The 61898-nt window shown below is 40.3% G+C and overlaps 1 protein-coding gene across 1 annotated transcript; it reads right to left on the bottom strand.

The window, feature by feature from the left end:
- Window positions 1-15676: 15676 nt before the first annotated feature.
- On the bottom strand, window positions 15677-55504 carry SUPV3L1 (suppressor of var1, 3-like 1 (S. cerevisiae)). The gene is made up of 15 exons (XM_006835842.1): window positions 55179-55504; window positions 44221-44298; window positions 43207-43314; window positions 41918-42032; window positions 40363-40531; window positions 39346-39457; window positions 34428-34505; window positions 33220-33311; window positions 26374-26554; window positions 25756-25849; window positions 23509-23728; window positions 21836-21916; window positions 20596-20772; window positions 16945-17093; window positions 15677-16128 (listed from the first exon to the last, which is right to left on the bottom strand). The coding sequence occupies exons 1-15, from the start codon at window positions 55450-55452 to the stop codon at window positions 15714-15716; spliced, it is 2343 nt and encodes a 780-aa protein (XP_006835905.1). The 5' UTR covers window positions 55453-55504; the 3' UTR covers window positions 15677-15713.
- Window positions 55505-61898: the final 6394 nt, after the last annotated feature.

Here is a 61898-nt window from a genome sequence, read left to right as displayed (position 1 = left end):
AAAAAAAAAAAAAGTGAAGTTAACCCCACCCGTACTCCTGATCCCCTTTGCCTAATTCTACTGGTTCTTTTTCCATAGCACTGCTAAACTATATCATTAAATACTTTGTCATGTCAAAAAAATAAAAAAAAAGATGTTCTTTGCAGCAGATCTGCCTACTGCAATAAATTGTTTGATTTCTTGAATGCTACTTTCATGTGTTGATTGTAGATGCAAGCAAACCTAAATCTTTGACAATCTGAATCTTTTCTCAATAAATTGTGATGTTATTTATTGGTCAAAAAAAAGGAAAAAAAATTACTTACCTAGCATTTTTACAAAGTGTTTACTAGGTGTCTTACAATATTAGCTACCATTCCTCATCTGATTATTCCAGTGTAATCCTTGGAATCTCTTGCCCCTCTTAATTTTCACCAACTTTCATTCTCCCCATTTTACAGATTAAGAAACTGAGACATCGAGCCTAGCTGTTACATGGAAGAATGGTTGTTGTTGTTGTTGAGTGCCATTGAATTGGTTCCAACTCATAGCAACCTTGTACAGGGTTTCCAATGAGTGCTGGTGAATTTGCACCATCGGCTGTGTGGTTCAAACAGACCTTGTGGTTTAGTGCTTATCCTAAAGCGCCACAGGTTTAAGAAGCCCAGCCAATATTGCTCCCAAATCCACGATTACAGCTATCTTATGCTGGTTTTCTCACTAATCTGGAAGCAAAGCACAGAGAAAATATAGGACCTACCTGAGCTGCTAAAGATGGACCTGCGCCCTTAGGTAGCGCACAGGACCTGGTCTCCCAGTTTGGCCTCCCCTGTCCTCCCTACAGGTCCAGTCCTTCTTTGTGAAGACTCCATAGCTTCCAGAGTGACCAATGAGAATGAAAGTAAATGAGATCATGTTTGGGAAAGCACATGGTCCACAGTGAGCACTCTAGAAGTATCTCCTGAATCTATAGCTGCACTTGACAAGGAGCTTTTAAAAGTTTTCAATTTCATCTGCTGAAGAGAATTCAATAACAATGGCAGCATACATCAACAGGGAGCTCCCAGATATTCAAATCAAATTCAGAAGAGGCCGTGGAGCTAGGGATAGCATTCCTGAGGTATGATGGATCTATACTGAAAGCAGAGAGTACCAGAAAGATGAAGATGGCTGAATAGGCAGGCATAGTACATGGACCCTCTACAAAGGTACGAGAGACAAAATGAAACAGAAACAGAAGAAAATCCTGGAACCCTGAATTTCGGAACAAAGGTTCAAGAAGTGGACTAAGTGCCTGCTGAGAGAAGCTGAACAGGGACTGCGAGAGAGGGAGGGAGACTTGCTGGTGAATGGATGGCCAGATGTCTCATGACAATCTTGTGAACAGCTGTGGAAACAGAAGGTGGCCTGGTAGAGCAGATTCACACAGGCAACAGGAAAGGTAAGATTCCTTCTTTTCCCCCATACTCACCTGGTGGACAGAGGTGTGGCCAACTCCCATCCTCATCCCTTCCCCAACCCAGACACTGCTCTCACCCACAGGGTTGGAGACCACATGGTTGTGTCTACATTCAGGCCGGCTCAGCTCCAGACTTACAGAATCCCCAGAGCCACCAGACCAGCATTTAACCAGTCACCCTGCCCCCACATGCCCTGTGGTCCTAACAGACAATGAAACCAGCTCCATCAAGGGCTTCAATGAACTACTTCCAGATTGAGTGCCCTGAACATAGATAACAATAAGGCTGATAGGAACTTCATTTAGGGCCAGGAATTGTGGTCACATCCCTCCCACACCCATCTCCTGAGCAATGTGGCCTGCAGAAATCTCCCAAAGTTCGCTCCAGGTCCAACAGCTGCACTGTTTTGTTGTTGTTGTTGTTTTGGGGTTTGGTTTTTCCTTTTTGTTGTTTCATTGTTTTTGTTTATTCTTTCTCTTCCTCCTTCTTCTCTTTCCATTCCCTTGAGTTTTATCCTTTCTATCTCTGCTTTTGTTTTCTTTCTTTTCTCCTGTTTTCCTTTTTCCCCTCTCCTTTTTTCCACCCCTTTCGATTTTTCTTAACTGCTCTCTAATCTCTCTTTTCGTCTTCCCTCTCCCTGGTTTTTCGAGGTGGTCCCCCTCCTTTTTTAAAAAAATTTTATTCTCTATTGAGTGATAGCTTACATTGGAGAATACCAGTTTTACACTCATCGTTTCATGGCAATGATTACAATCTCCTCTGTGAATCATCATTCAACAGTATTTGCTTCCATTCCCTCTGTTTTTTGTTTGTTTTCGGGGGGAGGAGTGTACACAAAAACACCCAGGCATATATAATAATTTAAACTACTAAAAGGCACATTCTGTAAGTTTGCCCAGTCCCTCTCTTTCCATGAGTCTAGAGTCCTCGCTGCTCCCTCTCTCTGTGTCCTCATCTCTGCCTCCATCTCTGGTGTCACTACTTCTCTGGATAGGGTCCCACATTCCGCTTGTGCTCTTCTCCCTTGAAGTTCCTAGGGTCCTTTGTTTCTGGACTGTAAGATTAACTACTCCCCCGTTTTGTTACAAAACTTCTACCTTTACAATTGTGACAGTTGCAATTAGTCTTGATAATAACAATTACTCACTACTGAATCATAAGAATCTTATCCCCATCTCCTTTCACCAGACCTGTCTAGACAAGATGAAAACTATTCAGTGGGGGCACTGTCTTCCCCCACACACTCTGAAACTAAACTCCCTCTTGAAACCTTGTAAGCCAATCACTTCGTGCCTTTATCGTTCCGTCATTTCAGGTAGCCAATGTCTAAGTTTCAACCCTGTATACAGAAGGGATAGGATTGATACTTGATGTGAAGACTCCTTCCCTCTCAGTTGGTATTTTGAGCTACTACGTCCATAACTATAGGTCAAGTTAATCAAATTGTAGCAATTTAAACTTGTTTCCTTTATCAAAAAATTTTTTTTTATCTTGTCAAGTAATGATCATCAAGCCAATGAGACTAGGTCAAGTGAATATTTCTTTTTTTCTCTCTCTTAGTTTTCTCTTCTATAGCTCCATTTCCCTGTCCCTCTTTTGTCTTTATAGATATTATATAATTCTTTTTCTGATTCCTGCCTGTTTTTATTTCTTTTTACTCTTTATGTTATCTTTTCATTGTTGGTCCTTTGTTTGTTTATTCTGTTTTCTTGTGCCTTTTTCCAATCCAACAGGAGGCAGAAACGGTGCCCATACAGCCCAGCCACAACCGTACCCTCTGCAGTTTCACCTACTGAGCAAGAACCAATACCAGTTCCTATACCACCTGGTCAGCAATAAACAGTCGCCAATACCAGCCAAATCCATACTAAACTGAGGTGCACAAATGGCAAACAAAATTATATACATACTTCCATTCCCTAACTATACCCACAGAAGAAAGATGGTGAGACTCTAAGAACACACCAACATACAATCATCAATTAAATTCAAATATGACAACACCACAGTGCCCTGGAGACAACTGACCATTTTAACTCACACAAACAAAGCAAGAGAGAACGGCTCAAACAAACGACCAAGATGCAGAGACATTAAATGTTTCTGAGGAATAAAAGGTAATGGAACTAACTGAAAAATAATTCAAAAGAATGATATTTCAGTACTTTCAAAGAACTGACAGAAAAATAGAGGAAAGCAAGAATAACACAGAAAAAAACTTCCGAAGAATTCAGGAAAGCACTACAAGGATAGACAAAATATGATTTCTGAAACACTGTAAAACCTGCTATTAGAAACTCTGTAAAGGGTTGAAGATGCAGTCTTAGATTTCAGAAATGGACAATACATTAAAAGGGTAAAGCAATAGGTGCAAAGCAATGGAAACTCAAATTGTGAGGTTGAAGAAATCAAACTTCATCGAGGGCCTTCATGAACTACTTCCAGACAGAGTGTCCTGAACCCAGATAACACCAAGGCTGATAGGAACTCCAGTTAGGGCCTCAATATTAGTATGCTAGAACAATCAGAAAAAGAATGAAAAAATCAAAAAAAAAAAAAAAGCCTAAGAGTTATGTGGAACACCATGAAGAGGAACAACTTACAGGTGGTGACCAGAATTCCAGAACAGGAAGAGATAATAAATAGTACAGAAAAAACGGTCAAAGGGTTGTGGAAGAAAACTTCCCTAACATCATGAAAATGAGAGGATAAGCATACAAGAAGTAGAAAGAACCCCAAACAAGATAGATCCCCAAAGAAAATCATCAAGACATAACATAATTAAACTTTCAAAAACCAAAGACAAGGAAAGAATCCTATGAACAGCTTAGAAGAAACAAAAAGTTACCAACAAAGGAGAACCAGTAAGACTAAACTCTGATTTCTCAGCTGAAACCACGCAGGCAAGAAGGCAATGGGATGACATATACAAAACTCTGTAAGAAAAAAACTGTCAACTAAGAATCACATACCCAGCAAAACTGACCAGACCAACTTTACAAAAAAAATTTAGTGTTCTTTGTTTTTGTTTTTTTTTAACCTTTTCTTTTGAATTGAGTATAAGTTAACATACAAGCTCATCAGCTTTATATTCAACAAATTATCTGTTTTGTTTCATCTCAATGATTACAATCCTCTCCCTGCAACAACAGTTATCCTACTTCCTCCCTGTACTTCTCCATTTACATCTTATATTTGACAAATGAACAAAGCAAAAATATTTGCTGTACACATACAAATCAAAAAATATATATTCATTTAAATGTCCTAAGGGTATATACTGTAAGCCAGCCTCTTGCCCGCAGGCACATGGCCTTACCCCATGGGCCTAGGATCTACAGCTGCTCTATCTCTCCATGCCATCACCTAAAGAGTGTTCTTTGGATAGAAAACCAACAACAGCAGGTAACAACCTGAGATTACCTACATGACATCACCCAAAACTCAATCCAGATATAGAAGTATTTAAAGAAAAGCAATCCTACAAAATTACATAGGGAACCATAGTTAACAATTTATAAAGAAATTAACTACAAAGCAAAAAGAGGGAACAATGAAGATACAGAACTACCAAATGGGAAGGAAGTCAAGTAGATTTCAAGATGAAAGACAACTTTAAATGGGTGGGAGGACAGGGATTAATAAACTACAGGGTAATGTTATGTGCCTTTGAGTCAGTTCCGACTCATAGCGACCCTGTATAGGGTTTCCAAAGAGTAGCTGGTGTGGTTCACAGTCCAGTGCTGGTCCTAGATTCCCACACTAGGAGTCCAATGATAGGGAAACCTCAAGGAAAATTAATATACCTGCACATCAAAAATAAGAGAGGAAAACTGAGATTTCATAAATATCAACAAAACAGAAATGAAAAGAAAACCCACAAACAAAAGTAAACTAAAAGCAGAAAATTATGTGGAACAAGAAAACCAGCAGCAACATACATACAAGAAACACACACAACAAAATGACAGCAGTCAACTGGTACATGTCAGTAGTTATGATGGATATCAGTGTATTAAATACACCCATTAAGAGGCAGAGAACAGCAGGATGGAAGAGAAAACAGGACTCTTAGATATGCTGTCTATAAGGAGCACATGAAAAAGATGGAGACACATTAAATGTTCAACAGGAGAATGATTAAACAAACTTTGGTACGTACACACAATAAAATATATAGTATTACAATAGCATTGTATATAGAAATACAATTCTGAAGAATAATGATGTATCTATCTATGAAACACCTCACAACATGGTTGAACCTGGAGGACTTTATGCTGAGGAAAATTAGTCAATTACAAAAGGACAAAAATTGTATGAGAACCCCCTTCCAAGACTATGACTCAATGGGAATACACGCTATGATTGGTGACCACGCTCGACACTGATAAGGGGATATGAGGGAAAAACAGCAATGAAGTGGTGAGCTAAGCCCTACAATGTTCAATAGACTTCTGTGAATCCGGGTGAAGACCTGGTTAGCCAGCACTGTGGCAAGACCTGTAAACTCTTGGGCCCAAAGTCAGTGACATAGCCACAGAGGACTAGAGTGGAGAGTGAAGCGTCCAGCTGATAAGAAGAGAGGGCATAAGCATAAGAACACCCACACTTGCAGATAATACCCACTTATCCTGGCTTCAATGGATGATCAGAGCTCAACCAAAAATAAAAAGGAGAGGGAAAAAAAAAAGTATTCTCATACAATTTGATGAACTTGACCTACATCTATGGAAGCAGTAGCTCAAACGAGGGAACAAGTCCTTACAGCAAGAATCATTCCCACCCCCTCCACACACAGAGTAGACAGGTATGGGCAACTTGGACATTGGCTACCCAAAATGGGGGGTGGGAGGCTACAAAGGCAAGAAGTAACTGGCTTACAAGCTTTCAAGAGGGAACCTAGATCCAGAGGTTCTAAGTAGTATTCAATCTGACTAGGCGGGGCTGATGCAATGAAATGCAGACGAGTCTCTTGTGATACAATAGTGAATAATTGTTATCAGGACTGATTGTGAGGGTTGGAAATGCAAAGGTAGATAGACGTTTTATAGCAAGGAGGGGAGTGATTAACTTTTCAGTCTAGGAGCAGAGGTGACCCTACCCAGAGAAGCAGTGATGCCTGAAATGGAGCCAGAGATGATGACGTGGAGCGATGGAGCAGCTGGAGACTTTAGATCCAGAGAGGGAGAGAGACTGTGTGCTGAAGACCTGGGGGGCACGGGGGCAGGATTGCATGGAGGGGATTGTAACCATGGCAATGAGATGATATACGATATAATGAATGTAAAACTAATGTTCTCCCATGTAAACTATCACATAATTCACAATAAAACATTTAAGAAAAAAAAATGTATGAGACCAATGTTGTAAAAAATTAAGAAACATTTTCTTAATAAAAGAAACAATCTATGATGATTACAGGGGGAAAGAAAATTATTCACAGATTAGAGGATAGACACGTGTTAACATGAGTGACTGGGAAGGCAATATATAAGAGGAAGGTTAGCAGAGGTAAGATGAAGGTAGTAGGAGACACGGGGAGGAATTCAACAGTTAAAAGTGAGTAGAAGTAAGTACTGCTAACTGTTTGTATATGGAAGGGATTGCAATCATTGTAGTGGAGCAAAGTACATGATCTGATGAATGTAAAACTGATGATCGCTATAAACTTTCACTCAATTCACTATAAAAAGTTAAAAAACAAACAAACAAACCCTATAAGGCAGTTCTTTCTTATAGTCTCTAGGTAGTCAGCATGGACTCCACAGCACACAACTAAAGAGGTAGATAGGGGCTAGATGGAGGACTTGTGGTCCTTGCAAAGGAGTTAAGTAACATGAGCAGATTTATATTGTAAACAACAACAAAACCCTCAAAACTATATATATAAATATAAAACAGGGCTTACTGGTCAGAAACAGACTGGAGGAACCTGAGACTATGGCCCTTAACCACCTTTTGGTCTGGAACAGAACTCACCCTTGTGGACCAATTTTCAGTCAAGCAGTTGATAGGTATACAGGAGGGACAACAGAACTAGTAAAGTAGGCTCACTATGGAATGGTCAGCCACTCAAGATCAAAAGGATAACATTTACCTAAGGACAAAGTTGAAAAGGAATGGGAAAGAGGCTAGAATGCAAATAGGAATCATAGGGAGGACAAGGGATAGCCATTGTTGCATGTAGAAGACTGCAACCATTGAGATGAAACCAAGTGTATGACTTGTTGAATGTAAAACTGATGATCTGCTCTACAAACCTTCACTCAATCCATAGTAAAAAGCTTCAAAAACTGTCACACACACAAAAAATGAATACCAGAAAGATGTTTTACCTATGCTTTATTTACTATGCAAAGGGCATTCAACTGAATGGATCGTAACAAACTATGGATAACGCTTCATTGGCTACCCAAAGAATGCATTGTCCAGAACACTTAATTATGCTCATAAGGAACCTGTACATAGATCAAGAGACAGAGTTATTAGAGCTTAACAAGGGGATACTTAATGGTTTAAAACCAGGAAAAGTGTGCATTTTAAAGGAAAAAGAAGAAGAAAAATGCTGCAGAAAGCATTAAAAGAAGATGGAGGAATACACAGAGTCACTGTACCAAAAAGAAATGGTTGAGCCTAGAGTGGCTAGAAGAACAGAAGACACTTCTTGAAAGAAAGACCGACAGAAAACATAGGCAGACCGACTGTAACTACAAGAACAAGCAAGTTGCTCGCCCAGGAGACATCAAGGCAAGTGGTTGGGTCCCCTCAGAGCAAACCCCCTTCCAAGACTAAGACTCAATGGGAATACACGCTTTGATTGGTGACCACGCTCCTCACCGATAAGGGGAAGTGAGGGAAAAACTGAAATGAAGCTGCGAGCTAAGCCCTACAATGTTCAATAGACTCCTGTTATCTGGGTGGAGACCTGGTTGGCCAGCAGTATAGCAAGACTTGGGGACTCTTCGGCCCAGAGTCAGTGACATAGCCACAGAGAACTAGAGTGGTGAGTGAAGCATCCAGCTGATAAGAAGAGAGGGCATAGGCACAAGAACACCCACACTTGCAGATAATACCCACTTGACCTGGCTTCAAGGACTGGATGATCAGAGCTCAACTAGAAGAAGAAAGAAGAGGAAAAAGAGAGTAATCTGATACAATTTGATGAACTTGACCTACACCTGTGGACGCAGTGGCTCAAAAAAGGGAACAAATCTTTACAGCAAGGACCATTCCCACCCCCTCCATACACAGAGTAGACAGGGATGGGCAACTTGGGCACTGGCTACCCAAAATGGGGGGCGGGGGTGGGCTACAAAGGCAAGAAGTGACTGGCTTATAAGCTTTCAAGAGGGAACTTAGATCCAGAGGGCATGGAGGAAGGTAGAATCTCCACTGAGTAGTATCCAAACTGTCTAGGTGGAGCTGATGAAAGGAAATGCAGATAGGTCTCTTGTGATACAATAGTGAATAATCGTTATCAGGACTGATTGTGAGGATTGGAAATGCAAAGGTAGATGTTTAGTAGCAAGAAGGGGCGTGATTAACTTTCCAGTCTAGGAGCGGAGGTCCCTGGGACCATGAAGGGAGAAGAGAGGAGAGCGGTACCCTACCCAGAGAAGCAGTGATGCCTGAGATGGAGGCAGAGACGATGACATGGAGAGATGGAGCAGCTGGAGACTTTAGACCCAGAGAGGGAGAGGGGCTGTGTGCTGATGACAGGGGGGTGGGGGGAGGGCGGCAGGCTGATAGGATATACCCTTTGGTTGGCTGATGATGCATGGAGGGGATTGTAACCAAGGCAATGAAATGATATACAATAGGATGAATGTAAAACTAATGTTCTCCCATGTAAACTATCACATAATTCACAATAAAACATAAAAAAACACATAGGAAAGTATGTGAAGTGAGCAAGCAAAAAAGGAAAGAAATGGTTGATATTCATCCATCTCAAGAGGTATCATGTGATCAAGAGCTAATGATACTGAAGGAAGAAGTCCAAGGTGCACTGAAGGTACTGACAAAGAACAAGGCACCTGGCACTGATGAAATACAAATTGAAATTTTTCAATAAAATTAGGTGGCACTAGAGGCACTCACTCATCTATGCCAAGAAATTTGGAAGACCTGGCCAACTGACTGGAAGAAATCCATATTTTTGCCCATTCCAAAGAGAGGTGACCCAAAGGAATGTGGAAATCATCAGACAATATCATTAATATCACATGCAAGTAAAATGTTGCTACAGATCATTTAAAAACAGCTGCAGCAATACATTGATAAGAGAACTGCCAGAGGTTCTAATCAGATTCAGATGAGGACGGGGAACAAGGAATGTCAATAGAGGGCAAAATTAATTATTTAGCTGGAAATCAGGTATATGAACCTCTATGTATAACGAAGTAAGAAGTCATTATATACGGACCAGGTGATGAAACTAGATTACTGAACAGCATTTAGGAGACTAAATCATGGGAATTTTTATTTCCATCAACTCAAAATAGAGACTCCCCAGTTTCTATGAACTCCAGAAGGCCAGCCATTAAAATGCAGATACTCCAACAAAAACAACAAAGTTCTTACCTTTTCTCTCTTAAATGTCATGCTCCCTTCGGTCCTGAACTCCGTGATGCCTTTTTGCAAATATATATCTGAATCTCTTCTCAGATGTAGATATTACATTGCTTTCAAAATGTGAAATAAAATAAAATGGTGACATGTGAAAAAAAGAATCATCACATAATAGAAATCTAAGAAGCTAAACTATGATAAACTAAGATTTTGAATTAGATATAGTTGAAGACTTTCTTGCCTAGAAAGTCTTAAGAGTATAATTTCTGAACATTGATTTAACAACAAAAAAGATTAATATCTATATTGCAAGGGAAATAGGAAAAAAGTGGTTTATGAAAGCTAAATTCTTACCTGATTTAATATGAAATCAGTTCAGTAGATCCTATTATGTAGACTCTTTGAGGTAAATACTAGAAGAAATAGATAATAGAATTGAAAATGCTTGTCTCTGGTTTGGTTTTGGTATTATCATTTAGCAGCAAGCATACCAATTCAATTGTTGTTGTTGTTGTTATGTGCCGTGGAGTCGGTTCCGACTCATAGCGACCCCGTACAGGGTTTCCGAGGCTGTAAATCTTTACGGGAGCAGAAAGCCTCATCTTTCTTCCGCAGAACAGCTGGTCGTTTCATACTGCTGACCCTGAGGTTCACAGCCCGATTCATAACCACTACGCTACATGTATAATTCAGTGACACTGATGACCTGCTTGGAGTTGTCCAACCATTCCCACCTTCTTTTCTGAGTTGTTCCTTCTCCATGAACATAAACTCACTATTGACCTCCTCAGCCCCCACCAATGTTCTTATAGAATCTTTTGAGATGTTGTTGTCCATTTGATCCCTTGCAGATCACCCACCCACACACCAGATCATTCTAAAAATAGCAAAATGCTCAAGGCAGATTTTTTTCTTAACTAGTTATTTGGTTTTAAGATGATTTCAAGGCATATTTTGGTTTAAGGGTTAAAGATTATCTTAGGGCAATAGTTTGAGGGATTCACCAGTGCCCCTGGGTTCAGAAAGTCTGGAGTCTATGACATTTTGAAATTCTGTTCTGCATTTTCCTTTTTAATCAAGATTCTTGTATAGAATCTTGGATTAAAATGTTCAGCAATGGTAGTCAGTTCTGGTCTCAAGGAAAATGAGGCAGTTGTTTATGGAGATAACTAGCTACACATTCTACTATCCTCCTCCTATTCCTGACTCTCATGTTGTTCCAGGCAAACAGAAATCACTTGTGCCTTGGATGTCTCCTTGCAAACCTTTCAGACCACAGACACTATGCAATGCACTAGGAGGCAGAATAGAAGTCCTCAACACATGAAGACAATTCATTGGAATGTCCCATGAAACCATGACCCTAAACTTCCAAACCAAGAAACCAGATCCCATGAGGTATTTGATTGTACACAAGCAGCCTCAGCAGCTACTATCCCAACTGTTTGTTCTTGTTGTTGAAATTCATTACACAACTTTTGTCAGCTAAACTTTTTATAAGTGTACAACTTACTGATCACAACTACAATTAGTTGTGCAACCCTATCCTTAATCAATGTGATTTTCCCCACATTGTTAGCCCCTTTTTTTCTTCCCTCCTTCCCTCCCTCAAACTGCCAATCTTCTGGTTAGCAGCCCAATGCTTAACCCACTGTATCATCAGGGATCCTTACTATATTCCAGGCACTGTGGATGTAACAGTGATCAACTTCATTTAATTCATGTGTCAAATGGTGTTTCAAAGTCATGGCAGTCAAAACTGCCCAAGTCTATAGGTGCCAGATGTTTTTGCAATCACATGTGTACAGGGAATATAGGATATGGACTCATTGGATCAATTCTAAGAGTATAGCTTTTAAGTACCAGCTTTAAAATTACCTCCTCTACCAAAATTTGCCAAAAGTAGCTTTCTAAATTCAGTCTTTTGACCTAATCCCTGTTTCAAAAGCTGCTTTTCTTCTCCAGTAATTTTTGCCCCAAAAGACAACTACTGTTTTTTGTTTCTGCCCCACGATCATAAATGGCAAGACTTTAATAATACAGGTTTATGTATTTTAAATTTTTGAGACAGAGGGGGGCTATATTCGCCTGATTCACTGTCTTTGTCTGTGGGTCAGATTCAGGCCAGAGGCTTCTATCAGGGTGGATTTGGCAGGTAAAATGGCAAGGTGCTGAGGACTCCTAGGATCAGGAGGCATTACAGCAGGCCAGTGGCTCAAGTCCAAAGAACCAGAGGTCAGATGATGAGTCAATCACAGGATTCGGATCCAGCTGAAAGCAACAGGCCCTGCCCAAGCGTCCAATATATTGGAAGTAAGCAGCCCCAAAGAAAACCTCCTTTCAGTTGACTGGTTGTTCACAGCAGCTCTCATCATAGGGGTGATCCCATTCTATTAATTTCATCATGAAGGATGACTATATCTTAATAGCTAAACCGCTGAGAAGTCTGACCCAGCCAAGATGACACAAAACCTTAACTATCATACTCACTTATACACACTATTGATTTCTTAGCAGACCACAATGCTTCATTATATCCTATTAAGTTTAGAGCTGCACACACACAGAATGACTGTATCAGACAGGATTATACACTCCCACTTCTGAGCTGTAAGAGATTATGGTTATGTGCAATGATAGTTTTATATATTTGTGATTCACGGAAAGTCCTATTTCAAAAGACCCAGTTTCATTTTTTAAAATTTACATTCTTCCATAAATACAACGTACAAAGAATTACAAGTTATTGGTGATTATTCCTAACAACCAGCCATGGACTTACGACATTTTATTAAATCACCCAGATCTATAGTGAGAGAACTGAGATCAACATCTAAGCCTCAATTCCTCCCCCACAGTAATCCAAGGAGGACTCTGGGGGACACTACTTTAAAAACTGTTTTGTTTTTAAAATAAAACAGCAAGAAAAAGAAAATATCTGAGTTTTTTAAAGGGTGATACCATCACCTTAGTAAAATGTGTACCTAAAATGCAGCTGGCTCAGAGCTTGCAAAGACAGAGTAGTGACTAGGGGCTTGTTCACTGTGTAGAAGGAAGCCTAGGCTGTGTTCATCCTTTTTTAAGTACAACGCAGAAAATTACTCAGACTGCCCCAGTGACATTTTTCCTGTTGTGTTTTACCTGATGTGAACATTCTTTTGTCTCTTCTGCTTAACAATGTCTCCCTCTACCCCAAGAGGGAACAATGAAAGGGTAAACTATTTATAATCACTCTAGCTAAGATCTTACAGCATCTTCAACACCCCACCCCCTTATCTGAGGCTTCACTTATAACTTGCCTATTTGCTAGTAACTCACCTAAGTTTCTCTTTTGGTCCTCAAACAGGAGAAAGCAGGAAGAATATAACCTCATCTCTTAAATACAATGTGACCAATGCCATTGTCCATTTTGGTTCAGTTATTTCTTGAGACATCTGTGTGGGCAAGAAAGATTGTGTCTGCTATGGCAGAAGTCAGAGGAAAGATGATTATAGAAGCTGAAGTATTTGTTCAACGGTTAAATGGCAAAAGAACTACATTCTCCCAGACATTTCACTGTTGTTTACCCACAAGCAAGATGGAAATAGTTAGCACCACCTGTGTTGCCCTTATTTCCATGAAAGCAAAGGTTAGAGGAATGAAGATTGTCATCTCAGTTAAATATCATCTGAACTCCCGAAGTACTAAGGCAGCCAAAAAGGGATGACTAGTTGGGAAACCTGGCTTTGTTCCCTGACCCAATTTGAATCAAATCAGACTTAATTTCTAGTCTGAAGTCAGCTTCAATTCAACAGCTCAAATTAGTTGTTTTCCAAATGATGCAGGAGTTGTAGGGTAAAATGTGCACTTGTGTGCAACACTTTATTCTAGCTATCACATCATCACATTTTATCTACACAGAAGGTATTAGTGCACCTTATTCAAAGAGGGCAAGGTGACAAAACTCAGGAGCGACGAGTATCTGAACCCAGGTCTGTACAACTCCCAACTGATACTCTTAACTTCGTTTAGCTGTTGCTAACCAAGAACTGGATTTCTGGTGTGACGTTGTAGTATAAGCACTGGACTGTGAACCACAAGGTCAGCAGTTCAAATCCACAGGCTGCTCCTCAGAAACACTACACAGGGTCATTATGAATTGACACTGACTCGAAGGCACTTAACAAAAGAATCAAACATTAGGTTGGACAAGTAGAGGTCACCACACGTAAGGCTGGCCTTTGGACAAGGGGAGACCACCCTCTCTCTGATACCCAATCATCATGCTCTTAGCTTACTCTACGGATTTCTAGCATTTATCTCTACCTGAACTTGTATCTATTCACGTCACAAGTACTAGCTGTGCTTCTCCATATCCCACCCACAACCCACTGCTGCTGAATCGATAAAAGGGTAGAAAAGCTTCATAGGGTTTTCAAGGCCGTAAATCTTTATAGAAAATAGACTGCCTGCTCTTTTTCCAGTGGTGTTGTTGGTGAGCTCAAATCACCAATCTTTTGGTTAGTAGTCCAGTGCTTAACCTACTGTGTCACCAAAGATTTTTACTATAGTCCAGGAACTGGAATGGTGATTTAGACAGACTGGTAGCATAGTGGTTACAAATCAGGCTGCTATTCTTAAGGTCAGGAGTTCGAAACAACCAGCAGTCCCATGGGAGAAAGATGAGAGGCTTTCTGCTTCCATGGAAACTCACAGGCTCAGAAACGCCTCAGACACCCTATACAGAGTCGATATGCGTCAGAACTGACTCCTCGGCACACAACTGCCAGACAGATAACAATCTCTGCCCTCACAAAGCTGACATTCTTTATTGTTAACTTCTTCCCATCATCCTAACCAAAACACAAGCTCCATGAGGGCAGAAACACCTGCTTTGCTTATTGCATTAACTGTAGCACCAAGAATAGCCTTTGGCATGTGGCAGATGTTTAATAAATATTTGCTGAATAAATGAGCGAAAAGGTGCCAAGACACAAATGTTTGCCACAGATTTTCATCTATTTCTACTGTGTACAACATTGTTCCAACAAGTCACCAAACGGATTTTATTCCCATGCAAAGTTCCTTACAGTGCACTGTCTTCATGCTATACAAAAAAGTAAAATCATGACTAAAACATCCCAGTATATTTTAAATGTTGAAACAAGCAGCAACTTGGTCATTTTTAGTATTTAGTTTTTTCAGTGCAAAGTAAAAGAGCCATAATATTATAACGAGTCTTGATGTGGTGCTATAAGAGAAGCACTAGACTGCTAACCACAAGGTTGGTGGTTCAAACTTACCAGCTGCTCTTCAGAAACTCTATACAAGTTGGAATCAACTTGAGGGCACTTAACAACAATGTTGCTGCTAAGTGCCATCAAGTTGGTTCCAACTCAGTGATCCTATATAGGGTTTCCAAAGAGCAGCTGCTTTGCAGTCTAGTGCTTTACCCCACAGTGCCACACCAGAAAAGTGTTGTGCTGTTATTGTTCAGTGCCACCAAGTCGGTTCCAACACAAAGTGACCCTGCCTAGAGTTTCCTAAGAGCAGCTGGTGAGCTTGAACTGCTGACCTTGTGGTTCAAAGTAACCTTTCAGTACAGTGCATTAACCCAGAGCACCACACCAGGACTTCACAACCACGAGAGCAGACAGTAAATGCATATGAGGAAAAGGATTTTTAAATAGATTTTTATTTGTAAAGTTAAAAAACAAAAAACTAATCCGTGTCAGGCTCCTTCTTCTTTCTCCTTGTTCCTTTTGAGTAACTGCCAGGTTCAGTTTGTTGTGTCAGCCACTCTTTCTCCAGCTGCTTCAGCATGTCTGGCGTGAGGAGTCCTTGCTGCACCAATCTGGAAGCAAGGGATTTGTCTCCTGCCTCGGGGCTGTGGGGCTCAGCAGCTTTCAGCCCTGGAGTTTTGGTGGCACGCTTCCTTCTAGCTTGGTTCTTTAAAGTGCTTGACAAATGAGACTGGCTCCCTGCTGGCAAGTTCTCCAAATGCAACAGCTTATGTGATTCAGAAATTTTAATCAATTTAGTGATGTTGTGTACACCTTCTTGGATAATGCCATCTAGTTCTTTCTGGAGATCTCGAATAAGGCTGGCATCTGGAAACATGTCCAAAAATCGGTAGCTGGAACAAGACACATGATATTACAGGCAGAGTTTTTATCACAGTTGCTGGACCCACCTCGAGGACCTATTTCCATCCTGACAGTGATTAACTCCAAATGCTCTCTCCCTGCACTCTGTCCAGGGCTTCTGCTCAGCCGTCACTCCTCCCTAGCTCACCTGAGGAACTTGTGGCCTCGTGACTGCCTGTGAGCTGCTCCCCTCGGGGAACATGTCCTGCCCTTAAGAATCACCATCTAGAGCAGTGCTTCTCAAATGTCAACATACAAATGAATCAATCACCGGGGAATCTGCTAAGAGCAGAACTCTGGGGAGACCTGATAAGCTGTGTACTTGTAAGGGACTGCCAAGTGCCTTTAGTCCATAGGTCACCCTCTGAGGAGCCAGGGTGGAGAGGACCTCTCCCCTAACTATCTTAATTAAGATCACAATAACTCATGTAACTTTTGGAATGAGTATTACAAACCAAGTTCAACGGCCTTTATGGACAATAATCATCATACAGAGCAGCATGCAAATGTGCGCCTAACTTCACAGAACAAAAGGCCACTCATAAAACCTTTAGTCTGGTGCTGGTGGCAGTAGTGGTGTGCCGTGGAGTCAGTTCCAAGTCAAACCAACCCTATGTAGGGTTTCTGAGGCTGTTAATCTTTATGAAGCAGAAAGCCTCATCTTTCTTCTGAAAAGCAGCAGGTAGACTCAAACTGGTGACCTTACTATTAACAACCCAACACATAACCCACTACACTGCCAGGGCTTCTTAAAATCTTTTACCCTATGAGAAAATTGAGAGCACATAAAGGAAAACATTTAGTACCTTAGCCACAGGTAGAGATCCAAGACATCGTGAACAGCTTCAAGATCCATGAGGTCTTTAATATTTTTAGGTGAAAGTAATGGCCATTTAATATATCGGCGTAGCCATGCAAAAGTCAGGGGCTCATTCCTGCTAAACTGCCTGGCAAACTGAGAAAAAAAGAAGGTAAGAGTTTGGTAAAGGAATTAGAATTCACTTAAGTCTGTGATGGCAAAGAGAAAGGAAGAAAGCACAGTGAAATGCTAACTCCGGATGTGTTTCAACTGGCTGGCTGACTTTCTTCTTTGCAGTTTTCCATATTTTTATGAAGGAGCCCTGAAGGAGCACGGTTAAGCATCTGACTTCTAATAGAAGAGTCAGTAGTTTGAAGCCAGCAGCTGTTCTCTGCTTCTATAAAGACTGTTGTTGTCGGCGGCAGAATCACAGCCTTGGAAACCCTGGCGGGCACTTCTGTCTGCCCTACAGGGTTGCTATGAATTGGAATCAACTTTATAAAAGCACTTAGCAAGAAAGGGAGGATGATTTTCTTCATTTCCCAAAATCAGGACAATAGTATGTGGCATTAGAAGTTTTATAAGGGCTAACTTTTCAGGTCCTAAATTTACTCTCCTTTATAACATTTGATGTTCTACGTGCTTGGCAATCTGGAAATCTTCATTTCTACCCTTCATGTAGGCTCACAACCTCAAACAGCTTAATTTTCTGTCTCTCACTATGTCCCCTCTTCTCATAAAGTCTTGGTGTGGTCTGGTGAAAGGCTGGCCACAAGGCAATCTTGACTCTGCCTCTAACTCACTGTACGGCTCTGGCCAAGTCACCACTCTGCCTCAGCCCCGTGTCTGGATGGGAACCGTGTATGTTGTGGAATCCAGTTGGGGTAAGTAGTCCCCAGTGGCTGACGGCCTCTCTCTTCCTCTAGTACTGTTGATGGGGCTGGTGGTCCAGAGGTTGCTTATTCCTTGGAGGCCATGTGGACCATAATGTTCACCACCTGTTGTTGTACCGAATTCATTGTTATACCAGGAAATGACCTTGATAAAGTGGTTGTTGAGGGCAATGCCAGTCCCAGCATCAAAGGTGATGAGTGAGTGTCCCTGTATTGTCACAAGAGCCGACCTGGTCTTCAGGGTAACCCAGGATGCCTTTTAGGGGAACATCTGATGCCTGCTTCACCACCTTCTTGATGTTATCATATTTGGCAGCTTTCTCCAAATGGCAGGTCAGATTCATGACACATTTAGACTCGGGACACAGAAGGCCAAGCCAGTGAGTTTCCCATTCAGCTCAGGGATAACCTTGCCCACAGCCTTGGCACTGCTGATAGACACAGGGATGATGTTCTGGGCAGCCCCACAGCCATCACGCCAAGTTTCCCAGAGGGAGCCATCTAGACTTCTGGGTGGCAGTGATGGCACGGACTGTGGTCACGAATCCCTCCATGATGCCAAAGTTGTCCTGGGTGACGTTGGTCAGTTGGTGGTGTAGAAGGCATTGCTGACAATTTTGAGGGAGCTGTCATACTTCTCGTGGTTCACGCCCATCACAAACATGGGGGCATCATCAGGAGGAGCAGAGATGATTACCCTTTTGGCACCTCCTTTCCAGTGAGCCCCAGCCTTCTCCAATTCTTCTCTAATCTTACAAGAGATAAAAGAAGAAAGGAGTCCTGATATGCTGCTATGGGTTAATGGACTGCTAAGTCGGTTTGAACTATAAGGTCGGTGTTGAAGCTCTGCTTGTTAATCCACCCACGTGTAGTATTTATGTTATAGTCACACTATAACCTTTTCTTGAATTGTTGGGGAATGTGGGAAAGGCACTCAAGCATCACGCATTATCACACATAACCAATATAATAGGTAACAGGAAAACAATAATAGAAGGCTTTTTAAGCAAAAAATTTAAATCTTTAGTTTCCAAGAATAAAGTGATTTCATTTCCTGATTAGGGAAAATTCTCTCTAAATGTCTAATCTAAGCAAGCTAAATACTTCAAGGAGTCAGGAGGGTATTAGACCAACTATTGCCAAACAATGCTGCTGATTTTATTAAATTCAATCTGGTGCACTGTGCTGTGTTCAGTAAATGCCAAGCAAGACAGTCACAGAGGCTGGAAATGTGACCACACCAACGTGCTAAGTAGGGCATGTCAAACATAACTCTCAAGTTCTCTAAGAAAGGCAGTGGATTTAAAATTTTGGGTCACAAACAACTAGTGGAAGCCCAATATGTAAATGAGGCAAGCACAAAATTGCCCAGAGGAGGGTAGAAATGTTCACCCCATTCAGACATCTTCACTCAGCAGTCCCTCCAGGGAGCACAAATTCAAGACCAATGTTCTAAAAACATCAAAGAGAGAATCAATGGGGCTGAGCTCTTTGTTATAGTTCAATAATAATGATGATTAAGAAAAAAAAAAAAAAACCTCCAGATTTCATTCACATTCTAATACTTAAACAGAAAACACAAGTAGCTGTTTAACTGGATTGTTCTAGAAAGCACACTGTTGCCTACTACTAGCTAACAACATAGGCTTCATTAATATATCTGTGCAGATGGGACCAAGGCCATGGGATCTATCTCCATTCGGGTACTCAGGAAAAAAAAGACCGCTCCATCAACTTCCACCTTCTGCTAGACAACCAGCTTTCTTACAAATGTCGTCAGCTCTAACAAACAGAGTAGTCAAAGATTTTCTAGGTTAAACATCTGGGCATGGAAGACTTCCAAGAACACGCTACTAAAAGAAAAAAGTTGCAAAATTATTTATGGGAAAGCATATCCACGCAACAAACTAGAATTCTCAGAGGTACATCTATATAGGCAAATGCAAAGGAAGGTCTGCAGGGATACACACAGACTGACAATAGTACTTTTTCCACAGGCAGGGGATTTGGGGTGCTGGCCAAACCTGCCTATAATGTCCTAATTCTGTATAAAGAGAAAGTATTTACAAAATTAAAAATGAATTTAAATAGTAAATTCAGAAGGAGATTCAATTAGAATACAGCTGGTATGTAGAACATTATGGCCTACAGAGATACCACTACAGCAAAAAGTGAGGAAAAGATCAGAAAAGAGGAGACACCTCTGGGTTTACTGGGGTGAGATGAGCACTGCAAACAGACAAAAGCATGTAAAAGGGTCCACAGAGCAGGGCTGGACACCCAGGTCCCACTGCTCTTATCGGACCCCCTTGTTTGAATAAGACCTATGCTTCTCAGAAGCCTGAGATTTGTGTCCCCTACCCAAAAGGGACTGAAACCCTGCAGCAGTATGTTCATATAGAAAGTACTGCAGGTTCAAACTCTTACACATAAGAAAACTGAATTCTATTTTCTGAATCCTCTGTCCCTCCACAAAACTAATAAGGAAAAAAAGTATCATTAGGCAAAGCCTACTCTCTTGAAAACTGTATTTCATGATTTGGGGTTCAGCTTCTTAACATACACATGGAAATACACGCTTCACTCCCTTCCTCACTATCCCCAAAAGCATATGTATAGAAAAAAAAGTCACTCTACATTTAAATTCTTACAAAGTCTCTCATTATTACAGGGTACTCTCCCAAATGCTTTATTTTGAATTTAAAAAGTACTGTTTGGGGAAAATTCATCAACCTGAAATAACTCAAAATATCAAAAAGGTTTACCTGTAACAATGAAGAGCAAACAAAAGGCTGCTTCTTGTTGATAGGCGCTGTGCAGAAAACATACCTCACTCGGAGACTTAACGGAATATGTTGGATCAACTCTGCAGAAAATTTAAAATCATCCAAATTGCAGACAAAATATTGCCCATCAACTTGTGAAAAATCTACAAAAATATCCTGAGGGGGGAAAAAAGACATATGGCATTATAGATGGCCAAACCGGGCATGATGTAAGTACTGAAATCTATAGCAGACAATCTCTCTAATTCACAACAGACTTCCAGAAATACCTGCCTCCTCAAGCTAACAGACATGCAAAGCCTTCCCTTCCTGAAATACTCAGAGGTAAAATTACTAAGGCAAAAGTCTCAGAAAGTTTTCAGATCAAGATAAATTTCATAAATAGTAATTCCATAAAGTAAACTATTCATTCATGTTCAAGAGGTTAACCAGTAATTATGTGACCCATCACCACCAGTTTTACAAAGATACAATAAACATGAGTTTTTAAAGTGAGCTTCTTTCATTTCCTTGGTTTGGAGGTTTAGGTTCCTGGTTTCATGGGGCACTCCAGTTAATTGGCCAAATAACGTGCTTCTGCTTCTGTTTTAACTCCTAGTTCACTGCAGAGTGTCCAGGTACTTAAAAGTTTGCAAGCGGCCATCCAAGGCACAACAATTGGTCTGTATTCACCTGGAGCACTGGAGGAAGGTGGAGAATCAGGAATATGAGGAGGTAGGGAATGTGTGGCTAACTGCCTCCATGAACAACTGTCTGCTTTGCCAGGAGACCACAAGAACTAGATGGTGTCCCACTAACATCACTGACCATTTGATTGAAGATTCCTGATCCAAAGGGGGGACATGAAGAAGAGAATTTAAAATACCAAGAACACTGCAAAAATCCCCAAAACTATTGCTCTGAGATAATCTTGAAACCAAATAAAATTTTAGTTCACCTAGTAAAATGTGTCTGCTTTGAGCATAATGCTCTTTCACAATTGATCTCGATGATATCAAATTTAACAACAGCAACTTTCTAAAGATTAGCCAGGAACCTTTGGGTGAAGTGAGCTTATGCTAATGGGGAGAAGAACAACTCATACAAGGAGGGGAGAATGGTTGCATAGTTCAGGGAATGTCATCAGTATCACTGAACTGAACATTTAGAAACAGCTGAACTGCTGTGTATTTCTCAACAACAACAGGTTGGTTTGTTTTTTAAGTGACTTTCTACTTACAATGAGATTAGAAAGTGTTGTATCAGGGAGATGATAGGCAAACATTTCAATCTGGTCAGCAGTTGGATGAAGACCAGCTGCCTTTAGTAAAAGAAAAAAAAACTACAATTAGCTAATATACACAATAACAAAAGGACAAATTTTCTTTATTTCAAGATAAACTCCTATAATCAGGCTAAATTGTCACCAAATGAACTAAATGTCAAGAATTTGGATGAGAGAAAACCATCATGACTTTACATCTTATTACCAATTAGGAAAGCTGATGAGATCATTTAGTAAAAAAAAAAAATTATATTCACAGAAGAATTAGTCTTTCACTTACATTTCAGTCACAGTTATAACATAGACAATTGGTATAATGCTGAAATTTGCTGTCTAATAAAAATCATTTTCAAAGTCTCATTTCTCCCCACTGAACAAAAATAAACAAGGACATCCAGTCCCTGTAAGGAAGACAATAAATGTATACACATACATACCTAAGGAGCCCTGATAGCGTAGTGGATTATGAGGAGGGCCGCTAGCTGCAAGGTCAGCAGTTCAAATCCACCAGTCACTCCATGGGAGAAAGATGAGGCTTTCTGCTCCAGTAAAGATTTACAGCCTCACTATGAGTTGGAACTAACTCGGTGGCACACCACCACCACCACCACCACCACCACTACATACGTGAGAAAACTTCTCAACTGGAGACCAACTATAGCTTTAGACGTATAATTAATTGCAGTGTTAAGAAATTACCACAGGTAAGTACAAGGAATGAAGCAAAGGAAGGAGAGGAAGAGAAAGGAATGAAAAGAGACAGACAGAAGGAGGAAAGAGATGAAGCAATGAGGCATAAGAGGGAAAGAAAGTTGGAGAAAATGGGGTGTGCCCTGTGCCAAGAACCTAAACACAATTTACCAAAAGCTACGAAATTCAACAATAGCTCTCCTCCAGAAAAGTTTTCTTGCATAGTAGTAGCATGTATAAGTATATGCTCATAGAAGATGGAGATGAGCCATAAAAAGTGAAGCTAAAACTTAATTTTAGCTTAAATTTTAATTACTTAAAAAACGTTATTACTGAGTTTTTCTCTATGGTGATGGAAAGTTTGGCAACAGATACTGGTGATGGGAGCACAATATGGTTGCTATACAAGTGTCACTGAATTGTATATTTGAGAAATGGTGATTTTGCAAATACTGTGCTATTTATATTTTTACAATAAAAAATGATAGCTGTGTTATTTAACATATGCACAAACCCTGTACAAAATTTAATTTTGTCCTAATTGGCTAGAAGTTGTCTTGCTTAGTGCTGTTTTCCCCCACTCTCAACGGGTTCTTCTATTTTCAGGCTCTGGAAAATTTTCAGTCTGCCAACACAGTTCTATGTGCCCACCTGAAGTAACTGTGCCTATCCTACCTGCTGCTTGATTCTAGAAAGAACTAAAGGCAGGTTGTTCAATTTGGGTCTTTTCCTTGCACACCAGGAGTTTGACCCAGGAGTCTCCAAATCTTTGAAAGCTATAAATGTTTTTTTAACATTATTTCCATGGCACCAGTAAAAACAAGTTTGTTTTTTTGAAGGGGATTATTTATGTTCCCTGATATTTGAGCAAGAGTCTGAGTGGTAGGTCAGAGAAGGGACAGTGGTACTCCACAGAGAAGTAACATGTCACACCTTACCTTTATAAGTTCCACAGGCCTATTCAAAATCTCTTTTAGTAAATTCAGATCCTCTCGAGTCATGGTTGTAACCTCTCCTTCTTTAAATTTCGAGCTGAATCTACCAGCTCTGCCAGCAATCTGCAGGGCTTGAGAAGTAGTAATAGGTTCCATTTCCTTCTCTCCCTTTTCATTAATACTAGGTTTTATAAGGGAGTAAAAGATAATCCTTTTTATACTTCTGAAATAAAAAGAGGAGAGACTCTCAGACTTTGTATGAGAAAAATTTCAATCACTTGGGGGGTCACTACAGAAATCCTCATCCCAGTTCTAGTCAAGGCCCCCTTGCAATCTTGCCCACCATTAAAAAAATATGAAAACTTGAAGAATGTAATCAGTGTCAATGAATTACGCATGTAGAAACTATTGAATTGATAAACTACCCATAAAAAAAGCAAAAAGCAGTTTGTTGATAATGCTTCATTTCAAATAGTATCTTTCAACAACTATGATACAACTTTAACAATCATCAAACTGTACACTAACAATGGTTGTTGACTTGTATGATATGTAAATTATATTAGTATGCAACAAACAAAAACAAATAATTATTTATTTAAAAAACAAACGACATTTGACCTAGCCTCGATGGCTTGATAATCAGAACTCGACTAGAGGAAGATGAATAAATAAATTTTGATAAAATAAACAAGGGTAAATTGCTACAATTTGATGAACTCGACCTATACTCCTGGAGGTAGTAACTCTAAATACCAACAGAGAGGGAAGGAGTCTTCACATCAATTTCCTCTGTACACAGGGTAGATAGGGACAAGCAACTTAGATTCTGGCTACCTAAAATGAGGGGCAATAAAGGCACGAAGTGACTGGCTTACAAGGTTTCAAGAGGGAGTTTAGTTTAAGAGTGTGTGGAGGAAGAAAGAGTTCCCACTGAATAGTTTTCTTCTCGTCTAGATGGTTCTGGTTAAAAAGAGATGGGGATAAAATTCTTATGATTCAACAGTGAGTAATTTTTATTATGACTAATTGCAACTGTCACAATTATAAAGGTAGAAGTTTGGTAACAAAAATGGGGGAGTAGTTAATCTTACAGTCCAGAAACAAAGGACCCTAAGACCATCAGGGGGGAAGAACACAAGTGGAATGTGGGACCTTATCCAGAAAAATAACAATACCAGAGATGGGGACATGGAGAGAGGGGGCAGCTGAGGACTCTGGATTCATGGAAAGAGAGGGACTGAGAGCTTGCGGCCAAGAGGAAGATTTGCAGAATGTGTCCTTTGGTGCTGTAAATTATTATATATGCCTGAGTGTTTTTTAAAAAAAAATACCTAAAGTGAATAGAGATATATACTGTTATCTGTTGGGTCATGGAAGGAATATAATCATTGTAATGAAACAAGGTTTATGATTTATTGAACGTAAACTTTCACTCAATTTACAATGAAAACTAAAAACAAAAGCACGAAACTTTATATAAAAAATAAAGTTTTAGTTCTTTTTAAACAAATAATCCAAATAAAGTATTCTAAGACTGCTTTAAAAAGCAGGCTGCTATGAACAACTATTAGCAGTTCCGTGATTCAAAAAGGTACAGCTGCCTAGATTACGCAGGGTGGACTAACTAGGGTTAACCGGGGGATAACGGAGTCCTGGTGCGTTGATCCTGAGTGGGAACTGACTCAATGGCACCACCCCCCCACCACTATGTGCTAATGGTTAGCCCCCATAGTGGCTAGCATAACAGATTCTCAGACACCTGCTGACTCAGACGGTGAAATGACAGGTTGAGCTAACATAGCAGGTTAGCAGTGACAGAGGTGGGTAGGGCTCAAAAGCCCTTCCTTTTAATCTTTTAACAGCCATATGCAAGATAAATCTCAGATCTATCCTGTAATAAAGGAAACACACTATCTACCCTATAATAAAAGGTGATGCAAATGATTACGTGCTTGGCTGCTATGAATAAAGCTGGCAGTTTGTACCCAGCAATGGCTGTGCCAGATGCCTGGTGATCTGCTTCCATATATTACTATAACCAAGAAAATCCTATGGGGCAGTTCTGCTTTGCCACATGGGGATGCTGGGAGTTGAAACTGACTTGACAGAACGATACACTATAACACCCATTTTCCTAGATCAAACTGGTGTCATCAGAAAATGGCTAAATCAATTAAGAGAACTGAAAGAAAAGAAAAGCAATCGAACCCACAGAATATCCATGCTTATTCAAAACAAATCACTTACAAATTCAGTCCCATGCCAATCGCATCTGTAGCTACCAGTATTTTGCAGGGATCATCGGGATCATTAAATTTTTTTGCTTGAGCAAGTTTGGTCCCTAAAACAAGAACAGGTGTGATAGTTTATGTTAAATCAGTGTTCTCAATCCTTTACTCCATCACACTGCATATACTATGGAAACCTTCACCTCTTGTTCTTTTCATCTTTATAAATAAAACTCTTAAAGTTTCTAATTCATGTCTTGATATCCTCAGTAGAGATGCCTTTCTTTACTTCCAGCCCTTAAATACCCTCTCATGGAGCCACCCAGTCTCCCAGCACTCCAGTCTTATCATCCCCGGTAACACATTAACACTACAGGTCTATAGTTTGAAGGATATATTTTAAGGACATTTCTGTAAGAAATTCATAAACTTAACTTTTAATATAGTCTTTTAATGGAAGACAGTAACAAGAGCTGTGATTAATACACTTCAATTCCCACCAAGATGAAAAGGGAATATTTTATACAACCTATTGGATTAAGCATCTTAATCCAGTATCTTTTACTGTGTTTCTATACGTATCTTGACATAGAAGAGATTTCAGGTCCTGTCGGGAAGAAAAAAAAAAAATACTTACCAGGTGGGAGACTGCCATATATAACAGCTGATTCCAATCCTCGAATCTCAATTTGCCGACTCACAGAATAAATATCATTCTTGCTAAAACAGACAATGCAGTCCCCAGGTTGAAGATTATCTAAAGATTCTAACGCATGATCCAGTACAGAAATGGGGGTAAGCCTGTTATATGTTCGAACCTACAATAAAGAGATGATATTGTAAAGAAACAACACGTAACTCAGCTTCTTATAACTATTTAGTGAAACACTTGTAAGGGAAGAGTAGCTAAACTCAGTTATGAATATTTTACAATCGAAAATACAGAAAAGCATTTATTTTGAAATTATAAGTGTTACAATCAGTTCTCTTGGGCATTTCTAAATTAATAAAATCTTTAGAATTATGAAATAATGTTTCATAAATTTTCAAAGCAACTTTACATACATTTGAGTTTCATGGTAACTTAGCAATAAATTTAGAAAAGTTAAGTGTGATTTCCAGTTTATGCAAGTGAAATAGAGCCCAAGAAAAAGATCAAATTGAGGCCTTTCCCACTTCTAACCTTCTGTGATCTAAGAATGCAAACCTGACTGAACCCAGAATTTCTTCTACTATATCCTCTAAATTTAAAAGTATTTCTTCACCTTATTACAGAACCCTAGTAAAGAAACCATCACTTGTCTGTCAGTTTGTCAAACTATGGAGGCTGGAGTGTTGCTGTAATGCTGGAAGCTACATCAGCGGTATTTAAATATCAGCAGGGTCACCCATGGTAGACAGATTTTAGCTGAGCTTCCAGACAAAGACAGACTAGAAAGGAGAGGTGAATGGTTAGCCACTGAAAACCTTAGCAATGGCAGCAGTACATTGTCAGACAGAGTGCTGGAACATGAGCCCCTTGAGGTTAGGAGGCACTCAAAACATGACTCTCGAAGAGCTACCTCCTTAAAGTTGAGCTGACCATAATGACAAGAATGGAGCAAAGCTTTTAGGACCATCATGTGCTGATGGAGCACAAGTCAAAATGAGAAGAACAACTACAAATATCCACTAATAACTGGAATATGCAATGTACAAAGTATGAACCTAGGAAAATTGGAAGTTGTCAAAAATGAAATGGAACACATAAAGATAGATAGATATCCTAGGCATTAGTGGTCTGAAGTGGACTGGTACTAGCAATTTTGAATCCAGGAATGACAAACTGAAGAGGAATGGCATTGTATTCATAGTCAAAAAGAAAATTTCAATATCTATCTTGAAGTACCATGCTGTCTGTGACAGGATAATATCCATACACTACAAGGAAGACCAGTTAATAGCACTATTACTAAAATTTAAGCAACCACTAAAGCCAGTGATGATGAAATTGAAGAATTCAATCAACTTCTTAGTCAGAAACTGATCAAACATGCAATCAAGATCTATTGGTAATTACTCGTGATTGGAATAAGAAAACTGGAAACACAGAAGTAGTTAAATATGAACTTGGTGACAGAAATGATACTGGAGAGCACATAACAGAATTTTGCAAGATTAAAAACGTATTCATTGTAAATATCTTTTTTAGACAACATAAAAAGGCAACTATACACATGGACCTCAACAAATAGAATACACAGAAATCAAATCAACTACATCTGTGGAAACACAGTAGAAAAGCTCCATATCATCAGCCAAAATAAGGCCAGGGCAGACTGTGGAACAGATTATCAATTGCTCATATGCAAGTGAAGGCTGAAGCTGATGAAAATTAAATTAAGTCCGCAAGAGCCAAAATATGACCTTGAAAAATCCCACCTGAATTTAGAGTAATCTCAAGAATGGATCCAATACATTAGAAACTAATGGCCAATGAAAGACTCCTAGACTACATAGGCGTGCTACAGAGACCCGCTATAAAAAAGATACAGGAGTCCTAATAAAACAGACATAAAGGACAATTCTGGAATCCTGAGCTTCCCAGGAAAGGTTAGAGAAGTGGACTTCTTGCTTACATGGAGGAGAAGCTGAGCAGGGGCAGTGAAAAAAGGAGACTTACTGTTGAACTGACTCCTGGCCAAATGCAGCATGGCCATCTTGGGAAAGAGACAGGCAGTGGCCTGCTGGCCCAGGTTCATTATGACAATCAAAAATGAGATAGCAACCAAGTCCACACAGCTCCACCCACCGGATAAGCGCCAATACGAGTTCTTATACCATATGATCAATTACAGACATCAGCCAACACAGAATAATTCAGGAAAACACTGTAAGAATAGTCAAAATAAATACAAGTTTTGAAACAATACAAAACCTGCCATTAGAAATCCAGAAAATTAATACTAAGAACTCAGAAATGAACAGTGCACTAAAAGGACAAAGGAGCAGATCTGAATCCATGGAAGCCCAAATTAGTGACCTTGCAGAGAAATCTCTCAATACTAGTAAGTTAGAAGAACAATCTGAAGAAAGCCTAAGAGTTATGTGGGACATCACATAGAAGGATATCTTATTGGTGATCAGAATTCCAGACAGAACAAGATGAGACAATAAAAAGCATACAGCATTTTTTTGAAGAGCTCCTGAAAGAAAATTTCCCCAATATCATGAAAGGTGACGATCATTAAAGAAGTTAAATAAACCCCAAACAGGGATAGATCCAAAAAGAAAATTACCAAGACTTATCATAATCAAACTTCCCAAAACCAAAGACAAGAATTCTAAGAGCACCTTGGGGAAAATGAAAAATGACCTGCAACAGAACCAATATACCTGTAAGCTCTGATTTCTCAGCAGAAATCAAGCAGACAATAATGCAACAGGATAATATATACAAAACTCTGAAAGAAAAAAATTGCCAATAAAGAATCATATACCCAGCAAAACTGTCCATCAAATACAATGGTGAAGTTAGGATACTTTCAGATAAAAAGAAATAAAGGAATTTTAATAACTAAAACAACTATATAAAAAAATGCTAAAGGGTGTTCTCTGGACTGATAACCAACAACAGCAGACAACCTGAGATGAACACACATGATACACCATCCAGAACTCAACCCAGGTATAAAAATATATAACTAAAACAAACCTATGAGACTAAAAATAGGGAACCAGAGATATCAATTTACAATGAACGCAATTAAAAGTAAAAAGAGGGAATAGTGTAGACACAGAACTTCCAAATGGCAAGGAAGTCAAGTATATTCTGATATAAGACAGACTGTTTAAAATGGGAGGAAAAGAAATCACAGGGTTACCGCAGAGAAAATTACTACACCCTCACATCAAAATAACCAAGAGGAAAATCAGAAAGATCTTGTAAACATTAAAATAGCAATGTAGAAAATGAAAAGAAAACCAACTAAAAAAATTAACTCAGTGCAAATATTTATGTAGGACAAAGAAACTAACAACACCACAAAAACAACAACAACAACAACAACAACAAAACCCACACAGCATAACGACAGCAATTGACTCATACCTACTTATAATTACACTGAATGTAAATGGAATAAATGCACCAGTCAAGAGACAGAATGGATAAGAAAACAGGCTCCCTCAATGTGTACGTCTATCAGGGACACACTTTACACACACAGACAAAAATCAACTAAATACTAAAGGATGGGGAAAAAAATCACTATTCACAATAGCAAAAAGACGGACACAATCTAAGTGCCCATCACAGAAGAATGGATAAACAAAATTTGGTACATATACACAGTAGAATGTTACACAACATTGAAGAAAACTGATGAACACCTCACAGCACCTATGAACCTGGAAGACTTTACACTGAGTGAAAATAGTCAGGGGTCCTGGTGTGGCAACAAAAGGACAAGTACTGCATGAGACCAGTGTTGTACAAAGTTAAGAAAGGATTCTCTTACTAATGGAAACATTCTATGATGGTTACCAGGGGCAAAAGGGAAGGGAAGATCCTTCACAGGGTAGAATATAGACAGATGTTAACTTGGGTGACGGGGTACTCTCACAAATGTCTGTACATGTAGAGCAAAGTAAAATTGAACCCCTAACTCGTATCACAAGGAGCTCTGGTAGCGTAGTGGTTATGAGTTGGGCTGCTAACCTCACCGTCAACAGTTTGAAACGATGAGCTGTTTTATGGGAGAAAGATGAGGCTTTCTGCTCCTGCAAAGATTTACAGCCTCGGAAACCCTATGTAGGGTCGCTATAAGACGGAATCAACTCCATGGCACATAATCACCACCAACATTTCATATCATATCCAAAAACAAATCGCCGGTGAATTAAATATTTAAATGTGAAAAATAAGCAACAAAAGCCATAAGGAGAGAAAAAAAAAAAAAAGCTAATGACCAACCAAAGTCCAGAAGAGATGTGGGAAGACATTCAAGAATAACATACAGGAAGAAGGTCATTAAAAAGACAGGAAAGAAAGAAAAGCCCATATGGATGTCAGAAGAGACTGTGCAACTTGCTCTTCAGCATAATTATGCTAAAGTGAATGGAAGAAATGAGGAAATCAAATAGCTGAACTGAAAATATTAAAAGGCAGCCCAAGAAAAGAAAGTGTTATAATGAAACAGGCAAGGACCTGGAGTTAGAAAACCACGTTCAGCATTTCTCAAGCTGAGAGAACTGAAGAACAGATTCAACTTGCAATACTGAAGGACTCCAGGAGCAAACTATTGAAAATATCAAAAGAAGATGGAAGGACGCACAGCACTGTACCAAACAGAAATGGTCAAGGTTGAGTCATTTCAAGAGATACCATCTGATCAAGAACTGATGGTGCTAAAAGAAGAAGTTCAAGCGGCACCGAAGTCACTGGTGAAAAACAAGGCTCTGGGAATTGATGGAATACAAATGGAAAGCGTGCAACAAAGTGATGCAGCACAGGAGGCACTCACTCATCTATGTCTAGAAATTTGGAGGACAGCTACTTTGCCAACTGATTGGAAGAGATCCGTATGTGTGCCAATTCCAAAGAGAGGTGACTCAATGGAATGGGGAAATCATCAGACAGTATCATTAGTATCACTTGCAAGTAACATTCTGCTGAAGGTAATTCAGAAACAATTGAAGCAGTACACGGACAGGGAGTTGCTAGAAATTCAAGCTGGATTCAGAAAAGGACTGAAACGGGATATCACTGCTGACATCAGATGGATCTCACTGAAAGCAGAGAGTACCAAAAAGATGTTTACCTGTGCTTTACTGACTATGCAAAGGCTTTTGACAAACTACGGAAAACACTGTGAAGACTGGCTATTCCAGAACACTTAGTTGTGCTCATGAGGAGTCTGTATACAGACCAAGAAGCAGTTGTTTGAACACAACAAGGAGATACTGAATAGTTTAAAATCAGGAAAGGTGTATGCCAGAGTTGTATCCTTTCACCATACTTATTCAATATATATGCTGAGCAAATACAAGAAGTTGAATTATATGAAGAACATAGCATTAGTATTGGAAGAAGACTCATTAACAACCCACGATATATAGATGATATAACCTTGCTTATTGGAAGTGAAGAGGGTTTAAAATACATACTGATGAAGATGTATGTAGGGATTGCACCTCAATGTAAACAAAACAAAAGTCTTCACTAGTGGACCAATAAATAGCAGTCAAGAAATCCAAATGATGTATTGCAAAAAAAAATTCTTTATAGTATTCAAGAGCAAAGATGTCAATCTGAGGACTAAGTTGTACCCGACCCAATCCATGGTATTTTCAGTAGCCTCATATGCTGTGAAAGTTGTACAATGAACAAGAAAGACCTCAGATGAATTGATGCATATGAACTATGTTATTGGAGAAGAACATTAAAAGTTCCACAGACTGACAGAGGAACAAACAAATCTGTCTTGGAAGAAGTGCAGCCAGAATGCTCCTTAGAATCCAGGATACTGAGACTTTGCCTATCCTATTTCAGGCTTGTGATGAGGAAGGACCAGTCCCTAGAGAAGGACATCATGTTTGATGAAGTGGAGGGTCAGAGAAATAGAAGACCCTCAATTAGATGGAATGACACAGAGGCGGCAGCAACCAATGTGAGGATGGTGCAGAACCAGTTTTGTCCTATTGTGAATTCAACCACTATGAGCTGGAGCTGACTGGACAGCACCTAACAACAACAAAAGTGAAAAAACACAGACAAACAACAACAAAAACAAGATTAAAAGGAAAACCACTCTTTCCTACTCTACAATTTTCATAAGGGAATATATGAGGCCACAATATCTAAAATACAAGACTTTGAAAACTGCACTTTATCCTGCCTTTTGATAGGACTCAAACTTCCAGGATTCCTGATTTATTTAATTCTAAAAGGATCTGCTCAAACCCTAAAACATTATGCCAAGAGATGATGGAGAATCTAGGAGGCTACTCCAGCAGAAGGTTAGAACACAAGATTCAGATCAGTTAAGTAAGGTCTACTCCACCTGACGCAGCCCTGGTGTGATGCTGTAGGATCAGCACTGGACTACAAATCACAAGGTCTGCCGTTCAAGCCCACCAGCTGCTCCTATGAAACCCTATATATGGTCATCATGAGTTGGAATGATGCAATGGGTTAAGCGTTGGGCTGCTAACTGTAAGTTCAGCAGTTTCAACCCACTAACTGCTCTGAGGGAGAAAGATGAGGCAGTCAGCTTCTATAAAGACTTAGAGTTTAGGAAAACTCTACCCTGTCCTCTAGGATCGCGATGAGTCAGAATCAAGTTGACAGTAGCGGGTTTGGGTTTAGTTTTGGACTCAACCACAAGGAAATGACTTTCTTTTTAGTTAAATGTTGTCACTCTGGGGTTTATGACACCCACCTCCTCTGAGCTATTTATCTGATGTGGTTGGTACCTGGAAAACAAAGCATATAACCTAGTACCTCCACTTCCTCCCCAGTCGTGTACATGAGCTCAGTCACCAGGTCAATTGCAGCAGATTCTCCACACAGATGGACTTCTTGGGCACAGAGTCCTATATATGCAAAATTGACATGTATTTTTTAATTTAAAGATATCAGAATTAAATATGCAACATTTTACAGAGCAAAAAGACTTTACATTTCATTACCAATTACTTTACCTCTTATCAAGTGTTTTCACAAATATGATTTCTTTGCTTCAAATGTGAGAACTAAAGCCTTCTTTCTACAGGGCAACAATTATCCCTAATGTGAGAAATCACAGGGATTTTAAGATTTTGAGTCTGTAGTTATAGTTATAGTTATTAGAACCTGCATTTCAGTACTTAGTGATAAGCACTGGTCCTATACTTGTGTCTTTCTAATTAAGCTCCCTGGAATCACTGAGGTGCCTCAGAGGTTGGAGGATGGAAAAAATTCCTAGCTCCTTACCCCTGAGGAGATCCACTTTCATCTATTTTCCATAACAGGATTCACTGTTCACTCAGAAGAGAGAGTTCAATTACTTGGTTTCAAATCTGAAAACACCCACCCTCTAACATGCTCATCAAGAATTCACTCCAATAGCAAGCAGGGAAAAGGTTCATTCTGTCCACAGACCTCAAGGCTCCATTTCTAAGAATCCAGTTTAAAGAAATAATAAAATGTATAAACAAAACCCAAAAAGCTATGGCCACAAATATGTTTGCTGCAACATGATTAATAGGGGAAAATGTTCATAAACATCTAAAAAATTTCTGGAGTCCTGGTATGGCTCAGCCTAACTGCACCATATCGTTGGTTCAAATCCATCAGCAATTAAAAAAAAAAAAAAAAAAGGTCTATGAAAGAACAAAACTGAAAAAAAGCAAGGTACAAAATTAACATGTTCACAAAATACCAAATGCACAAGAAAAGAACTCATTTGCAACATGATAAAATAGTATTTAGTGGTTGTGTAAATATGGTGAGATTTGAACACTTTAATTTTAATTATAAGGTTATGTTGATTTTTAATAGGCAAAATTAATTTCCCATTAATAAAACAATATTTAGAGAACACAAACTCACGCCTTACCAACTGGGGCTTTTTTGTTTGAGCTATAGCCAGCTTTCTTGGCAATGTCAAGCAGGCAAACGACTCTCAGTGTAAATGTCACTACCCAGCTTTTTGCATTAAGAACACCAACCTAGAAGTGCTCTTGTCCAGGCCCATCCTCTAGCTGGATCTTTAATCATTTGAATTTCGTCAATCACAGCTACTTCATCTTAAAATAAAAAAGTTATCATGAGCAATACAATAAACTTATGCAATATTACATACTAATTGCAATAGCAAAATTCAACCTTTCATCACTGCCATCATCATCATGTACCTACCAGGTGCTTCTTAAAGGCGTATTCAAGGGCTTTACAACGTAAGTCATTTAACCCACACGACAAACTAAGAAACAGATAGCATCATTGTCTCCATGTGAAGCCCAGAGAAGTCACTTGTCCAAGAAGATACTGCCAAGTGTCAGGATGAAATGCAAACTCACGCTGTTTAGCTCCAAATTCTTAACCCCATACTGCCCGGACCTTAAACGAGTTTACCTGCCCATTCTCTGCAATCTCAGCAGCAGCCCGAGAAGTTCCCTAACAAAAACGAACACAACCGCTAAGTACAAAAAGAAAGGGCTTCCAGGAAGCAGGAGTAGATAGCCCAGTAGTAAATGAAGCATCCCCACCACAGGTGCAGACTGCTGCAGGAAAAGCAGGTGAGCTGGAGGGTGAGTTCCTTAGGTTCCAGCAGTTGTGCTCATTCTTAGGGTTTTAAGATTATTACTGTGGCAAAATTGGAGGCCCCAGCTTATTTTATAACTATAATTATAAAATTGCCAACATGCTTCTAATCATATTCTTTTAGTCTCCATACAAATTACTTATTTTCTTCCCTAAATATTAAAAACAAGAGCATGGTGACTCTGTAGGATAAATGCTGGACTGTGAACCACAAGGTCAGTGGTTCAAGCCCACCACCTGCTTTGCAAGAGAAAGATGAAGTTTTCTGCTCACGCAAAGATGTACAGCCTCGGAAACCCTATACAAGGACGCTATGAGTTGAAACCAACTTGACGGTACTTAACAACAACAACAAAAACAGAAAACTAACTTTATACTGAAAAACCTATCAGATGAAAACCTACTTAATACATCTGGGTATATAATATAAACAAGACTAGAAAAGAAAGGACAGAAGAGAATACCATCTGTCTTTAAACTCCGATGTTCTTTAAATTTTCACAAATTTAAATTACATTTTATAAATGTTTACTATATATTTTATAACAAACTGATTTAGAAAAAAAAAACCCAACTACGTATTTACTTAGAAAGTTAAAATTAACAAGCAAGCTACTGTGGTGTATACTCCCAGTTGTATTTATGTACTCACAGTGCACATGAGTACATGTAAAAACAATAGGAATACAAATATTAAAAAGTCTGGAAATACATACCACTAGGGTTAATACTGATGTGGCACTATAGGATCAGCACTGTTCTGAGACCCACAAGGTCAACAGTTCAAACCCACCAGCTACTCCTAGGAAACCCTATACAGGGTCGATATGAATCAAGAACTGACTCAATGCCACTAACAACAACAGAAGAGTTAATACTGGAGTCCTGGTGTGATGTTGTAGGATAAACACTGGACTGTTAACTTCAAGGTCGGCGGTTCAAACCCACCAGCCACTCCTCGGAAATCCTATGCAGGGCTGCTATGAGTGGGAACCAACTTACAGCATAACAAGAAGATTAAAATGAAGGATCCTTGATGGCACTGTGGGTTAGGCATTGAGCTTCTAACCACAAGTCAGTGGTTCAAATCTACTAGCTGATCCACAGGAAAAGGATAAGGTTGTTTGCTCCTGTAAAGATTTTGTTTCAAACACCGATACGCTGCCACTATGAGCTGTAAGTGACTTGATGGCCGTGGGTTTATTCTGGTTTTAGGGTTAATACCAAGGATCCCTGGTGGCACAAAGGTTAAGCGTTTGGCTACTAACCCAAAGCTGAGTGGTTCAAACCCATACGAGAGGAAAAAAATCTAGCAATCTGCTCTCATAAAGGTTACAGCCTAGGAAACACTGTGGGACAGCTCTACCCTGTCATCCAGGGTGGCTCTGAGTTGGCATTGACGCAAAGGCACACAACAAGACAGCAACAGCAGCGTTAATACTTGGGGATTCTAAATGGATGAGAGGCTGGGAATGTGCATGTTTTTTTTTTTTTAATTCTCTTTGCTTATTTATAAATATTTCTGTATTTTCTATAATAAAAATAAGATTGTTTATATGAGGGGGCTTCAAAACAGCAAAAAATTTAAGTGTTGTGAAGTCAATTCTGACTCAAAACAACCCCAAGTGACAGAGGAAAACTGTCCCACAGCATTTTCTAGGTTGCAATCTTTATGAAAAAATAAATGTGTCTTGGAAGAAGCCAGATTTACTCCTAGAAAGCACGGATGGCGAGACTTCATGTGATGTACTCTGGACATACTGTTAGGAGGGACTGTCTCTGGAGAGTGACATCATGCTTGGTAAAGTACAGAGTCAAAGAAAAAGAGGAAGACCCCCAACAAGATGAACAGACACAATAGGAGCAATGATGGGCTCAAACACGTTCTGTGGTGCACAGGGCACCTATCAACAACCTCTATAGGAGCAGATCACCAAGGCTTTCTCCCATGTAGCCACCGAGTGGGTATGAACCTTTCAGTCGGAACGCTTAACCCACGTGCCACCACGGTTCCTTTTAAGCACCTTAACCATCCTTTAATACAATAAATAATTTAGTCAAAGAAGGAAAACTACAGAACAGTTTAATAAACTTGATCACTATAGATCAATAAGAGTAAACTAAACGTATAAAATATGGAATAAAAAATATTCCAGAACAATACTTACTATATGATAATCATGTTCATGTTTTAAAACATAACAATACATAGTACTAACAAGTGATTTTTCTCAGTAACACAAAAAAAGATAGGAGAAATATACACCAAAAACATGTCAACCCATCAGCTGAGAAGAGTACATACATCAAGGTCAAGACACTGTTGTAAGCAGTAACAGTCATGTGGTCCATCCATAAAGAACTGAAGGTTCTGGGAATTTATCCATGTCCATATAGTCTTTTTTATATTAACTAAAGAAAAATAGGAGTCCTGGTGTGGCACTATAGGACAGACTGTGAACCATAAGGTCAGCAGTTCAAACTCAACAGGTGCTCCTTAGGTATCCCCCTGAACAGAGTCACTATGAGCCTCAACAGCACTTAACAATAAAGAAAAATGGGTGCCCTCTTTTTCATTGTCCTTTCACCTTACCAAGCATAATGTTCTTCTCCGTGCCCTGAGAAGAAAATGGTCTAGTCAAAGCAAAAGCTTACCAGTCAAGTGCAAAGGTCATTGCCTTGATTGTGCTTTGTCTTCAAGATCACACTGGTAAAGCCATGGTTCACTTTCTGTTAAGAATTCTCCCAAGAAATGCTTTAGAATCTTGATCCCACTTGTTTAAAATTTCCACTGAAAGCGCTGTTCCTATCTGCAGCTGATGTAGACACAACAGTTTTGGCTCCCATCGAGCAGAAAGTTTGCTCAACTTCACATTTTCAGTCAGAACTGTGTAAAGTGAAACAACTGAGGTCCCTGCGGTGTTGGCTATTGTTGGTCCTCTTCGTTACAAACTGATGTGGATGGTCTGTCGCCATGGGCTTCATTATCAACAGTCTGTTGTTGCTAAAAGCCATCGAGTTGGTTTTGACTCATAGCAAACCTGTATAGGGTTTCTGAGGAGTGCTTATAGGTTTGAACTGCCAACCTTATGGTTACTAGTCCAGTCCTTCTCCTACACCTCCACATCATGGTCTGGTCCCTTCTTATAACAAGTTATCCAATTGTAAACTGTTGATTTCTTCGGGGCACTGGTTCCATAATTTCGTGCAAAGCATCAATGATTTCACCATTCTTCCCCTTAAACTTCACCATAAATTTGATGTTTGTTCTTGCTTCAATATTAGCAGAATTCATGTTGCTCCTTTAAACTGCTATCTTATCCTTCTTAGTGCCTCTAACAAGAACCTGTTCAAATGTGTTATAACTAGTTACTACGCATTTACTTTGGTACAAAAACTGTTTGAAGTCTATGAATAATTTTTTCATAATACGCATTTTCCATAAAAAATTACTGAAGACCTCCTTGTATTTGTTAATGTTTTTAGTTATTTAGGAAAAAAAAGAGAAAGAACATTCAGAAGCAAGTGTTGTTGTTATATGTTGTCGAGTTGGTTCCAACTCATAGTGACCCTTATAGGGTTTCCAAGGAGTAGCTGGAGGGTTTAAACCGCTGACCTTGTGGTTAGCAATCCAGTGCTTATCCTACAGCGCAACCCCAAAACATTTACTAGTGGTGGCAAATTGTTATGGATTAAATTATATGTCCTCAAAATATGTGTTTGAATCTTAGTCTCTGTACATATGGATGTAATCCAGTTTGGAAACATAGAGCATTGTTAACCAGACCATACCCAAGTAGGGTGGGTTCTAAATCTGATCACTTCTGCTTTATTAAAAGAGCAGATTAGACACAGACACATGAATCATCACACACAGAGACAGATGCCATGTGAGAATCCTCAAGGGCGCGAAGCTACGAACAAGAAAGGCATCAACAAGGTCAACAGCCTTCCTTGGACTTTCAATCTCTTCTGTTGTGATTAAGCACCTTCAAGTCACTTCTGACTTATAGTGACCCTGTACAGGGTTTCCAAGGAGTGGCGGGTGAGTTTGAACTGCCAACCTCGCAATTCAAACCAACCTTGCAGTCCAGTGCTTATCCTACAGTACCACATTAGAATTGTTTTAGAGGCCCCACCTGTGGCATTTGCAATACACTAACAACTAACTGCACTAGTAACTAACACACGGGTACTGGGTATTTGTTGTAAGCTTTCCTCCCTTTTCACAATATTTAAATTGTTTTCAAAATGAAATACATATTTCATAGAGATAAAAAATAAACACTAAACCATACAGTTTTTAAAATGGCATATACATACAAGGAGTTGTAACACTGCACATCTCAACAGTACAAGCAACATGGGCGGCCTGTTTCCCATCTGGTTCTACCGTCACCCGCTCTTCACCAGTTACCAAGTCACATGGCACCCCCTGGGATGACAAACAGAAACCGAGGGTTATTGCTACCCTGGAAAAAAACAGCAAAAATAAATCTGAATGTTTAAGAGAGAATTTTTTCCATTGTCATCAGATTTATTTAACAACTGAAATAAATTTAGCTGTATTCATATTTAACAACTGAAAACAAAAACTAATGTGTTTTTTCCCCCCCCAATATAAAATAAATAAATAAATAAAGCCACTGTCACATAACCTAGATAAGTCTGGAAATATTTTATATGAGCCAAATCTTCAGCTAACAACAACAAAAAGAGAAATTATAGCAATTTTACTATATTACACTAAATTTACTATATTTACTAAATTTAACTTTGCACATCACTGTACTTTCTGAGTTTATAAAAACAAACAATAATTACTTCTATTATTTATTTTTTTTTACTATGTTTTACTGTGAATTATGGGATAGTTTACATAGGTGAACATTAGTTTTACATTTACTTCTATTATTAAAAAAAAAACATTAAAAATAAAATGTAAGAATGTAAAAGCCTTCTGACTGTGGTGGGGACACTCCCTGAACTTACCTGTGTCTGTGAAATTGTCCATAACTTTGGATTTCATTCATTTTACTAGGTACACTTTTTCACTTCTTAACACCTAGTAACCTATATCTAATTATGAGAAACAGCAATATATCCAAACTGAGGGGCAATTTAAGAACTGGACATGTCAGAGCTCTGTTGGCAAAATTTTTCTTTCTAAGAGACACATAAACTAATGGTGCTTCTTACAACTGATGGCTTAAGTTCAATGAAATACAGTCAATTTTTGTTCTAAATGACTAAGTATGACCTTTCCCCTCACTTCTACCTTCACTTCACCCCAAAAAAATATTACAAAAAGGAAGACTGGATATTTGGTAAAACACTGACAGCAGTATTACTCTTTTCAAAGATTTCATGTGCCAGCAATTTTAAAGGACCGCAGTATACTCCGGATTTTGCTGACAAGTATTTCTGGATCGCATGATGAGTCTTTCCACTGTTGGTGGGGCCCGAATGGAAGATTATCTTCCGTCGCATGGCTCTGGCATCTGGGTACCTAAAACATGAGCAGAAAAACAGCTTCATTCCATCAATGTTAAATCCACCCCGGCAAAGCTGTGAACTGAAGAAAAACTCCAAACAAGATGCCCTCTTAACATTCACAAGATAGCGAGTTTATTTGAAAAATTAAACAGCAGGTTTCACATTCACATTAAAATAATGACTGGTTTCCAAAACTAGCATCTACTAACTATCCTTGAGACAGAAAACACAAATGCATATGAAGTTCTTGGATATTTTTACCACTGTAAAAATCCCTTAACTGCAGAAGTTCTTTAAAATAAGTTTAAACCACTATCAACAACAAAAATACATTCACATCATTCAGATTTCTGAATTTCAGGGTAAATATAAAGACTAAGTCTTCCATTTCTGGCCATGTGAATAAATGGTAGTGGATTTACCACCCCCAGTCCCCACCATACACAAATACAAAACTAGACAAATGTATGTGTCAACTATTGTGGAGTATAGACAACTGACAGTGTAGAACTGTCCCTGAAGACTTGAGATGAGCTCTTGTTGTTGTTGTTAAGTGCCGTCGAGTCGGTTCCGACTCATAGCGACCCTGTACAGGGTTTCCGAGGGTGTAAATCTTTACGGGAGTAGAAAGCCTCATCTTTCTCCCGCAGAGCAGCTGTAGTTTCAAACTGCTGACCTTAAGGTTCACAGCCCGATTCGTAACCACTACGCTACCAGAGAGATGAGCTGTAGTTCACCTCAAAAGGGCAAAGAGTGGTAGGATCCAAGGAGAATACCACAGTCCTACCCACAGTCCTAATGAGTTCAGTGCTGAGGAATCGGTGGGAACTGGAAGAGAAGAAAGGGTACATGGAGAGAGAGCCCTGAAGGATGTGTGTGGATTCCATGTGGTCCTGGGGCTCGGCTAACACGTACGGCAAGATTTGGAGAGTCCTAGCAGAAAACAGCTTGTCAAGGAATTAAGAGCGTAAGTCTCAAAGAGATCACCAAGTGCTAAGAGATGTGGGAGTTCCAACCAGCTGAGGCACCAAACAGGCCATATGTTAAGGACGACAGTCTAATATAAGGGCACTTCTAGATCTACTTGTTTTGTTGTTATGACCCTGTATAGGGTTTCCAAGGCTGTAAATCTTTACGGACACAGAAAGCCTCATCTTTCTCCTGCAAAGCTCATCCCCTCCTCCCTGGAAGCCTGACCAAGGACAAGGGGAACCACTAATAAAGTATCAACCAGAATTACTGGCCACTTTTCCTAGACTCCTTACCTGCCTATTTTTCTAAGAAAAACAATATTAGATGCCTTACAATTGATCATCCCACATATAAATAAAAAAAACATAATTATGAGTAGTCTCACTAGGCAAGCAAACATATCAGAGCCACAAATGAAGAAACTAACCAGTTTGGTGGTATTCTTAAGTCACTGATTTTCCGCAGATCATCCTTACATTCCAACACAGGAAATATCTGTTTCGCATGTCTCAAGAAAAATGGAAATATATCATCCACATGAGCTGGAAAATAAAACGCTGTGTTACCATGTGCAATCTGTATTTCATCCCAAACGGAATCATTTTCTGAGTAAACTAAGTGAGGGTGACATTGTCAGTCCTGAAAGAGGCAGCCCTATCCTTCACAGGAATCTTCCTCTGTCATTTCTATTTTCCACGAACACAGAAAACTGGCAGCTAACCACCATATCAAGTCAACAAAGGTAAAATGTTAAATTGAAAATAAAGAACTCACAAATAACATTAGAAAGAAAGTGGTGATAAGAAAAGAAATGCAGGTCCAAACATCTTGAACATTTAAGTGTGTAACCATTTTAAAACATCTAATGTTTCTACATTTTTTTGTGATTTTACAAACATAAACATGAAAGTAAACTGACTGTTTAGTAAGAATTCTCCACACCATCATGAGTCAAGGGTGAGCCATGTCCCTTCTGCTTCGTATTCAAGTTCTTTCTTGGGCACAGCATAAAAGTCTAATAGTCCATAGTGCCAGGCACAGGGTAAAAGTCAAATAGTCAAATACATTTATTAAATATAACTAAAGTCAAACTGCTTTTGGAAGTAAAAGAATTACTTTTTTTTTTCCCCTTCTTTTAAAAGAGCTTTATCCTGGTATGAGGGACAAAGAAACCAGAGGCCAAAGCAGACTGAATCTGCTAAGGACTAATTTTATCTCGTCTGTGAGCTCATTTCACTGGGGTCTCATTAATGCACAGTGAAGAACAGATGACGGTAGATCAAGGACCTCACCTTTTTCAAGTATGGGAAATTCGGTGATTTACCAACAAGCTCAGAGATCAACTACAAAAAGCAAAAGGACCTAGAAGGTTTCCTATCAAAGCACTAAATTATTTAAAGAGGATCTTACGAGGACCTGTTCTATCTAAATAAATAAGTCCCTCTCTGAGAAGTAAATGGAAAGAGCCCTGGTGGCGCACAGATTTAGCATGTGGAGGAGAACTGAGAGGTTGGTGGTTTGAACCCACCCGGTCACTCCATAGGTCTGCTTCGGTAAAGATTTATAGCCTTGGAAACACTATGGAGCAGTTCTCCATGCATCAGAATCAACCTGACAGCAACGGATTTGGCTTTTGGTTTAGAGAAATGAAGAGGATACAAAGCAAAAAACAAAAATTATGTTCAACAGGATTAAAAAACAACTCAACACACTTGCCTGCACTGAAACAAATATCATTCAGAACAATGTGGATGTCCACATCCAGAGACTGAGACTGCAGGATATAATTTCGGAAGCTTATGAAAGCTTGGTGGAAGAGACGAGCTGTGTAAACACAAAAGCACAATCAGCAGAGCTAAGCTTTCATCAAAATGTAAACAGCACACGTACACACTAAACAAATCATTAAAAGAGTCATTTATAAAAAAATTTATAAGACACTTGAAAACATTATTTCCTTACATTGAAGTAAGTGTTACATGTTGGGAAGAGGGGAGATAACTGGAAAAAATACTTTAAAGCATATTTTTAGAAATATTCAGCTTAAAGAGATGACATTTTAGCAGAAATGTGCCTTAATGATATGTTTTTAGTCTTTCCACAGATCAGAAATTAATCAAAAATACTAAAATCCCATTTTCTAATATAAAATTTCTGACATGCAATTTTAGAGTGTTTGTGGTTTCAAATTCACTAGTACAAGAGAGGCTGGTGGAGTCCTGGGGCGACACTAGGATAAAGCACTGGACCACAAGGTTGGCAGTTCAAACTCACCAGCTGCTCCTTGGAAACCCTGTACAGAGTTGCTATGAGTCAGAACCAACTCAATGGCACTTAACAATAACAACAACAGCCTTTCTCACAACAGGAAAGGGTAGTGGTGGTGGTAGTGTGTTTAGCTGAGTTGGTTTCAACTGATAGCGACCCTGTCCAGGGTTTCTGAGGAGAGGAAAGGGTAAGGAACTGAGATATTTCATCATTGTTCAAAAGACGTAAGGTTTCCCCCAACAAAATTACGGAGGTGGACTCACAATTCCCACTTTTGTTTACCCACCTCCAGGTCTATGCAGACTCTGGCAATGACGACTCCCCTGTGCCTGATTCAGAGGTCAGTGTCCTTCCAAGGCAGAATGCAAAGGTCTAGGATATGTCTCAAAACTCCAGACCACAAACAGGGTCCCACACAGTCCCAACAAAGATGTACTCAAGAAGAGATTTCTAAAGCCTTACCATCAAGTCCATAATCAGCAGCCAGTTTCTGAATTTCTTTCCTCTTGTAAAACTTGTCTAAGTTCTTTTTCACTTCATCTGTAAGAAGCATATCAAATTACATTTGTTCCTTATCTCAGATGGAGAAGTAACATATTTTCACACAGACACATGGCCAACACTCATTGAAGAAAAGGCAAAAGAAACATTTAAAGCAGTAATCTACTGAGTGCTGCAAAACCTGAGGGTTTTTTGGTTGCTCATAGCTCTTTATGGGTTAACAGTGTGAGAAGTGAGGCATGTCTATGTCATATAATGCAAAATCCCTGTCATCTTGCAAGGAATGAGCAAGGGCCATAGGATTAGCACAAGAGTCCCTAATCTCTAAATAACTGTGTTGTTTTGTTTAGTCATTCTGAACATTAAATAACTGCTAAACTGCATTCAGAAAGACAAACAAGAACATGGTGCTGTATGCAAATTATGAAAGGAGCATCCTGGGTTCATCTTTAGTTTGAGTTGATATTACAGAGAACAGATTACGCTTGTTTTGTTCTAGAGGACAAAACTAAAGTGAGTTAGAGGTGAAGCAGATTTCAGTGGACTCTATAGAACTTCCTAACAATTGTTACGTGCCGTCAGTCATAGTGATCCCGTATAGGGTTTCTGAGAAGCAGTTGGTGAGTTTCAACTGCCAACCTTGTGGTCCAGGGCTAATCCCACAATGCCGCCCCAAGAGTCCCACATTAGAACAGTAAGAAAGGGTTGCCTCAGGTCACAGGAAGTACGCAATGTGTTAGGTGACTATTTCAAGAGTCAAGAAGCAATTCAATCACTCTGAGATCAAACCAAAGTTGTCCATGCTACAATACGACTACTGTGTTATTCTGCAATGATGGACACTTTGCTGATCCATTCACATTGCATTTCTGAGATGGTAAGCCACAACTGAGGCTGTAATCTTTGCCCAAAACAACACCAACTATATTTTCACACAGCCACACATGCACAACACTCACTGAAGAAATGAAGTCTGAACAAAGCTTCCCTTTAACAAAACTTCATATTGTATGAGGGACTTTCAAAATCACTGATTTAGCAGCTACATTTGACCACAACAAAATAGGATTCTTGAGAAAATTTCTGACTTATAAAATCAAAAGATAGATCACATGCCTTTAAATTAATCCATTTTTGATGACTAACACTCTAGTGTCATAAAAGAATGGCAGTGGTTACATGCAGTGGGTCGATTTGGACTCAAAGCAGCCCTGCATACGGTTTCCAAGGCTGTAAAATCTTTACAGGAGCAGAAAGCCTCATCTTTCTCCCATGGAACGGCTGGTAGTTTCACACTGCTAACCTTGAGGTTACCACTATGCTACCAGAGCTCCTTCATGTAATAATCATGCTACTTTATTCAAGTTAGAATTCTTCAAAAATGTGAGTTTTCTCATTATGCTAAGTGAAAGAAACCAGACTCAGAAGACTACCTATTAAATACTATTCATGTGAAATGTCCAGAATTGGCAAATCTAGAAAATGCAAAGTAGAGTAACAGTTGCCTAGGGCTGAAGAGGAGTCCTGGTGTGATGCTGTAGGATAAACAGCAGTGCAAACCCACCAGATGCTCCTTGGGAACCCTATACAGAGTTGCTAACAGTCAGAACCGACTCAACAGCACTTAATAAAAACAATAGGACTGAAGAGAGAAGGGAGCAAGGGGTGACTGCTAATGAGCATAGAGTTTCTTTCTGGGGTAATGAAAACATTTTCAAAATTAGATTATGATGAAACACACCCTGCAAATATACTACAAATCACTGAATTACACACTTTTTAAATAGGCGATCTTTGTGATATGTAACTTATAATAAAGCTATTTTAAATAAATCACAAAAAGTATGATTTCTCTGTATGAAAATTTATTAAAATAGCATTTAGGAAAAAGAAATATTTTAAAAACAATAACAAAAGTACATACAAACTTGGAGACTTCCAGCAAGATGGCTGACTAGGCAGACCACTACACAACTCTATAAAAAAGATACAAGAGACCAAATGAAAATGACACACATGAAATTTTGAGGCCCCTGAACTTCAGAGGAAAGGTGAGAGAACTGGACTGAATACTGGCTGGGAGGAGAAGCTGAGGAGGGGCAGAGAGACTGACTGGTGAATGGCCAGCCAGACATGGTGCTACCATCTTGTGAGAGCTTTGGCAACAGAAGGTGACCTGGCAGAGCAGATTCACATAGGTACAGGAAAAGGTATGATTCTTTCTTATTTCCCATGTTCCCCTGGCAATCAGAGGGGTGGGCCAGTTCCCAACCTCATCTACCTCCAGTGAGTTAGAACCGCATGGTTGGGAGTCAACAGTGTGACGTGGGGGGCTGGCTGTGCCACTTTGGTGCCTAGATTCAGGCAGGTTCAGCTCCAGAACTGCAGTAACTGTAAAACCACCAGACCAGCACTAACTAGTCACCCTGCCCTCAGCTGCCCTGTGGTCCTAACAGACACTAAAACCAGCTCCACCAAGGACCTTCATGTTCAAGGACTGAGTGCCCTGAACATAGGAAACACGGTGGCTGAAAGGAAGTCTGCTGCCACATTCCTCCCACACCCACCTCGGGAGCTCCCTGGCTTTCAGGACTCCGCCACCCTGGATTTCTCCTCTCTGGGTCTAATAGCTGCACTGTTGTTTTGGGTTTTTTTGTTTGTTTGTTTCATTGTTTATTCTTTCTCCTTCTAGTTCCATTCTCTTGAATTTTATCTTACCAATGCTTTTGATTTCCCTTCTTTTCTTCTATTTCTCCTCTTTTTCCCTTTTGATCTTTCTTTACTATCTTTCTTTAATTTTCTCTCTTTTATAGCTCCATTTTCCTGTTCTGCTTTGTTTTTTAACTTTTTATTGTAAACTGAGTGAAAGTTTGCTTCACTACATAGTTGCAATCCCCTCCACGCACCAACAGTTAACAGTATTTACTTCTATTTACTTTAACTACTGCATTCCTCCCTGTGTTTCCCGCTACCATCTTTCCTCTGCTAACCTCTTTCTGGGGTAATGAAAATGTTTTAAAACTAGATTAAGATGTTGCACACCCGGCCCTGTCACCCATGTTAACATGTGTCTACTGTCTTGTTATGTGCTGTGGAGTCAATTCCGATTCATAGCGACCCTGTACAGGGTTTCTGAGGCTGTAAATCTTTATGGGAGCAGAAAGCCTCATCTTTCTCCCGCGGAGCAGCTAGTAGTTTTGAACTGCTGACCTTGCAGTTTGCAGCCCAATTCGTAACCACTACGCTACCAGAGCTCCGTCTGTCTAGCCTGTGAATAATTTTCCCTCCCCTCATAATCTACCCCATTAATCATCATGGGTTAATGGCTCCTTTTATTAACAAAAGCTTTTTCAAAACATTTTTTACAACATTGGTCTCATTTAATATTTGTCCTTAACTAATTTCACTCAACATAATGTCCTCCAGGTTCAACCACGTTGTGAAGTGTTTCACAGATTCATCATTATTCTTCAACTTTTTGTAGTATTCCCTTGTGTGTACTTACCAGTTTGTTCAACCATTCTTTTGTTGATGGGCATTTAGGCTGTCTCCATCTTTTTGATGTGTCAATTGTAGACAGCATATTGAAAGATTGTTTTCATAGCCATTCTGCTCTTTATGTCTCTTGACTGGTACAGTTAATGAATTTACAGCTAGTGTAATTAGCAATAGGTATGAACTGACTATTGTCATTTTTCTGTGCATGTGTGTTTTTGTGGTGCTGCTGGATTTTTCATTCCATATAATTTTCTATGCTGAGTTCATTTTGTTTGTGGGTTTTCTTGTCACTTTTATTCTGTTGTATTAATGTTTACTAAATCTTTCTGATTTCCCCCTTTTTTTTTATTTTGATGTGCAGGTATATTTTTCTTTGAGGTTACCCTGTAATTTGTTAATTTTTTCCCAGCTTAAAACAGTCTGTTTTATTCTGAAATCTACTTAACTTCTTTCCCATTTGGAAGTTCTGTATGTACACTATTCCTTCTTCTTGCTTTGTAGCTGACTTCAGTATATATTGATAGCTCTGTTCCCTTACTTTCAGTCTTGTAAGTTTGTTTTACTACAAATACATCTATATATGGAATCCAGATCATTAAACATTAAGATCTCAGAAATGGACAATACATTGAAAGGACAAAGGTGTAGACATAAAGCAACAGAAGCCTAAATTAGTGAGCTTGTAGATAAATCTCACAATACTAGTAAGCTAGAAAACCAATCAGAAAAAAGAATTAAAAAATCTGAAGAAAACCTAAGAGTTATGTGGGGCAACATGAACAGGAACAACTTATGGGTGATCAGAAGTCCAGAATAGGAAATGACAATAAAAAGCAGAGAGTAAATTGTCAAAGAGTTGTTGGAAGAAAACTTCCCTAACATCATGAAATATGAGAAGATAAGCATACAAGGAGCTGAACGAGCCCCAAACAGGACAGATCCCCAAAGAAAATCACCAAAACCTTCCAAAATAAAAGACAAAGAAAATCCTGAGAGCAGCTTGGGGGAAATGATGTTGCCTAAAAAGGAGAACCAATAAGACTAAGCTCTGATTTCTCAGCAGCAACCATGCAGGCAAGAAAGCAGTGGGATACCCATACAAAATTCTGAAAAAAAAGATTGCCAGCCAAGAACCATATATCCAGCACATCTGTCCCTGCAATATAATGGTCAAATTGGGACATTTCCTGATAAACAGAAATTAAAGGAATTTGTAATGACCAGACCAAATTTATAAAAAAAAATAAAGGGTGTTTCTTGGACTGAGAATCAACAACAGCCAACAAGAACATAAGATTATCATACATGACAACACAGAGAACTCAATCCAGATACAGAAGTATTTAAAGTAAAACAAACAAACCGACAAGATTAAAAATAGGGAACCAATTTATACTGAAGCAAAAAGAGGGAACAGTATAGATACAGAACTTCAAAATGGTAAGGATGTTAAATAAATTTCAAGATAAAACAGACTGTTTTAAATAGGGGGGAATATTAGTAAATTATAAGATAACTTGTAATTTACTCTGAAAATTAATATACCACCATATGAAAATAAAAAAGGAGAAAATCAGGAAAACTTAGTAAACATTAACACAACAGAAATGAAAAAGAAAACCTACAAACAAACGAACTCAGAACAAAAAATTGCATACAACAAAGAAACCTGCAGCATCATACACACACACAGCAAAATGAAAACTCCATTCATATCTATCATTACACTGAATGGAATGTAACTGAGCTTCCTCTAATCAAGTGCATCTAACACTGTCGTTTTACAACAGCCGACTTTCACCCCTCTCTCCCACTGAGCAGCTGATGGGTTGAACTATCAACCTGTTGATGAGCAACCTAGCTCTTAAATATGGGCTCCTTGAGATACCTCTGATGGATTCAAACTGCCAACCTTTAGACTAAAAGTCAACCGTATGCACGCCCAGAGTCTACGTATGCACGCCAAGGGTCTACGAGACCACAATCAATCAGAAGAGATTGCATCAAGAGCTCAAAATAATGTCACTTTGTTCCTACCCCTTTAAGGTTACTTCCTAGTATTGTCTCCCCTGCCTATGAATACGAAGAGGTACTGGAATACTAAAGGGTCATGGGAAATTCCACTATTTTTTAATTCCACTTTTCCATGAGCTTTATGAAATCCCCTCATACTAGAGTCCTGATATGGCACTGTAGGATAAGCACAGGACTGCTAGCTGCAAGGTTGGTGGTTCAAATCCACCAGCCGCTCTTCAGAAACCCTATACAGGGTCGCTATGAGTCAGAACTGACACAACAGCACTTAACAACAACATACTCTACTAATAGCAGTAAGGAACTTGTATTAAACCTTTCATAACGTCACAAATGTAATGATGAAATTCTGTGTTAAGATTTGTTAAGACTGCCACTACTGTATCAGACAGCTATGTGAATTGGGTGAAGGTTTGCTTACAGAACCAATGGTCAGTTTTACATTCAACAGTTGATAGACATTTTGTTTCATGTCACTGATTACAATCCCCTCAATGTAATATCACTTATCCACTTCCTCTCTATTTCCTGTTCCTATTCCTCCTCCTTTCCTAACCCTTCCAAGCTTTGTCCTTGGGTAAATGCTGCCCTTTTAATCTCAAATGGCTGATGATTCTAAAGCGTGTGAACCTCACTGGTGTCATGGTTCCCCTAGTTTAACTGAAAATGGACCTATAGGGGAGAGTTCACTTCCAGACGTGAAGGGTGACTAAGGGTCATAGTCTTAGGGGTTTCACCAGTCTCCAGGAAGCCCGGGCTCTTTAATGCTTTTGATTCTGCCCCACATTGTCTCCCACTCTACCCAGGACCTTCTAATTTGATCCAGTCAGAGCAGGTGGTAGCAGTAACCATCTAACTCTTCTGGTCTCAGGTCATGGTCACTGATGGTCGTGTGGTCCATCATCCACTGGACTTATCATTTCCATGTGTCTTTGACTGTCATCCCTCTTCTTTCCTCTAGACAAGGAGAGACCAATAGTTGCACTTAGATGGCTGCTTACGAGCTTTTAAGATTCAGTCACTACTCACCAAAGCAGGATGTCGAGCATTGTCTTTGTGCTCTATGTTATCCCAAGTGACACTGGTATCCCCCAAGCCTATGGCTCTGAGCCCTCAGGCCCAGCAACTCAGTCCCTCAAGGTGTTTGATAACATCAAAGAAGTTTTTATATCCTTGCCCTCCACCATGTGGTTGTTGTTGTTAAGAGCTGTTGAGTCGGTTCTGACTCACAGTGACCCTGTAAAGGGTTTATGAGGAGTGGCTGATTAATTTGAACCACTGACTTTGCAGGTCAAACAGATCTTACAATCCAGTGCTTACCCTACAGTATCACACCAGGACTCCATGCTCCACCTATATTCACAGATACATTTTCAGCAAAGATTAACACCCATGTACAAATATCCTGTGTAAAAGGTCTACAGAAATTGTGGGTACACTTCCACTCTCCCTCCCACACTTGTTCAGCCTGCATATCTAGCCATGCATCGACTTGTAAACCACCATCACCGCAGGTCTGTGTATATAACTACATAACCCTATTTACCTCTGCTGTATAAGGCTCTTCCCACCGCCAACAGCACGACACCATCCAGGCAGCTAAGGATGCTGACGGGCAGTCTTTCTGGTGAAAAGTGTCTGGGCAGGGACTGATACCATACTCCATAAACCCTTAGTACTTACACTAATTCTGTGCTTCCTAAATGGCGTGTCAGAACCTATCAGTCCTGTTTTGTTTTTTTTGACAAGTGTTCCCCAAACTCTGACTCAGGTGGCAGAGAAAATATCGTTTGCTTTTACCACTGGAAAAAAGTAACTGAATGAAAATCAGGCCAGTCCTAAAAGTGCTATATACTTATACAAAATATGCACTGTCTTTCCAGCTACAACCTATCTGTATCCACATGATTGAATGTGCTACATCAACTAGAATGCACACACACACACTTACTGTGTGTCTAGGGCAGTGCCTGGCACAGTGGACAATAACAAGGAATTGTGGGATGACTGTCAGAATGAAGACAGAGCCCCCTTACAGTGTGTCTAGGGCAGGGCCTAGAGTCCTGGCGTGGTACTGCAGGTTAATGCGCTGTGCTGTAAAGTCGGTTTGAACTGCAAGGTCGGTGATTCACATTCACCAGCTGCTCATAGGAAACCCTACATAGGGTCGCTATGGGTCAGAACCGACTTGACGGCACTTTTAACAACAATAACAACAACAGGGCAGTGCCTGGCACGTGGCAGACAGTAAGAAGTACCACTGGATGACTGTCAGACTGGAGACACAGCAGTAAACAAGTCATTCAAGGCCAGTCCTCCTGGACCCCACATAGGCTCTCAAGTATGACTGAGTCCACTGATCAATGATGACAAATGTGCCAAGTGTCACTGAAGGAGAAACAAAGGATGGCAGTGGTATTTGGAAACATCATCTACTCTACTGGTCATCAGGCAACATTCAAGTTACTGTTAATTACCAGGCAGAATCAGAGATGAAAAAGGAACCAGTCTACAAAATTATTTTTTTAAAAAAAGATGGGCTTACTGGTCCAAAAGAGACTGAAGAACCCTGAGACTATGGCCCTCAATCACCTGTCAGGTAGGGAAAGGAACTGACTCTCGTGGCCCATTTTTCTACCAAGAAGTAGATAGAATCTAGGGGCAGCAAGAATACTAGTAAGGTCTGCTCACCATGGAATGGTTAATCACTCAAAATCAAAAAGGTAACATTTACTTAAGGACAAAGATGAGCAGGGATGAGAAGGTGGGTGGAATGTTAATAGGAACTCCAGGGAGGAAGCAGGATAACTGTTGTTGTAGGGAGGGGATTGCAATCATTGTGATGAAACTAAGTATGATATGTTGAAAGTAAAACTGGTGATCTTATCTGTAAACCTTCACTCAATTCACAGTAAGTTTGTTTTTTTAAAAAAAAAATAGAGCCAGCCTAGAGTAGAATTGTCTAGTTGTCACCGCAGAGAAAGCAGTAAATGCAGAGGGCCTGTAGCAAAAGTGTGCATGGTCCATGAATATGGCTGAAGCACGTAATGAGGCTGAAGAGGTACCTGGGCAGATGAGGCATGGTCTTATAAGCCACACCATCCTAAGGACAGGAAACACATGTCAATTAAGAATGATGGGAAATTTTAGATAATTTTTTGTAGGGGAGTAATATGATTCTATCTTTTTAAGAGAACATTCAGACTACATGTGGCGGATGGACTGGAGAGATCAAAGGTGTACAAGGAAACTAGTAAGAGGCTACTGCAGCAGTACAGTCAAAAGATGCAAGTTAGTAATTTAGGATACGCTTGTGTGCAGTGGAGGAGAGATGTGAAGAAGTTCAAGAAATATTTATGAAGTAGAGTCACTAAGACTTGTTAACTAAACTTCCTGCTTGTGACACGTAGAGGATGATGGATGAAGAAGCAAGACTGCCAGGGTTTTCACCTGAGTCCCCAGCACCCTTTTCAGATACTAGAGAAGGAGCAGGCTGGGAATGTGTGTGGGAGGTATATGTGGGGTTGTCTTGGACATGCTGAGGTGAGGCACATGGGAAAAATTCTAAGGGCGACACCTGGTAGGCCCAAAAATGAGAGAGGTTCAGTCTAGAGACAAAAAGAGGAATTAACATAGTAACCATTAACTTCTCTCAGAATAAGGCAGGGCAGCACAGAATAGAACCCTGAATGAAGTACACAGACTTTTCAGGAGAAACAGGCAAAAAAGATTGAGAAGTGACAGCCTATCAGAGACAGGCTGTGAGAAAACATGCTACCTTAACATAAGATTATGGAGGTTTGTCTTCTGCAGCCCCTTTTATTTATAATGCTGAAAGCATTATTCTAATAATGTAACAGCTGGACCAATCTTAACTGTTGTTTGTTGTTGAGCACCGTTGAGTCAGTTCCGACTAACGACCCTGTATAGGGTTTCCGAAGAGCAGCTGGTAGATTTGAATCTGGGGTTAAGTCCAGTACTGATCCAACAGTGCCACACAAGAGTCCCAATCTCAACTAACAAAGTAAAAAAATTGCCCGGCACACACTGGCTGGCCCAGGGAGTTATGAGTTATCCAAGGATTCTCCACCAGAAGGAAAATTGGCATTGACCATCGAATATCTTCATTCTATCTCCTTTCAGGGATCATCAATGACTGCTCTATACCAGATGGGCTGATCAGAAGAGCAAGGCATTTTCACGTGAACTGAAATAGTAGCTCAAAAGCAGGATTTATCTATATTTTAATATGATAAATAAAGCAAATTATCCTACACAAATTACTATATGCCATAAAATAATATACAATTGCATTACTTAATGATACAAGGGGTCTTCAAAAAGTTCATGAAAAAAATGGAATTTTTCCATGAGGTTTTTAAAGCCCCCCAAATATAGTCCCTACCTCTCAATGAAATGTTAACGACCATCCTTAGCACAGAACCGACGCGACGGCATCCTTAGCATGGCTTGGGAGAATAAGTCAAAGAGAAGCCGATTCAATCCGTTTTTCAGTAAAAGCACTATACTTGCGCTCAGAAAAACAACGTTTGTCCTCTAGATTTTAAAATTACTGTAGTGACATCAATGTTCCTTGTTTTAGTCAAGTACCTGAAGGCAGTTTCTGCAAAGTCTCCCTGACACATCCACCCAAGGTTACTTTGGGGGACAAAATCCACTGCCCCCCAAGCAGACACTAAATTTACCTTTTCTCCCTGGAGCCTCAAATGATTAGAACACCCACCACCTCCAGTGAATGGACCTTCACCATGCCCCCTTATATGATATGAAGTCCTAGTTGACGAAGTAGGTTGGGCTCTGGACTGCTAACCACAAGGTCACTGGTTCAAACTCATCGGCTGCTCCTTGGAAACCCTATACAGGGTCGCACGCTATGAGGCAGAACCGACCTAATGGCACTGAACACCTTGTATTACAGTTATTTTCAATATATCTTTCTTCTCCATGAAACTGTTAGTTCCGTGACAGAAGGAAATCTGGATCTGAATTTGGTTCTCTTGGCACCATGGAGCCTAGCATTAGTTTGGGCTGCAATTGCGCCCAGTCAATAAAAAAGGATCCTGAAAGACGTGTCACACACACACACCCGTTTTGGGCATCGGAGGACAAACAATGAATGCTTGAAAATAAAGTCACCTATGTAACAAGTCAACATTAATCGTCCCATTCGGGGGGGGGGGAGAGAAGGGAAGGGAAAGGTCACTACTGGGGCGGACAGGGAAGGATAAATCAGACCTAGCACCAAGCTTTAAGCGGCTCGAAAGTCAGCGAGCGCGCCAGACACAGACCAGCTCGAGAGGAGCTCGGGCCGCCCAAGGATGGGAGCGCACGTTCTCCCGCCGCCCTCGCCTCCCCGCGGCACTCACTCTTGTCCAGAGGCCGGGTGAGCTCGGCCCCAACGTCCCCGTCCGCACTGGGGCCCTGAGGTTTCACCGTCAGAGGCACAAATAAGGACGTGTTCGGGGCTTTGGAGCCACCGGAGGTAGAGGAAGAAGCGGCGGCAACGGCAGGAACGCGCCCCAGAGCCCCAGGGAAGGGTGCAAAGTGGGCGCGCAGGGCAGAGCAGACAGCTGCCCGGTGACCAGCCTGACGCCCCGCCGGGAGCCGAGCCCACAACAGGGAACACCGGGGTAAAGACATGGAGGCCGCAGGCTCTAAAGGGAATACGGAGCAGCCGGGGGACACGGCGTGGGACAGTGACGCACACTGCAGGAGCCTGCTGTTTGGAAAGCCCCAAACCGAACAGGAAAGCTGCCCGAAGAGACGCCTTACCATTACAGAAAAAGTAACGTCTTGCGACTGGTCGTAAAGGAAGGGAAACCTTATAAATAAAAATCAGTAAAGATAAATTCTTAGTCTCTCTTTCTTGTAGAGTGAGACCAGTTTTCTCTAAAGAAGAAAGTAATCAGGCACCTGTGGGGATGTCACAGATGAGTACAGGGACCTGCAAGCTGTGTCACATGACTAGGGGCCCTAGTGTCCAGAGAAGCAAGTGGGCTGTGCGGGGATCTCTGTCTGCTGGGCTGCCGAAAAACCACCTGTTGTACCTTGGGTGTGAGTGTGACTGGGGACTCGAACGCTAAGGAGCATGTCCCCAAAGCTTCTTAGATTATCGGACAAAAATGTGACTCTCTGCCCCCGCAAAGATTAATAGTCTGGGAAACCATAAGGAACAGTTCTACTCTCAGTTTTTTTTTTTTTTATTTCCCAGTAAGAGACCTGGTGTGGCGCTGTAGGATGACTGCTAACTACCTTTGTGGTAAGGAATCGTTAACTTGTAGTAGAGTCGGAACCGACTCGATGGCACTTAACAAATTTCCCGAAAGAGTGAAATAGAAGAACATAACGTGTGGTCTGCCCGTCACGAGGGTTGTCAAGGACTACTGTACCCCAAGTTCTTAAGTAGACATAATGACGTGTAGAATGTGAGTAGTCTGCGCACCTCTTGCTAACAGCTATTATGCCGTAGCCTCAAGGCAACAAATGTATGCTTTGTATACCAGACAGTTAAGTTTGATTTGCGGTAGTTGAATGCGATACCCTCTAATGAGGTTGCAAGATAACTCAAAATATGCTCTTAGGCTTTTCACATCTTTTCCCCCATTGTTCTTAAAATGCATGTTGTTGTGAAGTGCCATCGAGTCGGTTCCGGCCCATAGCGATCCTGTAGAGCGTTTGCGAGGAGTTTGAACCGTCAACCTGAGGTTCAAACCCACTTTGCAGTCCAGCGCATTAACCCAGAGCAACACAACAGGACTCCTTAGATCCTTGCAAAACGAATGAAATTGTTACATAGTAATATTGTGTCACATAAAATAGCAATTTGCTAGATGCTTATGATTCACCGAATACTTTCTAAATTTCTGGAATACAAGTTAACGATTCCTTACTCTCAAAAGAGCTTCTGATCTGGTTTGGGGGATAAAAACAGGGCCAATAAACAATGTGTGTGGGCCCATAAATCAGTGCTAACAGTGACCTTCTAGAACAGTGGAATTGCTCTACAGATTTCCTAGCCCACTAGGTGCTCCTTAGAGATCCTATACAGAGTCTGTGTGAGTCAGAATGGACTTAACAGTCTTTAGGGGGAGCCCTGGTGTGGCACTGTAGGAAAAGCAGTGGACTGCTTAATCGCAAAGTGCATTATCCTGCAGTGCGGCACCAGGATTCCAGCCGTTAAACTAGGAGGTCTCATTAGATTGGGAAAATGAGTAACAAACCAAATATTTACTATGCAACTAAGACATGTGCCTTTTAACCTTTTATTTAATATTCCTGACTATTTAAAGGTGTTGTCACCAGGAGTCCTGGTGTGGTATTGCAAGTAATGTACTGGACTGCAAGGTCAGTTTGCATCTCAAAGTTGGAAATTCAAGCTTACCAGCTGCTCCTTGGAAACCCTATATAGGGTCACTATGAGTTAGAACTGACTTGGTAGCACTTACCAACACCAGGTTCATACATAGGATTCAGTGAGGTGAAGTAACTTGTCCCAGTATTATGTGGTGGTGGTGGTGAAGTGCTGGTGAGCCGGTTCCAACTCATAGCTAAGTTATACATTTTTATAGGAGCAGAAAGCCTCATCTTTGTTCTGCAGAGTAGCTTGTGGGCTCAAACCGCTAACCTTATGGTTACCAGTCCAGTATTTATCCTACAGCACTACTGCATATATAGATAGTGTGGAGACAGATATAAATCTTGAGTCTTCTGATTTCAGAGCAAGTTATTCTTCTCACCACAAAATGTTAACATTGGCAAGCAGTCCAGGGAGGAAGTTAATGTATATACTCTTGGATGATTACTGCGTTTCTATATAAGGAGCCATGGAATCCTGGTGTGGCACTGTGGGCTAATGCGTCAGACTGCAAAGCCGTTTGAACTGCAACGCCAGTGGTTCAAGTTCACCAGCTGCTCCTTGGAAACCCTATACAGGGTCCCTATGGGTCGGAATCGACTTGACGGCACTTAACAACAACAACATGGAGTTCTGTTTGGCTGCTGACTACAAGGTCGGCAATTCAAATCCAGCAGCTGCTCCACATGAGAAAGATGAAGCTTTCTGCTCTGATAAAGATTTACAACCTCAGAAACCCTATACAGTCAGTCATAAGAAACCCTATGAGTCAGAACCAGCTCAACTGTACATGACAACATATATATGTACACACATTAAAATCATCAGCGCCTTGGGGCTAGAATCAGCAGTTAATTTATTTTATGAACATAACCCAGGCCTAGTATAGTTTCACAGGGGGAAAGCATTCTAAAAAAAACTGTTTGAACTTTGCACCTCCTTGAAGGTATACATGTAGGGTTTCTTCTCCATTCATTAAAATTAAATACTATTAACATTGGAATGGGAAAATTCAACATGAAATTTTTGCTTTTATAAGATTGAAAGCTGCCATCTTAAAAGGTTTATGGAACCGTGGTGGCATAGTGGGTTGTTGGCCTGCTAACCAAAAGGCTGGCAGTTCGAACTGCCAGCAAGATGGTAGTCTACACAGACCCTTTAAAACACAGATACGGGAGACTGAATGAAGCCAACAAATGATAATCCTGGAACCTTGAGCTTCAGAGGAAAGGTTAGAGAAGTGAATTGATTGCCTAGTGGGAGGAGAAGCTGAGCAGGAACAGCAAAGGAAGGAACCTAACTGGTAAGCAGACTGCCAGCCAGATGCAGCACCTCTTCAACTTTTGTGAGCAGCATGCGAGAGGCAATGGAAACGGCGTGCTGCCTGCTTGTTCCCCACTCCAGCTCTGGAGACGAGATGGGAGGCATATCCCCATCCGCTTCTGTCCCCAGCACAGAGCCAGCTCTCCAGGAGTTCAGAGCCACACTAGTGTAAGGCGGATGCCAGCTGCACCCCTTTGGCTCCTGGATTCATGTGGACTCTGCTCCAGACCTGCAGAACCCACAGAGCCTCCAGGTCAGATTTAGACTGTCAGGAAACCTCATAGTCAGCCACCCTGAGCCTAGCTGGCTCTGACAGACTGAAATCAACAAAGTTGAGGGCCTCCACGAACAACTTCCAGATTGGATACAATGAACATAGACAATGACGAGGACTGTAGGAACTCCATCTTAGGCTGGGAACTCATCCTTCCCAACCCTTGCCACCCACCTGGGTCCAACAACCATGTGGGTTTTTTACCCCTTTGTTTCATTAGTTTTTTGTTTATTCCTTCTTTCCTTTCCCTTGATTTTTATTATTTATCTCTCTGAATTTCTTCTGTTCCCCATTCCCACCATCTACTTTTTGATTTTTCTTTACTACTTTCTCTTTTAATTTTTCTTCTCTGTTTCATTTTAGTGGAGGTTTTTTCTTATTATTTTCTCTGTCATTTTCCCCCTGTACTGCTCTATTTTCCTTTCCTTTATTTAGTTAAATCTTTTTTTCCTTGATGCTACCTGATTTTGTTTTTTTTTTCCTTTATTAAGTTGGTTTTGCTGTTGTTTGCTTGTTTTGTTTTCTTGCATGTGTATATTTTCTTCTTGACTCACCTGGCAGGAGACAGCAGCCATGCCCACACAGCCCAGCCACAACTGTACCCTCTGCAGCTCCACCCACTGGGCAAGAGCCAGTACAAGCTCCTATAGCATGTGATCAGCAATAGACGGCAGGCAACACCAGCCAAACCCACCCTAAACTAACCGGCACAACCTTGCACGTGCTTCCATTCTGTAATCACATCTACAAAGAAACAGGTGTTGAGAGTGTAACAATATACTAACATACAATTATCCATTAGATCTAAATACAATGACATCACAATGTCTAGAAGACAACAAAGGAACAGAAAGTAGCTTAAATGACCAAGTTGCAGAGCCAGAAAAGTCTAAGGAAGAAAAGGAAATAGAACTACTTGAGAAAGAATTCAAAAGAATCATATTTGGATACCTTCAAAAGATTAACAGAAAGATCGAGGAAACTAAGACGAACACAGAAAAAAAACTTAAGAATAATTCAGGAAAAAAATTCAAGAACACAAAATGTAGAATTTTAAATAATACAAGATTTCAGAAATTAGGGACAACACAAAGGGCAAAGGAGTAGATCTGAATCGATGGAAAACCTAATTAGCTAAATCTCTCAATACTAGAAGGCTAGAACAATCAGAAAAAAGAAAAGCTGGAAGCCTGAGATCTTTGTGGAACACCATGAAGAGGAATAACTTATTATGTTGTCTCATGAAGGTTATTATAACTTGTTTTAAGTATCGAGTCGGTTCTGACTCATAGCAATCCTGCATAGGGTTTCCGAGGAGCAGCTGGTGGGTTTAAACTGCTGACCTTGCAGTTCAAACTGACCTTGTGGTGCATTGCCACACCAGGACTCCAAAGTGTCATTGGTGGTGTGCCATGGAGTCGGTTCCGAGTCATAGTGACCTGTACAGGGTTTCCGAGGCTATAAATCTTTACAGAAGCAGAAAGCCTCATCTTTCTCCCGCAGAATAGCTGGTAGTTTTGAACTGCTGACCTTGAGGTTAGCAGCCCAATTTGTAACCAGCTACCAGAGCTCCTTCCAGTGTTGTTAAGTACCGTGGAGTTGCTTCCAACTCATAGCAACCCTGCTGGTAGTTTCGAACTGTTGACCTTGAGGTTCACAGCCCAATACGTAACCACATTCTTTAGAGTGTCATTGTTGTGAAGTGCCTTTGAGTCGGTTCCAACCCATATTGACCCTGTATAAGGTTTCCAAGGAGCAGCTAGTGTTAAATACAAATCAAAACATTGAGATAGCATCTTACCCCAGCAATGATAACAAAGTGTAAAAAAATAAAATAAAATGCCCCACACAGAATCCCGACAAGGGTGTGGAGAGACTAGAGCACTCTTATGCTGCTGGGGGCACTGTAAAATGGTGCAACCACTGTGGAAAACAGGATAGCTCCTCTCAGGTTCATAGAAATACTGTATGACCCAGCAATCCAACCCCTCTACTTGCTATAAATCCTCAAGAAAAAGAGCCAAAATGATACAAATATCATTAAGTCCTGTCGAGTCGATTCCGACCCATGGTGACCCTGTATGCAGTTTCTGAGAAGCAGCTGGTGAGCTTGAACTGCTGACCTTGCAGTTCAAATGCCTTTACAGTCTGATGCATTAATCCAGCGCCACACCAGGTCTCCCTGAGTCAGAACAGACTCTACAGTATTTAACATGTTCAGTGCAGTACTATTCAGAATAGCAAAAAGATGGAGAAAGCCTAGATGTTCAACAGAATGGTTAAATTTTGGTACATACACAAAGTGATGAAGTTTAATTCAAGTTATTATTAACACTGAATCTGCGAAACACCTCACAAACATGAATGAAATTAATCACACAAGGATAAGTGTTGTATGGGGCCACTGTTGTGAAAACCAAAGGCTTTCTTGCTAAAAAACTCTATGATGGCTACCGGGATGGGAGGGAAGGGAAACAGATAAACTAGATAGAGGGCGTTGTTAAGTGCCATCGAGTCGTTTCTGACACATTGCGACCCTGCATAGGGTTTCCAAGGATTGACTGGTAAGCTTGAACTGCCGACCTTAAAGTTCAAACAGCTTTGCAGTCTGGCGCATTAACCCACAGCACCCCACCAGAACTCCAGTGGTCACAGTTGGGCTGCTAACCTCAAGGTCAGCAGTTTGAAACTACCAACTGTTCTGTGGGAGAAAGATGAGGCTTTCTGCTCCCGTAAAGATTTGCAGCCTCAGAAACCCTGTGAAGGGTCACTGAGTTGGAACTGACTCCACAGTACTTAACAACAGATAGAGGGTGTTGTTGTTGTCAGGTGCCATCGACTCGGAACCGACTCACAGCAACTCCGTGCACAGCAGGACGAAACAATGTCCGATCCTGGGCCAGCCTCACTACTGCTGCCACACCTGAGTCCATTAGTGATGCCACCTGGCCGATCCATCTCATTGGGGGTCTTCCTCTCTTTCTCTGACACTCCATCTTACCAAGCATGATATCCTTCTCCAGCGACTGTTCCCTCCTGACAGTATGTCCAAAGTATGAGAAACAAAGTTTAGCCATCTTGGCCTCCAAGGAGCACTCTGGCTGCACTTTTCCAAAACGGATCTCTTGGTTCTTT

The sequence above is a fragment of the Chrysochloris asiatica genome, unplaced genomic scaffold, assembly GCF_000296735.1.
Source record: "Chrysochloris asiatica unplaced genomic scaffold, ChrAsi1.0 scaffold00020, whole genome shotgun sequence".
NCBI lineage: Eukaryota > Metazoa > Chordata > Mammalia > Afrosoricida > Chrysochloridae > Chrysochloris > Chrysochloris asiatica.
This window is presented reverse-complemented; position numbering and strand designations above follow the sequence as displayed.

Coding starts and splice junctions, on each gene's coding strand:
- SUPV3L1 (XM_006835842.1), bottom strand. CDS start 55,452: ATGTCTTTACCCCGGTGTTCCCTGTTGTGGGCTCGGCTCCCGGCGGGG. Junction 42,033..43,206: donor TGATATTTGTTTCAGTGCAG/GCAAGTGTGTTG, acceptor TTTATTTTCCAG/CTCATGTGGATGATATATTT. Junction 16,129..16,944: donor GATCTCTACCTGTGGCTAAG/GTACTAAATGTT, acceptor GTCTTGTTCCAG/CTACCGATTTTTGGACATGT.